We start from the raw sequence: 72,089 nt of genomic DNA on the forward strand, positions 1-72,089 counted from the left end.
CCTTGGGATGCATGTTACTGCCATAGACTCCTTTTAAGAAAGTCCTCTTGGGAGGGCTATTTCAAATGAGAGAAGAACACACTTCCTTTAGGATATGGTGACATTTGAGGGGCATAAAAGAAAATATATGCCTTAAAATATGGCATCTTTATTTTCTTCCTTTTTATTATTTTGAGATAGGATATTTGTTCTTTGAAGGAGCAACACATTAAGACTTATCTGTCATTAATAATTTAAATGGTCCATCAGAGCATTCCCAATGGAAGACTACTGGAAATGAGATTTTTCTACTGGGTAGGTTGGGAAGTCAAGATCCAGAACATGGCTTGGGAATGGAAGAGCTCATAAGATGGAGAGAGGACATTGGGTTTGAGAGAATAGGGTTTAGAGCAGTGGAGGTAAACATACATTAATGAGTGGGTGATGAGTCATAAAAAAGAGAGGTAGGGAGGAGTGATTTCTCAAAGGAGATTTTCTGCTTTTGTAAAGGGACATACAAGAAAAAGCTGCAGTTCCATATATACATTGGTTTGGTTATCACTGAGGCAAATCTGATTGTTAAAATTACTATGCCCCATGTTTTGGCCCTGATAAGCTATGTCCCTGATATTTGGCAGTTGCCACATGGGCATGATGCTTTCAGCTGGTGCCAGGTTGGCTAATCAAACAGATATGAAGGCATTAGTGAGAAATACTTATTGTTTTATGGACCAGTTCTTACCTTTCCTTACAACAATTTCAGCACTTCAGTCTCTAGAAATGTCAATCATCTGTTCTTCTGATGCTGGAAGAAATGCTTTGTGTAATGCCATGAAACGAGCATTTGATACAGGGAAATCTGCAAATCAGCTTTTCACATTAGTTACTGATACAACGATTCACTCCAGGGGTGCCATTTCTAGGCCAAACCATACATAACTATTATTCAGTGGCAAAACAGAAGAGAAATAAATGCTCAGTCTGGGAAACAAGAATGCATTTTGTGAATTCTAGAGAGGAAGCCTACACAGAAGAGAGAATCTGAAACAGTTTTTCTCTGTGGAAGAGTCACTTGCTGCAAGGTACTGCACATCCCAGACATGTACATACTGATAGAATATGGTGTGAAAATCAGTTGTGTTGGGGCCCTAAATGCTGCTTCTACAACCCAAACTGCTATATTCTCCCTTCATCCCTGATTTGAAGCAGTAGGTCGTCCCTAAGCATCATTTTTTCTTTTCATTTTTCTCTTTTAAAATTTCATTATGCTTCCAGTAAATTCTGTGGGGATGGTAACAGATAGAAAGCAAAAAGACACAGAAAAGAAGCTGTGTGCTAGTTTAATTGTATTCCTCCAAGTCATATTCCAATATTATCTTCAATTCAGTCACAGCCCATCCTGCATTTCAGATGAAATCTAAGAGGATAAACAATTTAAAATACGTTTTATGTGCTGCTTGTAGAGAGCAGACAGATCATTGCATCCATCAAATTCCTGTTTACATCAGAAGAGACTGGCATGATCTTAAACTAGCAAAAAACTGCTCTTGCTTTGTTGCTATTAGTATTCTTAGCTGCTTCACGGTCCAAGGCCAGCAGTAGGAGATCACTTAGGCTTCCATCACCCATAGTGGTTCTTACAGAATATAATCCCTAACTCACTTTAGCACGAAGAAGTGCCTTTCATTCTGAAGTGCAGAAACTGGTAAAGTGAACACAATGTAGTTATTGACAATGTGACTGATAAACTCTTGATAATTTGGTAGAGGGCTCAGGGTGTTATCATTGTTCAATTACAATTTTTTAAAAGACATGGATATTTTGACTCCTTTGGCTTCTTGGGTTCAAGCAAAGTATTCCTGAACAGGGTGAAGTAAAATTTCAAAATATGTGGGTACAAATGGATTGGAATGCAGAATTCATGGCGTGCAAATGCAAATATGATTTCTCTGTCAATAGTTTGTAAAAAAAATACAGAGTTTGGGGCTTCCCTGGTGGTGCAGTGGTTGAGAGTCCACCTGCCGATGCAGGGGACACGGGTTCGTGCCCTAGTCCGGGAAGATCCCACATGCTGTGGAGCGGCTAGGCCCATGAGCCATGGCCGCTGAGCCTGTGCTTCCGGAGCCTGTGCTCTGCAATGGGAGAGGCCACAACAGTGAGAGGCCCGCGTACCGAAAAAAAAAAAAAATGCAGAGTTCCTTCAGTGCACAATACAGCTCTAACCTCTACTTACATGTTTTTATGTGTGGGTGCAATTTAATTGCTATCACATATTTTGGAGATGCAGAAACAAATTAAAATTAAAACAGCACCATAGACTAAGCAATTTAGAAACCTGTAAATTGCTGTTTTAAGAATCATTGACTTCATTCTTCAATGATTTTTATCATCTAGTACAGGATAGATGTTATCACTCATTTCATATGAATTGATTGCTTAATTTTGTGTAACAGCTATCTCATGATGATAATAAAATAGTGTCTGATATTAATGAAAAGTTCAAGTTCAAGCACTTTTATTTTCCTAAAATAGAAATAAAAATTAATTCAAATTTCTAATGCAAAAATACTATATTTTAAAAAGTTTATTTAAAATGTTTGTGAAAATTCACCTTGAAGTCAAGTGTTAATAAATCACAGCTTTTTAGTATGGGTTAGTCTGGGGCTGATTGAATTTCTTCATATGGCCTTTTTTTAGCAACTCCAGTGGTGAAACATAAGTCCATTTCTATATACGCTAGAGTTAAGACATAGAACTAAAGTTACTCTTTTCTTTGCAGCCACAACTAAGGTGTTGATAGTTAATTTGTCCCTAGTGGTTTCATAATTACCTTAAACTTATGCTGTAATATAGATTGATATAGACTCATGTAGTACTCCTAATCTTTGTCAAAACTAAGGCAATAATAGTTATTATCACAACTGTGGACAAGAATTAGTGTAAAATGCTTGGGTTATGTTTCGTAAATAAATTTACTTTGAAAGGGGTTATGTTGTTTATTACTAATCTCACTGGAGAAACAAATTCAAAATTGACCATATCTGATCATACCTTGGAAATAAATTATATAAATTTTCAACGTGTTAAGGACAAATGATAGTCTTCAATGGAACGTGAACTAGAAAACAAATTCAACCATTAAGATAATTTTTACATCACTATCTGAAATCTTTGCTTAATTCCTCAACCATTAGCAAATGTATTACCCCAGACATCTTTTTCTTCCCTCCAAGTTTCTAAGAAGAGATACAAACAGGGTGCTTTTTTGATCAAGTTGAGGCTTTTTAAAGAAAATTTTCTCTATGTTCTGGCTTTATCACCCTAAGTATAAATTTTGATGACTTTTTTATATGACAGAAACATGTTGCATATTAAGATATGAGCAGACTCATCTTCAATAAACTAAATAAATGATGTTTCACTGACATAGGATAAATCACCAGAGTATTTTAAAATTTTTATGATACTCTATAGAATATGGACAGATGATCATCAAGTCAGAATAGGATATCTCCGGCAGACACACACACACACAGACACACACACACACACACACGCACAAATATTATTCAAGCTTTTTGCTTTATAGTACTTTATAGGGTGAATAATCCATGTCAATTAGAAAATAAAGCCAGTGGAGTCAATTTAATTTCTTGCTTTTCATATGCTGCCTAAACAGGATATGTAAATCATCTCAAAATATTTAGTTTCTGAGAAGGCTTTGAGAACATCTTGTCATTTTATCAAATCATTGAAGGTGCTCTAATAGTAAAAATTACTTTTCTTAGAAGTCCCTGAAGTTGCTGTGCTGATCACAGGAAAATAACTTAGTATTCCATAAAATTAAAAAACATTCAATAAGTGTGTATGAAAAAGAAAACCAGATTTTATGGAGCTCATAATTTGTGGTAAGATTACTGATGTAAAACAGAATTAAAATGCTATGCTTACTTTTGTCCTTTTGTCTTCTCTGGTTTATATTCCTACAGAAGAAAGACAGTACTTATCTATTCTTGGAATATATTACTTTTCTTAGAGTAGTCTTTAGAAAATCTACAGAAAATATTCCATAGTCACTGAAATTTCTGCCTGTGTGTACACTTATTAAATGGAACAGACCCTCATTCTTCAAATCATCATGTTCTAAGTTGAAATAAATCCCTCACCCAATAATTACATGTGAAAAAAGCAATAGCAGGTATGTGGAAGTATAACAGGAGAATAGAATGTATGTTTCAGAAAGAGAGAGGACAGCTGGCATGATTCAGAGAGGAACATGAATATCAGAGTGATGGACCAAGGAAGAGGTGGCAGAGATGTTGTATGAGTCAGAACAAAGTGAATTGGTGACATTGAGTGTAATTGTAAAAAAAAAATTGGGGGGAAGTAAAGAGTAAAGATGAGTAAAAAAAAAAAAAAAAAAAAAAAAAACAGAAGGATAAGGGACAAGAGTGTTACTATTAAAAATAAATTCCGAGTCATCTTTTAATCCACATTTACCTAGTTGCATAGAATTTCTTATCCCTGAGCATAGGCTGAACTAAGAAATAGAATGCTTTTTCTTCCAGTCTATTTTATTCTATTGCTAAACATAGTACCCTTGTCAAAGTTTCTAAGTTCTAAAGTGATAGCTACCATATAAATTTTTAAACATGTAATAAAAATCAATGTGAAACATTTTATACAACTATCATCTGAGCATTTCAAAACATTTTGCAAACAGTTCTTACAAAGCCTCTTTAATTAATTTCGGTGCCAGGGATGATCAGACTAAACATTTATTGAGGGGCATCAGTGTGAAACATTTCATAAACATTGATTTGATCTAATAAATCATACAAGGCAATAAACATGTGAAAATAGGTGACTTACCCAGGAGGGACTTATCTGGCATTCACTCCATTTTATATTGTCATGGATTAGGGACCCCCTCCAAGAACTTTGGGGCTCAAGGGACAAAACTGACATGATTAAATAAAAGTGAATGCTAAAAATAGATTTTAAAGAGGAAATTAATGTGTCTGACAATTCAGAAGGAGGCGTTAAGAAGTCAGAGGAATTGCATGGAATCATACCTGAGGGAGACATTAAAAAATGATCAAGACAGGGAGGGGGAAGGGTAAGCTGGAACGAAGTGAGAGAGTGGCATAGACATATATACACTACCAAATGTAAAATAGATAGCTAGTGGGAATCAGCTACATAGCACAGGGAGATCAGCTTGGTGCTTTGTGACCACCTAGAGGGGTGGGATAGGGAGGGTGGGAGGGAGATGCAAGAGGGAGGAGATATGGGGATATATGTATACATATAGCTGATTCACTTTGTTATACAGCAGAAACTAACACAACATTGTAAAGCAATTATACTCCAATAAAGATGTTAAAAAAAGATCAAGATCTTTCTAGAAAGCACTAATAATTCCAAAAGAACGAGTAGTTTCTCTCTATCTATTTCTCTCCCTCTCCAGTGTCTTCAGATTTTCAGATTCCCAGTGAAGCATGTTGTCTTAGACTTCAACCCCAGGTATCCCTTGAGATATATAAATCCTGAGACATATGGTAGATTTTTTCTCCTCTCTCTCTGAATATTTAACTAAAATTCTACCCCACTGACTCTCACTGAAGCTTCAGTGGATAGTAAAGTATGTGATTACCACACTCTGTAAAAGAGTTATGCCAAGACTTGGAAGTCAAAATGAAGACTCTCCTTAGTAGGTGTTGCTCTCTTCTGAAACATTGTATAGCTGGCATTACTATGTTAAAAACATGTAGTCATATTTTAAAATTTATTCGGGCCTTTGTCTAGTTCTACATATCTTTAATTATGAAACTCTGGTAGGAATTTAGTATAGGCAGTCCCAAACTCACTAAAGGTCTGAGCATCAAAATTTCAGATAAAAGTCAGTTGTTTGAAACACATCAAGAAAACATTTTGCTGAGGAAATCATATATATTGCTTCATATCTCTCAGAATCATACACAAGAAGTCCTTTTAGTTTATAATTCCACTACCATTTAAAGCTTAGTCACAATTTAAACATTGGTCTCTATGCAAAATCATTCCCCATTTTTTTCAGCTTGAGACACAGCATTGTGAACAGTATTTCCCTTTCTCTTCCATATTTCTCTTTTTGAGTATACTTCAGGAAAAGAAAGTATCCTTGACGCTCCTGAACTGTAGAGTGTATGATCTACTTCCAGAAGTTTTGGAGAAAGAAAAGAGATTTCTGATAGCCCATGTGGAAATTTCAATCCCCAGTTGGGGTGCTGTTTACAGAGCATATTCATTAATTGTGCCCTTGTGGCCTGGAGATGGATTATTTATATTAAACATAAAGATCTGATATGTGTGTAGAATAGTGTGAAGGTGATGTACATATTCATATGCTTTTTATTTAGGAAAGTATGTGTTTTGATTTCATATATTTTTAGATGTGAATTTTGATCCAATATCAGTCAACATTTATTTAGTGTGCTCCTATTGAATAGAAATCAGTGGGTAATGTGGTGAATTAAAGAAACTAAGAAATAATTAGACCTAATTCCTGTCCTAAGGGCAGACACTACATATAAGATTAATAATAAAAGATGTTTAATTTTACTACCAAATGAGATATTTGGCATTATAAGCTATAAAGATTCCAAGCAAGAAAGTATTACTTTTAACCGAGATGATCAGAGAAGGATTCATGGAGAAGGTGAAAGTGCAATTGATATTATTTAAGAAAACATGAAATGCAGTAGTTGATATGAATATTTCAAATTTAGTTTTGATTTTTAAAAGATATTAAAGAAAAATAAGAAAAAATGAGAAAAGAGTAGATTAAAAGGAACTCAGAAAGGAATAGAAGGAAAAAAATTGAGTTTTCTTTCATTCTTTGTTCTGTTATTCTATAAAGTAGTCTTGGATAATTAAAAAGATTCAAAAGAGAGTTCTCCAAATTTTACCATAGTAATTTAACATTCTTAATACAAATATGCTGAATTAGTCGCACTTTTTTTTTTTTACAGTAACAGCTAATTGGATTTTTTCAAATAAGTGAGAACAGTTATTTAGCCTGTTTCTGATAGTGTGTGATTGATCCAGAAATACAAAGATCCAAGTTATTCTTCTGATTTATTAGTTATGAAATAGGCCTCTTTAAAGAATTTACCTGAAAACAGAAGTGGAAAAGCTTAGAATCTTAGGGGAAAAAAGTAAATACACATCACAAGATGTATGATTTAATAAAATTTATTATTTATTTAAGTCATGAGCTGCTCCATTCAAGTCAAAAGCTCTTTTGTTCCAGAAAGGATTAAAAATGACTTACAAATTTATTTCTAGTATTTAAAGTTTTACCTGCCTATAATTTTACAATGAAGTTTCATTCCTGTCACTACATATATGACAAACACAAGCCCCTATCTGTTTTTCTTTTTAAGGATCCAATAGGTTTTTTGTTTTGTTGGGTTTTTTTTAGTTGACATTGTTTTTGAGATAACTATTTATTCATATGGAGTTGTAAGATATAATACAAAAGATTTCTTACACACTTTTGCTTTGTTTTTCCCAATGGTAGCATTTTGCACAATGATATTGTAGTATCACAAGGAGAATATTGATATTGATATATTCCATCTTATTCAAAATTTTCCAGTTTTATCTTTATGCTTTGTGTGGGTGTGTGTCTATGTTCTGCACAGTTTTATCACCCTGTGTAGGTTGTATATCCACCACCACAGTCAAGATATTGAGTAGTTCCAACACCTTAGTACCCTCTTAGGGGGTACTGTAGGGACAACCTACAGTCCCCTAATCCTCACTCAGTTCCTAACCCCTGGCAACCACTAATCTATCCTATATTTTTAATATTTGAGATTTCAAAAATGCTATAAAATGGAATCATACTGTATATAACCTTTTGAGAATGACATTTTTCATTCAGTATAATTCTCTGTATATTCATCCAACTTTTTGAATATATCAAAAGTTTGTTTTATTTATTGCTGAATAGTATTCCATAGACTGGATGTACCATAGTTTGTTTAATGATCCCATTGAAGGACATATATCTGATTCCAGTTTTTGGCTATGACAAGTAAAGCTACTATGAATAATTGTATGCAGGTTTTTGTATGAACATAAATTCTCTGCAGAATAATGCCCAAGGGTGCAATTACTAAGTCCTATGATAGTTGCATGTTTAGTTGTATAAGATACTGCACACTATATTAGATTGACTGTGCAATTATATATTCTCACTAGCAATGTATGAGTGATCCAGTTTCTCTGAATCCTTGTCAACATTTGGTTTTATCAATATTTTAAAATTCACCTGTCTTATAAAAGTGTAGTGGCCTCTATTTTTATTTTAGGAAGTCATTTTGCTAAGTTGCTCTCCTCAAAAATATTTCTGTGATATTCAGAGGAGTAAAAAATAATCTACCCACAAACCCTGATTATTATCTGTTGTCTCAGACTGAGTTCTGAATCTAGTGAAATATCTTTACTCTCCCTGTGAGCTCACTCAACATGGTTTTGGTTACTGGGAATTTTTGGTATCTCTCATTATGTTTATAGTTCCATTGCATTTCTGCTTATCTTCCCAGAACTCTCTCATATTTTACTTCAATCATGGGAAGGACAAGGCCTCAATGTGTAACAAGACTTTATAAATCATTTAGAGAAATTACAACAGATTGATAGTATAGTGTAATATAATTTCTGTTAGATATAACTGTTCTGAGAGTAACATTACTAACTTTGGTTAGCTTCATGATGAATTTCTCTCTCCCCATTTTGAACAGACCAGCTTCTGCCAATGGTGGCACTGTATATTATGTCCTCTCTACCTGGAGTTCCAATTTTTGCTCTCAGACTCCTCTCACTACAAAGAAACACAGGCTGCATTCTGAGTGGTTCTTTGAACTCTGCTCATAATTTCCCTATGAGCAAAACTGGCTCAAAACTACACACAGACTTTCTAAGCCCAAGCAATATTTTCCAGAGGAAAACCAGATTAAATTGATAGCTTTAAAAAATAAACCTTTCCTAGATAAGCAATAGCATTTATAAAACTCTGCAAAAAATTCAGACACATGTATTATTAAACAGAACTCTTAGTTTTACACCCTAAACCGTTTATTTGCAGTGGCTTCAGAATTTTTACCCAATGAATGTATCTATTTTATTGTATGTGTCTATTTATTGAAACCAACCGAGTTTCAATATTGCAAGTCCTAGTTTAAACCTAAGCTAAAAACAAATTGAAAGTTTACATGCAAAATATACAGTGTAAATTCCCTCTTAGCATACCTAGATCTAGGGATTCAAACACTGTTTTCAGGACTGTCTCTTTTTCTCTTACTCTTGGCTTTGCTCATCTTGGCATGGCTTAATTCATAGACTTAGTCTCTCCACATAGATACATTGTAGTCCTGGGAGTTCGAGATTTACTAGGTTTTATAGCCTTTGATACCAGTAAAGAGATGTTATAGATTCTAATCAAAGGAAGGGCTCTGATTAGAGGGACACTTGAACCATACTGGTGGCCAAGATAATGAAACTCCTCCCTGAATATTTATGCCAGGGTCAAAGATCCATTACCCGGGCATTGAAGTCAGGGCTTCAGGCATATTTTATCCACAGGGGCTTAAAAAATTATCAAATCAGGGAAGGACAAGTATCCATAGAATTGGATTCTGGGAAAACAAAATATCCAAGTACTGTCCAATTTCATGGTTTTTCAAAACAAAAGAACAAGAGATTCAGTGATTAAATTCTTTGTCTCTGCAAAATGGAAACACTCTCAACTTTAAATCTTCACTCCACATACTCTACCTGTTCCACTGATGTTTCAAAGCTTTTACTACTGATGTGTGTCAAGTTCATGCTCAGAATAGTATTTTTTCTCCTCTCATTTTAATAGTCCATGCAGAAGAAAGATATTTTTCAAGCACATAGTGGAAAGAAGGAAGTGTAGTATTGAGACGAAGTTAATGGAAGATTTCACACAGTCTTTCAAAGCCAGTCTTGGGAGAATTTCACTATTCCCTATTTGTGATTTCATTCAAGATAATGGTTCAGGCAACAGGAAACATTTTATTTTTTCAAAGAAAGAACTGATTTAATGCAACCCATTGCATGCTTGCAAATTATTGGAAAGTCTGGAGAAAAAATAAGTCAAATGGTTGCCAATGGATTAGTGATTTCAAATACATACTAATACCTTAATTTTATTTATTTATTTTTTTTATTTTTCTATTTTTTTATTTTTTTAAATTTTTATTGAAGTATAGTTGATTTACAATGTTATGTTAGTTTCTGGTGTATGGCAAAGTGGTTCAGATTTCCATAGTGGCTGCACCAATTTACATTCCCACTAACAGTGTAGAAGCATTCCCCTTTTCTCCACACCCTCTCCAGCTTTTATTTTTGTGGACTTTTTGATGATGGCCATCTGACTGCTGTGAGATAACCTCATTGGTATCTGGTGATACCTCATGGTAGTTTTAATTTGCATTTCACTGAAAATCAGCAGTGTTACCATCTTTTCATGTGCCCTTTGCCCATCTCTGTGTCTTCTTTGGAGAAATGCCTGTTTAGGTCTTCTGCCCATTTTTGATTGGGTTGTTGGGTTGTTTGCTTTTTTTTTTATTATTGGATTGTATGAGCTGTTTGTATATTTTGGAAATTAAGCCCTTGTTCGTCACATCATTTGCAAATATTTTCTCCCAGTCTGTACATTGTCCTTTTGTTTTCTTTATGGTTTCCTTTGCTGTGCAAAAGCTTACGTTTGATTAGGTCTCATTTGTTTATTTTTGCTTTTATCTCTGTTGCCTTGGGAGACTGACTTAAGAAGACACTACAACTTATGTCAGAGAGTTTTGCCTATGTGCTCTTCTAAGAGTTTTATGGTGTCCTGTCTTATGTTTAAGTCTTTAAGCCATTTTGAGTTTATTTTTGTGGATGGTGTGTTGTAACTTCATTGATTTACATGAGGCTGTCCAGCTTTCCCAACACCACTTGCCGAAGAGACTGTCAAATTATAATTAAAATGGCAAAAGGTAAGATGAAGACAGGATTCTAAAGGAGCAAGATAAAAACAAAGAGTTAGTTACATGGGAACCCCCATAAGGCTATCAGCTGAGTTCTCTACGAATGCCTTAATTTTAATCCAGAGGAGAAGATACTACTTCTTTTTCTGCCTCCTCAGCTGACCCCACTTGTGAAACTGATGGCTTCTGCCTCAACTGCCTCAAGATTCTCTTGAAGGTGGAATCTAGACTTTGGAGCATTGTGGGCAGCCCACAATATTTATATCACCATGAGCTTCCTGGCCGGCAGTAACTGCAGCAGGAAAATGATCTGTGCCTCAACTCACCATCCACAGCTTTAATAAGTTCCTCTCATTGGTGGAATCTAAATTGAATCTATAACTCTAGCTTCAAGGAAGTCTAAGTTCTATAATATGTTACTTTCCATGTCTCAGCGTACTGAAAGGCTGGTAGTAAAGATTCTTGAGTGCTAGTCAAACATAAAATGTGCAATATAATTAAATATGTGTGTTTATGTATGTATATACATAATATATACACATATGCAATACATTTCCAAAACTGTTGGGAAAACCATTGCAATGAATGAAATTAAAGTAAATGTTTTTACTGTTTTTGTGTGAGATTTCAGGACATATAATAGTTTTTATTTTATTTATCCTGTGACATAAAATCTATAGTCAAGACAATTTTCTATACACTGTGTAGCAAATAGTAATTTTTGAAACTATCCTCTATTCACTATTGCTACTACTATGAGTAGACTTAAGGAAGAAAATGGCATAATGATTCTGGGCATCAGTTTATGGCAGTGTAATTGAGATTGGGCTAAAATCACAGCAATTTTTGAATCAGTACTTTAAAAAATCAGTAGGTTTTCCTTGTGGAAGCAATCTGTATATTCTGTTCCTCAAGTATTTCTTTTCTCTGGGCTCACAGAAGAAGGCATAGTGATTAGTTTCAAGGTTTTATTCTTATTCTCTAGTGTAAAATACATTTTCCTGATGGGCTTCATCAACGTTTTTTTTTCTTTTTCATTCTTTTTTTCTTTCTTTCTTTTTTTTTTTTAAGAGACTTCAGCACAATAGAAAATAAGACTATTTTGAAATTGATAGGCTGGCTAATACTTTTCCTTCATACAGAGAGGCATTCGTGACAAGATGTATACTATTTACACCTGCTTTTGCAGTCTATCCATAAGATTAAGTTTAGGAAGAAAAAGAAAAATAGATTGTTATTTGGTAGGAGAATCAAAGGTTTCATTAATGTACAGCAATCAATGTCTTCACTGGCATTCCGGGGTTAACATTATTTAAAAGGTTTCAACCTGGTTATTCAAGCTGTCTTACTCACTGTCTAATTAAGTGTGACAGTTGAAAGAAACCTGTTTTGAAGCACAGTTATTTGACATTGATATTTAATTTTTATATATTTATTCTCTTCAGTAAAACTGTGTTGCTGAATGTTTAAACCAGTATGCATGGGATTTTAGATCTTCAAAAATTTCTTATCCATACTATTTCAGTTGGGATACTCAAGGAATAATTGTTGGTGACATACAGTTTTCTGAGTGGGTGAATTAAATACAAATATAGAAAAGAGAATGTAATGAAAATTGTGGGAAAAGATACCAATACATTAATGCATGTGAACTGGTTATTTAAAGGTATTAAATTCACACACTTTAGCCAAATTTATGCAGCAGAAAAGTTTCTAATGAAGACACGAATGCTTTTAATAAAGTACATGAATTTTTTAACACTTTCAATATTTCCTGTTAAACATCAGTCTTTTAATAATGATACCTTCTTTTTGAATCTCAAGTAGAAATATTTTGTATGGTAAGAGATATATACCGTAATGGAAATGTCTTGAAAACAGAATTGTTTTCTGAGATGTAATGCCTTTCAAAGTAATAATTTGATTTGTATCATGTCTTTCTTAACACATCACATGATTTAAAAGATATTGACTGATTTATTTTGATCATATATGGATCTGTTGCAGTCAAGACCATGAGATGACTTTCCCTTGGCAAAAGGAAAAAATTAGGCTCTGCTTCATAGTATCAGCTGTGGGTTTAGGTGAGAGGTGAGGATGCTGACTATAGAAAGACAATAAAATGAAAAGCAACTTTGTACACAAAGGACATTAAAATCCCTGAATCCCCCCGTTTCCAAAGCCAGTTAATTATGAGACAAATTCTCCTGGTTGCAGTGTATCAAAAATAATTTTTAACCTTAGAAAAAGATTCCTAAGCTATAGAAAAGAGCTATTTACACCAGTGATTTTTTTTTCTTTTCTTTCTTTTTTCTTTTACATTTTACTTTAATGCTAGCTCCTCCTTTCTATCATGAATAATCTTTTAGCTTCACTCTACCTGTATTACAGGCAAGGAAAAGTCAATATGGATGACAACAGTGGGATGACATTACAGATGGGTAGCCTAAAGGAGAATTTCATAAAATATATATCATAGACTAACTTTGGTACTTTCAATAATAGAACTCATACTGTGTGCACAAAGTTTGCAGCAATTCAGGTCTGTATTTAAATTTCCGTTCCTATTTTTTTCCCAAATTGTTCCTATTTACTTATTAAGTAAATTTACCTTTTATTATTCATTGATTAATCCCAGGTATAATAAATTTTAAAAAATATTTGATATATATATTTTGAACTTCATTGATCCACATTGAAGTTTGATTTGCTCTGGGATGGTTATCTTATTGTTTGATATAATTGATTTATTTCCTCACATATTTAAAAATTACTGACATTTATATTTTCCCAATGAAATGAATATTAGATATAAACTTAGGAATTTTTCCATATTTATTCATAAATTTAAGGTTTTCCTAGATGTTTATCCATACACTTAAACTTCTGCAATAGCTTTTATCCAAATCTGAAAGCTCAGAAATAAAGTAGAAAAAGAATCAGAATGAGACTTAAACTTCAGTAATTGGTAGAGAAATTCATATTTCATCAGTTCCAATTTAAAGACAGAAAATTCAGGTTCTGCATATCTTATTAAGAAACATTGACCTCTAATTTACTTTAAAATTATTTTAACATAGTCTGAAGATTACAAAGAAACATATCTCTATATCTATCTGTGAATATATATTCACATATCTACATATGCAATTTTAGCTGAAAATATGATTAAAACATATATTTGGATTACTTTTGGAAGAATTTTTAACAGCTTTGAAAGCTTAAATAAGAGACTCAAACTAGGTTTTTAACTAGTAACCTCTAACCATATAAAGCCAAAAAACATTTTGTAAGATTTCATTTTTCTCATGTCTTATGCATTTTATTATCAAATGGGTGTGATCATATTATATATATGAAATTTTACAGCTTATTTATTCACTTAACTTTCAATTATAATTGTTTCTCAAATCATTAACTACACAAAAATGTTTTCCAGGAACAGAGCACTAATAGCTATTAAGCATAAATATGTTCATCAGAGTATTTACAGAATGTCAGTGGATGCATAGCACTGTTATCAATTCTGAGCATGTTTATTGGAAACATGCTTTATTGGAAAACTTTCTAGACAGGAGTAGTATCAGGAGATTCAGGTTTTGATGTTGACTATCCCTAAATTAATGAGTTCTATATTTCTACATCTAAGTGCTGATGCTGGCTACTATGATAGCCATCTCTGTTACTTACGAGTCTGTATTACATAGTTATACTTGGTTAGCATTTTTCTCTTCTGTCTTCTTTCCTTTCTTCCTTCAACCACTAATTCATTTACCCAAACAGCCATGGACTCGTCCAATCATTCTTTTATACATTAAAAAAAAAGTCTATTGTCTAGTCATTTCCAGGCGTTTGTACTAGGTTCTGGGAATAAAGGAATGAGCAAAAACAGAAAGGTCCTTACCTTTGTGGATCTTACTATCTATGGTGAGGGAGGAGCCACAAATAATTACTCTATGGAAAATGTATTGAAATATATCGAACGGGATTAAAAATGCATGAGAACACACTAGTTAAAAGTCTCTTGAGGAGAACCAGCTTGCCCAGTCATTGTATGTCTGTTTCTCTGGCCTAATTATTAACAGTGCCCTTTCACTCTTCAAAAATGTCACTCTCAAAAATTTTAGGTAACAGATGATATAGGCACCACACATATCTGAGTTTTACAAAGTAGCAGCCCTCCACCTCCCACCCCTTATTTTACAAATAAAGAAAATAATATTTTGATTGGTTTGATGACGTCCCTATGATAAAATACCAATTAATGGTAGAAATGCACAGCTTCATGGCACAGGTACATCTGGGCTTTGGAGTGACACAGACCATGGGTGAGTGACAGCTCACCACTAGATCTGTGATCCTAGAAATTACCTTAATTCTCTAAGCCTCAGAGACATGATCATGTGAATTCTAATATCTTCCTCAAAGGGTGTTTTAAAACTTAAGAGAGATAATATTCTTAAAAGGCCTAGAACAATGGACTTAAAATGAGCACAATCAATGTTAATCCCTCTGCTAGAAAAGAAAGTGCTCTCACCTACTGACTTATGTAGAATAAGAGAATTCTTACAAGGTCCTTAAACATTGGTAAAATTGGGGAAGAATTTTTTGAATATTCAGAGTGCTGGTGCAAAGACTATTCTGGATTAATCAAAAGTTAACTAATCAGGGCTTCCCTGGTGACGCAGTGGTTGAGAGTCCACCTGCCGATGCAGGGGACATGGTTTCGTGCCCCGGTCCGGGAAGATCCCACATGCTGTGGAGCGGCTGGGCCCCTGAGCCTGTGCGTCCGGAGCCTGTGCTCCACAACGGGAGAGGCCACAACCGTGAGAGGCCCGCGTACTGCCCAAAAAAAAAAAAAAAAAAAGTTAAATAATCAAAAGATAGCATAGACAAGTTCATTTTCAAACATGAAAAGAGGACTAATGTGAACCTAAAGGACTGACATGGTTATCCTTCAAAGCATAAGTCTGCTACAGCTAGGAGAGGTGTAATGACTATGTTTATATTACACCTTCTAGCTAGAAGTTCAAGGGAGAAGTGCTTACTATAGTAGAGAAAATCTTGTCAAATATCTCAGGAATGGAAAAAAGGGAATAATACATGTTTTGTCGATATGGGGAACAAAGGCCAGTTTAAGCTCTTCATCTGCTTTGGTATTCTTTTAACATATGTATCCAAGGCAATAACTTTATGTTACATATTGGATACCTTTAATGACATAAATCTGCATAGGGGCTTTGATTTGAGGAATGATCTGATTTTATTGCAGGATAATAACCTAGCACAATGTGGAGCACACATACTAAGCAACTTTACACAGGCAGATCTTTGGTACATCATACTGTAATGTTTAATGATTTATTTAATGTTTTGAGTAGTATCTCATGTGATTTACATACTTTAAAAAAATTAACATGTTTTTGTAATTTTACTACAAAATTATTTTTAAATAGTTTACTTAATGTGAGGTGTTTGGAAGTTTATTCCATAGTCATTAACTTAGGAACTTTGCCAAATGTGCTCATTTTATTTTCCTGAGGACCCACATGGTACTAAATATTTCCTCATGGTGAGTCATAATGGAAAGCAATGACATGTAACATTAAATAAGATAGGAATAAATTTCAGATAGCATTTCTGATAGGCAAATATCATCACCTTTATTTTAAAAAGTGCCATTTTAGCTGAAAATATGATTGACATATATATAGATGATTTTTGGAAGAGCTTTGAAACAGCTTTGGGAAACTTAAATAAGAGACTTTAACTAGGTTTTTAATTAGTAGCCTCTAGTGTCCCGAGAAGAAACAAATTATAATGAATAATAATGATAAGTTAACAGGGAGTAGACTTTGTCATATTATAAATTGTCATATTATAAGTGTTTTATTAAGAAACTGACTTTAACACTTTCATTCTGTTTTACACCTCTTAGGGCATTTATTGATTTCATATGCTGGACTGTATCCCATTTCTCTCTGTTTTAACATGTACATAAAGCAGAAATATACTTTAATAAAGTCTTGACTCACAGAGTATATGAGAAACACTATTGTCTTGTACTTGTGTGTACACTTCTCAGGAATGTATGCAGATTTATTTTTCCAGTCTGCTTATATACAGTTTCCTTATTCAATATCTGTCATGTATATTGAATTTGAATATGATATCTTGAAATTGTATTGGAATAAACTTTTGGAAGGTGGAAAAGGGTTGGAAATATTTCATTTTAACTTAATTTTGGTTTCACCATGTGAAGAAATCAGTTGACCCTTGAAGGAGGAAAATTGAAGTAGTGGTGGTGGAAAGAAACATTTACAACTTCTATGCTGCTTCTAACTTAAAAAATACCTGAAAAAATTCAGGGATACCCCATTTAATTAACTAGGCAGCCTGTGTATGATTTTAGCCCTTCAAGGCTGTGTTTCTGTTATGAGTTGAATTGTGTCCCCACAAAGATGTTGAAGTGCTAACCCCCAGTATCTGTGAATGTAGTCTTATTTGGAAATAAGGCTTTTACAGATGAGCTGTTCACATTTTATTAGCATATGCCTTCTAAACGCATGTGGAGTACAGTGCATACGAGGTGATCTTGGGAGAATCAAATAACAGATTCTAAGGATCTTATAAGCCACATTTGTCATCAGGCTACTAAGAAGGATTTAGGATCGAAATCACAGTTTTTCAGCAGGGAATCATCAAGCATATGTTTTTAGTGGCCCGTACTGCTTACTTGTGTGAAAATAAAGGAAACCTCATTTAAAATGGAGTCAGGAAGCCCTGAAGGGGAAGCTCTCACACTTGTTGCAACCTACATAACCAGCAGGAGGAAGGCAGATAAGAATTATTTTGACAAGGAAGGACATTTTTCACTTAGGAATTTCATCTCCTGCTTTTAAGAAAAGGAAGGAAGATCTCTTCCGGACCCAGCAACAATGCACTAATCACTGCTTACAGCCAATAAAAAACTGCCACAGCCTCGAACTCTTGTTTTTATCCAGTGAACTTTTATTCAAAGCAGCCCTCCTCAATTTCCTCCTAAAACCTAATAAAAGCTAATAACCTTCCCTTTGTGTCTTCAGACTTGCCTGTAGTTCTCCATAGCTTGCTTGTCCCAGATTGCAATTCCTCTGCTATTCCTGAATAAACTCAACTCTGCTTTTATAATTTGTTAATTATTGCATTTAAGATTGACACTTGGAAGGGGAGGAGATGTGGATCAGATGGGTGCATGATCTGACATGCGGTAAAATTCTCATGTCCCACATGTGCCAGTACCTTTTGCCACAGTTCCATAGACAGCTTCCAGAATCCTCTCAAGAGATGTGCCTAGAATTAGCACACTCAGTGAAGCCTGAAGCTATGGCTTCATATCAAGTATTTTTAGATCTCTTAGTCCAGATGAAATTGCCAAAAAAGGTTATGTTTACCATAATCTTTGTGAAACATGGAGAACTACCACCTTATTAGGTTGCCAGGGGAACATTTAGAAAATTAACGTAAGGTCAAATTCTCAGGAAGGAGGAGAAGATGTTTCATTAATCTGTTACCTACAACATGTAGTAACACAGTATTAGTGGAGTTAAGCTACTCTACAGTAGTATTTTGTACTTGGAGGATGTTGAATACTTTAAATCATTGAGTATTTCACTGTACTCAGCTCAATGCTTCAGGTTGTGGTTTTACCCTTTGCAAGTGTAAAAACACACCTCTCCTGTATGTTTATGCAGAAACCATGATCCACACTAAGTAACTACTGCCTTTGTTGAGATTTCATTCTCTTTGGGGTTTCTCTCTTCACTCATTAGTGCCAAGTTCCTGGGGATTCTTCACTGTAGCATATCCTCTATTCCTTTTTATTCTGCTACATTCCTTTGAATATTCTTGCTAACTTCCTTAATTGTAATTCTTTTGTGCCATGATCAGCTTTATCAGGAATTTTCTCCTCTAGGAAATTTTCAAAATAATAACTAGTCTGCTCATAGTTTTTGGGTGTATATTGCTTAATTAATAAAGTTGTTTCCAGATTTTGGTAACATATTTTCCTCCTACCAGGAATCTTTAAGTCATTAGCTTCAGAGAATGATTATCATAGGATATTTATGCAACATATCCAGTTTTTAAGGATATTACTTTGGACATACATTCTATTCCAGAGCCCTAATAGCATTTAATCATGTTCTGTTGTCCCTGTGTGTGAAGCTGACTCTATGTATTAACTGTTTTATTTTTCTTTTGTCATTGTGTTATGATGTTAAATCATTTTTTCTATTATATTTCTTATATTGATGAACAATATATGTTTACATTTTTATATTTGAAGCTGACTTCTCTGTTTTCTTTTTGTGACTGAATTTTTTTACCTCTCCAGGACCAGAATTTCTAACAAAATGTGACCACATAAACACACACATACACTTATAAAGACCCTTATCAAAAAGTGAAAGCACATTCAAGTTTGATCTTGATCTTGTGCATATATGGTTTTCTTAGATATATACCTTATAAGAAATTTTGTAAATCTTGTTCTTCTGAAGTTTTAATGAGTGCTTGAAAAAATACACACACACACACACACACATCTGTAAAGAGTACAATACATTGTATAATTAAAAGGACTCATAAAACACCATAGAGCATATTAATATAAGGCTTTTAATAGAGACAAAGTATACTGTAAACCACAAGGAAAAGAGGGAGAAAGAGAGTTCAGACAAGAATTAGGGACACCAAAACTTCCAGAAGTATCTCAGTTCCTTGCTATGAACATAAGGATGTATTTTGTCTATAGATTGAATCACCAAAATTTGTACAATGAATATTGATTTGGGGAGAGCTGCCTGAAAATTTCTAATGGGTCTTTCATGACCCCCTTTTTACATGATTACTTCAGGTGCAAGGTATCAATAAACCAACTGGGCTTGGGGACCACAAGGGAGTTTCAGATGTGAAACAGCATATGATAAATCATTAGTTAGCCCAGTGCCTTTATCTTGGTCAAGAGTCAGTGCCAGATTTCCAGGCATCCCCAGAGATAAGTACAGAGATGTGTGAATTCAGCTGAAAATATCCCAAACACTAACTATTTGTAAAGATTCAATAAATTCAAGTTTATATTTTCAGAAATATTAAGTATGCTTGTATAATCAGATAGCTTTTGCAATGTGAAGAATCATCCCAAGGATTTAATGGCTTTAAAAAACAGCCATTTACTTATCTCCTGATTCTGCTATTTAACAATTTGGGTTGGGCTCAGCTGGGCTGTTCTGCTAACCTAGGAAGTGTTTATTCATGTGTCTACAGTCAACTTGTCGGGAGTATTTGGTACTGGTTGTTTTGGAATGCCTCAGCTGGGATGGTTCATTTCTGCCATCACATGGTCTCTCATTTTACACCAGGCTATTCAGGACTTGTTTATATGGTGTATTGCTAAGATTCCCAAAGAGAGTAGAAATCTGGAAGGTTTTTGAAGTGTAGTATCAGAGCTGGTACAGTGCCGCTAATGCCAGATTTTATTGGCCAAAACAAATATCATAGGTTGTGTTTTTCAGAAGCAGATACTGTGATGGTATTTGGGGTTATAAATTATTTATTATGTACTAACACCTGTACAAGGAAAAGAGAGGAAACATGATAGGGCTGAGGAAGAAGTTGATCTGAAATGCTGGTTCAACAGTCTCAGGCAACGTGGTTAAGCTCTGGAGTAAGACTTGCCTGCCAGTGTCCTACATTGCACCACAGTGACTGAGCCCTTATTCACCTTTCTCAGGCACTGAAATTAGGCAACCTGGAAAGAAAACAACTTTAAGTGATATGGCTCTCTAATAACTGTATACTTCACACCTGGACAGTAAGTCTTTCTTTGAAGGGGTATCTAGGCAGAGCCTTTTTGAATTAAGGAATTCAGCAAGTCAGAGAGCCAACCCAGATTCAAGATTTTCTCTCCAGAAAAGAGATTTGATATCTTAATGCAAGGAACAGGTGGTATCAACTGTGACCATGTTTGCAAACTTTCATAATGTTCAAATAATACCTTGAGTACAATTTGTACTTAATACAAGTATATCTAACTGAAAACTTCTAAAAGCAAAGGAGGACAAAGAAGGTTATCAAGTAAGCATGTTTTGTTGTAAGTAGATATATAGTAGCATATCTACCTACTTGTTCCAAGATGAAATTGTATGATTTCTCTGTTCTTGGGTATAACTCTTGTGAACTGTATATTCAGCATCATTAAAAAAAAAAAAATCTTGGAATGCTAAGTGATTTCATGTTAGAATTAATGGCCTTATCCTTTTCCCATTCTAGACAGGCTAAGCACTTTGATATAATTTCACTCTCTGAAATATGATTTGATTGTCAGTCACCAATTATGAAAAGTTGATGTATCTTGGTCTGCTGAAAAAGAGAAACTTGGACAAGAGTCCAAGAGGACTGAGATGTAACCCAAAGTATTCAAATAAAATTTGTTATGATTCTGAGCAGAACATTTCTCTTTTGTGGCCTTGTCAAATGTATAATAGAGACCCCATCTAAGTTCTTTGTGCTCGTCCATCTCTTTTGTAGCATAAGTTTTGTGACCTGTCTTTTCAAAATATTTTTCCTTTGGGCCTTATTCCATCTAGTAAATGCTTCCTGTTAAGTCCTTCATTTATCCACTTTATTTAATGAATTTAGAGACTTCATTTATCCACTCTTATTTTATTCCACATTGATTTTTCACCAGAGTATCTTTCATGAGTCTGCATCTTGGTATCAGCTTCCTTCTCATTTTGCAGAGGTGAGCTAGCAGATGGCAATTGCTCTATATATCAGTCTACCTTCTGTATGTTCTTTCAGTCAGCAGAAGTAATTGTGGAGGAGTAAAAGAAAGCCTGACATTCTTTTTTGAAAAAAAATTACTTGAGGGAATCTATTCTTTACATTGGGTAATTCTTGATAAGTAGTGGCTTACAGTGAATGCCCCTGACTATGCAGCTTTCATGGAGATGTTCCCTGTTCTTAGTGATGCGTCTCAGCTGTCAGTGTGACAGTCAGTCACTTGTCACAAAATCCCCCAAAAGTTCACACTCTGAATCTAAGCACAGCCACCGACATCAATGTCTATGCCCGGGACATGACAAATACTGATAAGAAAAAGAGATTTTACAGCTATCTAGACAAATTTATTGCAGCAGTACCAACATCTAATGTGGTAATCATAGTGTAAGATTTCAGTGTGTGCGATAGCACTGTTGCCAACATGTGCTATGTGGAAAAATGTGTCTCACTGGATTGGAAAGGAAAGCACAAAATTATGAGCAAATACCCCATCAATAAAGAATGTTGTCAGAGTAATAGGGACTGCTCTGGATATGATATTGTTTATTAACATTAATATATAGAATAAGTGGCAAAGAACAACTAATAGGGAATAACAAAAAGCACAGGAACTCAGACTGTGTAAATTTGAGCTATTCTATTAACTGATAGTTGATTCATGATTATAAATAAAGACTATTTTTAATATTATGAAAGAAACTTACACTTAATATATTCAGGTAAGTCCAAGTGTTGTTCCAAAACAGCAGTAAAAAAGCCAGCATCATTCCTTCACTGAATTTCTAAATGAATTCATCCAAAAGAAAATGCTTTCAAACTATACTATATATTTTTTTTGTCCAAGGGTATTTTTTTTTCTTCCTTGATTCAAAAGGCAAGAAAGTTGTTAAAATAGATGGGGTTGGAACATACCATATTGACAGATTATTCAGGAAAATTTTCTTCAGAAAACAAAATTGGAGCAAGGTTTGAAATAATGTAAAGAAATGAATAGAAATACTTAATGGATTCTGGTACCAGTGGATGCAGAAGTCCCTACCACATTGCCTTTTCTTTGTTTTGAAGTTCCCTGCCTATCTTGCCATTTACCATTTTCAACAATAAATAAAAATTACTGAAGGATATGTTTTTTCTAGATCCTTAGAGCTCATGCCCCTCTCAGGCCTGGTATTGAACAAATTTCTATATCAACTATGGAGAATATGAAAAGTAGCAAAAAGAATGAGAGACTATCACCTGCTGTCTTTCTTCATTGAACAAATAAATTGCAATTTGATTTCTGTAACACTGATTAGTTTAGAATGGCAAGGTACAGAAATATCACCTCATGGTTAAGTAGGGATTTCCTGATTGAATTGAGGCACTCAGTGCATTTGCTTTTGTCAAAAGCTTTATATTATATGGCTTAAATTATTCTGTATATAACATTTTAAAGTTTAACATTTAAAGGAAACTTCGTATATAAGTGGTTAGTAACTCAAACCTACCATATTTAACAATTATTTCTGTCCCCAAATGACTTAATTCTCTGTTTTCCATAATCCCTTAAAATGCATTACTTGGAAATAGAAAATATGTTTCCCAAGTGGCTGTTTAAATTTGAAATTCTATAGCTACCAGAGTCAAATAGGTAGTAACTTGGCAAGTGCATTTTTTCTAGTTTTTAAGGTAAAAAATCTAAAATGAAGCATAATATAGGAAAAATCATTAATTGCATATATACAGAATCTTGCATTATATCTGTAAATCTTAAATTTTTACAGTTAAGTCAGTTTAGTTTTGCTTTTTATTAATTTTTTTTCTAAATACTTGAAATGAATAAAGCAAAAGCAAGAAAAGATATTCATCAACACACATTGCTGTGACTTGTAAATATGATGTTACTTCTTCATATCAGAACTGAGCCACAGTTGGCTACTCACTCCCCCTGACACTGAGTCACTGCCATGTTCTCCACTCAGCTCCAAAATAAAGTGGCAGATTTTTAAGGGTGGAACAAGAAAAGCAAAGGTGGTACCACCTACTGTAAATCCTTTCCTTGTCTTAGCTCACTAACAGCTGTTGGTCTTTTCACAGTCTGTTAAAAGCAAAACAAGGCATAGAATATGGGCTATTGACATTGTGCAACAATACCATTTGTTTGCTCAGATCATGACAACCAATGGCAACTGGAGGAGTTTTCCTTTTCAGGCTTTGGGTTAAAATCTTCAGACCTGCCTCTCAAAAAGTGCTGTTGATCTGTTGATTAATTCTCACATTTCAAATTATATAATGACCATGTATTGTAATCTCATGAATCTGAGAATCTGTATTATATATTTTAAAGGAATTTTAAGAATTAATGAGCATCTGTTTCAGCCTGTCTAGGCATATGGGGGGAGAGGTGGAAAAAAAAGTGAACAAATTGTTTTGAGGCTTGGTACTGTTGCCTTAAATGCCCTTTTCAGTAAGTATAGGACTTCCCTCTCTCATCCTCCACAAAAAAACAGGCTTTCCACTCATAGAGTTTTAATGAGTGTAGGAGGAGGTAGAATGCCATACCTTTGATTAGGACGGGGCTGCTAAAGAGTCTTAGGTAGAGGGCTGGCTGTTGGATGAAAAGGAATTCCAATTAGAATAATTAAAGGGGGTAACACATTTGGGCTTGATCCAGGCTGTCTTTGAGATCCGGAATAGTTCATCGTGATAAAGTTTGCAATAGGATGCTCTAGGCCATAGCATTAAACACATAAAAAAAAGTTTCCATTTGTTCTGTTTTGAAGCAGGATCCTAGTTAAGGCATAAGTAGACAGTGGGAAGTTCTCAGAAAATAGCTCTTGGGGAACAAGGTTTATAACAAGACTAACATCAGCCTGCCTAGACTGATGAGTCTGAGGATATCCTGATATTCTGAAAATGTATTCAAGATTAAATCAGCAGCTAGGTAAGTCTGAGGCTGTGATATTGGTAATAATTGAGCCAAGAGTTGACAGGAGTTGGAAAAAAACAAAAGTAAATAAAAGAATTTGCAGCAGTGGCTCTATAACACTAAGTATCTGCAAGAGTAAAGTTCAGCATATTACACAAAACATAATTGAAACATAATCTGTAACGGAAATGCCTAAACAAACATAATAAATGATAAAAAAATGATACATTTCCATAAGAGAAGCATGGGCATCAGGGAAGGCATTCATATTATTTTGAATTCATTTTGTCTTTAAGAATATTCATCAGGAATTAAAGAGAGAGAGAATCTCACACAGATGGAGAGTGGTAAGCCTATGTGTGGAGATGGGTCATCTCATGTTATACTCACCCTAAATATGTATTCCAGAGGAATTGCTTCTATAAAGTCACTGGATGTACATCGTGTGGGGGCAGTCAATATCTAAAAGATAACACTGTGAAATAGTGAAACTTAAGGGATGTTAGAAATTATGTCATAAAACTTATTATAGAGATGAGAAAACAAGCCTAGAAAGCTATCTATCTCATTCTATCTTTAGAAATCCTTCACTTTTCATTCATGTCAATAAAATGTAGCCCCTTAATTTTCAAACACTGATCTGGAACCTATACTCAGGAATCAATGCCTAATTTGTTTAGTCTGTCTCATAAGAAAGTGTTCAAATATTAGAAGATGCTTAAAATTCCCACTGTCTTTTTTTTTCTTTCTTTTAAATGGCTCCTAATTCTTCATTTCTAGGTCAAATGATTTTTTTCTGTATTTATTTATTTCTACTGTTTTATCTTTATATTTGTGCCAAACTTTAGCCCATACATGTTTTTCAGCAATTTTCTGGGTTGTGTTTATTTTAAATATTAAAAGAAAGTTAATCCACAAGATTATAAATAGAATAACTTTGAGTTTCTTCAATATCCTTTCTTAAATATGCCCTTCTTGGAATTGGGCCTTCCTAAAATGTAGTGAAGGAAGTTAAACTCCAGGGAGTTAAGAGGAAACATATTAATGAGCCTGAAACTATCTTCTGATTTGTTTTCATCAGCTTAGTACTGTCTCCAGAAGACAATGTAAATCATGAACAATTATAGAAATAATGGAAGGGTGATATCAGTTAACTATTCACAATCCACTCTTCAATAGCCACAGTTCTAACCTTGAAGACCAAGATCAACAAGCTCTGGTTGATACTCATTTTGACTTTAGAGCAATCTCTACTGGGTGAGAGAACAAAATAACAATTTATAATACAATTATTTCTAAATTTAAAAAATAGATTCATTCTAAAATAGTTATGAGTGAAAATAAAAAATTACAGTAATTTGTATGTGCTGTAAATTTGTATTATTGAAGTAGAAAGTATATTCTAGAAAATAATTTCAAGTGAGTTGAGAAAAAAAAAAAAAAACTTTAGAGAGAAACAGAAACATGGAGGAAGTGGATCTGTGCTCATGTGGCACAGTTCCATGAGCTTCAGTCTCCTTATTAGTAAAATAAGGAAATCAGTTCTATTTTTACAAGGATGTTGAGGTGATTAAAAAAGAGCAATTGCACTATAAATTGCACTATAAAATCAATGTTATCAATATTATACCATTAAAGTATAAGGATAAATTATATTTAAGTATAATAATATTAAATTAGTGTTTTTCTTCCTTATGGCCATTGCTAGGTGATTAATATGGGATATTTAAGTATAATTTAATTTTATGAGTCCAAAATTAGGTTAGAAAAATAGAGGGGTTTTAATATTGACATAGGGAGTCTTTAGTTTTAGTGACAATTGTTTTCAATGAAGAGTCAAATAACATGTAATCATTTAATGGTATGTTTTACAGAAACTTAGATCCTGTTGCATCTGTCTTGTTCTCTTAAGCGAGTGAAGGTACTATTCGAAACTTCTAATAAGTGAAACCACTGATAAATTGAGGTGTCAAAGTCATGTGGATAAAGATAGAACCGATTTTATTTAGAATGTTACACTGATTCTTAGATCCATTACCATATAATGAGGAAGAACTATATTATATACAGTTGGACGGTGAACAACATGGGGGTTAGGGACACTGACACTGAATATAACTTTATATTTGGCCCGCCATACCCACAGTTCCTCATCCTCAGATTCAACCAATCATGGATCATGTAGTACTGTAGCATTTATTGGAAAAAAAATTTGTGTATAAGTGGACCCATGCTGTTTAAATGCATGTTATTCAAGGGTCAGCTGCACTAGGATATTTTCCTTTCATTGTCCTTCTTGACTTTATTCTATCTAAAGGTAAAAGGTCATCATGATTGAGATGTTCTTTATAGTACATATTTATGTCATTTTAATAATTCAGGTATTTGGCATTCTTGGTGTCCTCTGCTTAACATCTTTTTTTTTTTAAACATCTTTATTGGAGTATAATTGTTTTACAATGGTTTCTTAACATCTTAACATCTTAATTTCTTAACATCTGATTAAGCTATGCCTGACAAAGTATATCTTCATTAAACCTCTGACTTTCAGCCATTTATTTGTATTTATATGATATTGATGATATTAAGATCTTTCATGTAGTTATAGTACATTTATTTTGGGTTTGTTTTCTCTATTTTTTCTCTTTAGCTAATGCCTTTATCTTGTTAAATCACATTGATTCCTCCTCTTTAGCTCTTTTTCTGTTTGTAATATTTATGTCAACATAAACATTTACAATGCTGCATGTCAAGGCACTGAAAGATCATTTGATTCACATGTTTAATTAAAACTGTGAGTATGTAAAGAGCCTCTCCTTTCAAATCTATCAACACTCATGCAAAAGAAAAAAATAGCTGTAATAGGAATACTTTCCTCCTCTTCTCTTGTCTTCCTAAACCTAACCAAAACAAATTAGTCATTCAACATTAAGTATGTCAGGAACTCAATGAGCAACACCTTTGTTTAATTACCACAATCGCATATTACAGAGTGTAGGGTGGTGGTGGACCCAGAAAAGCTACAGATTCTGCATCTGGTTTACTATGCCAGTGGTTTCACTTACAATATCAATTTGTTTTTTGACTAATTTTCCTGTAGTTAAATAATATTCTTCTTAACTAACATTCTGAACTGTTGACTATTTGCACACTTTACTTTTCTTAAATAAACTGTAGTAGTTTGTTACTCTAAATTTGACTGTAATTTTTCTTTTACATATTCACTTCTCTCCCATTTAATATTGTAATATTTTTTCTGACAGTTTCCAATGATTAGCACTCTTCATTTTGATTAACAAAGTTAATTATAAATATTTTTTACTTTTTAAATAAAATTATAAACTAGCTTATTGATTTTGATTTCATTGAAGAGAATTTCTGTGTCACCACATTACTTCCTTACCTTCAAACTTAGAACTTTCAATCACTACTCTGAATTTATGCTTCTTACACTACTTTAATTGGTGTTCATGTTCATATATATGTTAATTCAGATTACTGTTAGGAATATATAAATCATTATGCCCAAATTTCCATTATGAAAAATCATAATAATGTATACTTATAGCTCTTTAAATAAGTTCATGATTAATAAAACAATTTATTTGTATCTTATATTTCTTCCTATGACCTAATTTTCCAATACCTTTTTACTATAGTGTATGACAGACTAATAGAAAACCACGCAACCACACAAAAATATGTATAGCATAATTATTATAAGGTAGACAGCACTGGAACATATTACTCAGTCAAAGAATACAACTTTGCCAGCCTCTCTAGATTCACTTGTATATGCCCCATTACAATCAACTCCCCTTCCCTCCTACAAAATGTAACCACTATCCTGACTGTTATAATAATCATTTTCCTTCCCTGCGACTGTTGAAGGTCTGAGCCAAGCTTTTGATATGTAGAATTTTCCACAGTATGAATTTTACCAATTTCACATTTATTGCATTTTCATTGTTCAGCATTTCTCTGTCTCTGTATCCTCTGCAAAGTGTCACATAGATCCAGAGGCTTGGTCAGACACAGGTCCAAATACTTTGGCATGACCATGGTGACTCTCTGCCATTTCATCACTAGAAACTGAATTTGGTTATCTGTTGTAGAGCTGCTTCTCTCATCCACTGTGTAGTTAATTATCCCTTGGTTCAGTTCATATAGAAAAGCCAGGATAAATGTTTATTTCCTTTATTTACCAGTTTTTGAAATAATGAATTGGCTCTCTATTATTTCCCAAAGGTGACCAATTAGTTTTGTTTTGTTTCTTTTTCATTTCATTAGGAACTTGTGATTTAAATACTATTCATGAGCTTCAATTATTTGCAAATACTATACTTACTGAAATTCAGATTTTCTTAACTTTGGCCAGTGGAAGCCTCTTAAACATGATTCCTAATTCTTCTTGTTATATCATAGTAGTTTTGGTAACATTTTTAATATCTAGTATAGTAAGATGTTCCACGCCCACCATGAGCATTTCCTGCTCCAAACTTGGAAACAGCCATTTTTCCAAGAAGTCCTAGTCTATGTAGTGGACAGTGGTATTTCAGGGTTATAATCTGAGTGATCTGGATGTTCCTTGTACTGGGCTAGTCATTGATTTTAGTCCTTTGCTGAGGACAGCATTAGGAAATGTGTGGATATATGTGTGATTTTATAGTCTTTATCTTCTTTTCCCACTCAGAGTATCTTTGTTCTCAATAACAAAGGAAGAATCGGAATATTCTATAATTACTCATTTATATTATCGCACATTAAAAATACAACAATCTCTTGCCTCACATTTCTTTCCTTGAATATACCAAATATTTTTATCCATTTTCTTATGGCATGTAAATTGTTTGTGAAAACTATAAATACAGAAAAATGATTATTATAAAAGTCAGGAAAAAACTATGGTGATAATCTAATTTTCTTCCTCTTTTAAGTCTCTATTTTCCCAAATACCCACTTTTTTTTTTTTTTTTCGGTACGCTTGCTTCTCACTGTTGTGGCCTCTCCCATTGTGTAGCACAGGCTCTGGACGTGCAGGCTCAGCAGCCATGGCTCACGGGCCTAGCCGTTCCATGGCATGGGGGATCTTCCCAGACCGGGGCACGAACCTGTGTCCCCTGCATTGGCAGGCGGACTCTCAACCACTGCGCCACCAGGGAAGCCCCCACATATTTTTTAATTCACTATATTTACTAGAACATCTCTTGATGTTGGTCATTTTCATTCAATGTTCTAGGTATATAAAGTGATTTCTATTGTGTTTTTAACTGTGTAATTTCAATGTATATACATTTTTCTATTTTATGAATTTTATTTTATACGTAGCTATTGTATTATGTTCTCTTACTCTTCCTTTTGCTTAATTAAAAAAGAATTCAGTATGTTTGATCTTATTTGCCTCTCATTATTTGTGAATTTCTTTTGGATCCATTTTGTCTTTTTGTTATTTAGATTTTTAATATATCTTTTATATTTTGAAATAGTTTCAAACTTATAGAAAAATTAGAAGTGCAATATCAATAATATTATTTTTCCCTGAAACTTTGAATATATGTTTTTACATGGTGCCCACTATCAGCATATAATTTACGGTGTATTTCCTCTACAAAAGTACTTTGTGCAGTACAATCACAATCAACTGTCAAAATCAGGAAATTAACATTATTACTGTCTATCTTTCAGCAGATTCAGTTTTTGCCAATTATCCCTGTCAAGACTTTCTCAGATTTAACCAGACTTACAAGCTAACATCTTAAACTAACAGTTTCATGGATGTTAACAGTATACATATGAACCTTGGGTCAAAGACAAGACACTTTTACTCACACTACAGCAAGCAACATGAACTACATGTTTGTGTCAAATTCTCTTGCTCCCTAACTTCCATGGAAGTGACATGGTGTGGCTTAGGAGAATGCTGCCAATGCAATGGAAACGTACCACAGATGAAAAACTTTGAGCCCAGGAGACCTCAATATTTTTGTAATGGGCTGAAAACTATCCTCTCTAACCTTTGACCTGGAGAGAGACATTATTCTTTTAATTAGTTATCCAGTTAGCAAACAAATTTGCTATCTGCTTCAAAGAAATGTACCATCTCTGAAAAGGTAAAAGTACCATCTTAGAAAAGATAAAGCAAAATAAATTCTGTCAGTACCTTTGTTGACAAGATGTGGAAAAAATGTGAAAGACTCATGGGAAATTGTCTGCCGACATCCCAAAAATGTATTTATTGGTTGTGTCTCTCCATTCTCCTTCAATGGACAGGAGTTTCTCAGTCATTCTTTGATTTTCATCATCTTAACATTTTTGAAGATTACAAGTTTGGTATTCTGTAGTGTGTCCCTCAATTTGAGTGACTTTATACTTTATCATACATAGATTCAGTTTATGAATTTTTGGTAAGAATATTATAGAAATAATGATCTATTCTTCACGTATAATATTAAGTTTGTCCCATGACTGATAATGCTGAATCATCACTTTATTAAAGTGCCATCTCCCAGATTTCTTCATTCAAAACTACTGTTCTTTTCATTTAATTTAGTAAGTATTTCATAGGAGGGTACTTTGTGTCTTGCTTCTCATCAAACACTTGCCATATGTTTTATTACCTACTAAAGATTTTTGCCTGAATTCGTTATTATTTTGAGGGTAAACAACTAATGGATTTTACATTTCATTTTCCAAATCTACATTTATTTATTAGCATTCTACTTTAAAGTTTTCTCATTTATACATCCATTTATTTCTTTATGTGAGTATGGATTCACAGATTTTGTTTAATGGATTGAAATCCCTTTCTGTCATTACTTAAATTTTCCAATATTTGGCAACTGAAAGCCACTTCAAGCTGGTTGCAGTGTCTTTTGACAGTTTTACAGTCCTGACATATTATGGTGTAGGACAGTTTTTAGAAAAAAAAGATCCTGGCAATAGGTGAGCTATTATTATTGGGTGTTACTATCCACAGGCACTTACAGTGGACCAAGATGGGAAATATAATGTACTCATATATTTATTACTGTATCACATTTATTAATATATTTATTCCCACAGCTACCTCTATATTTGGAAAATTATCAGTTCATGCTGATAAATTGCAATTCAATATCCAATGTCATTTTGGAGAAAAAGGGGAAGGAAAAGGGAAGACAAAAGGCAAGGAGAAGGGATTCATTATCTCATTTTAGTTTTGAAAATCTTCCTCATTTTTATCTAACATTTCTCTTTAGCTGGTATCTGTGATGGTTAGTCACTCTTATGTTTCTTCTAACTTATTCTTCATTTCCAATGAAAAACATCTAATTCCTTCTTGAGTTCTCTATCTTATTTCTGAAATTTTCAAGTTCTTATGTTTTTATAAAATACATTTTACTCTTTTTTATTATCTTTGGGAGTATTTTGAAATAGTACATTATAGTTTACATTTGCTTTGTAGGCATGTTTTTCTGGGACTCTTTCATTGTTTGCAGGATATTATTGTGTACCTTTATCTCTTTTCCTCATAGTGACTTTGACGAGGATTTGATTTCAATATTTTCTGCTTCTCATTTTAATGTAAAATTGGTCTTCCTGGATTTTACAAGTGAGATGTGATCCGGGTTAGCTTTTATAAATTTGCAGAAGATTCAAGAGTTCGCAAAGTTCAAACTACTCCAGTTGCTTTGGACCTTACATTGTACCTTCCATTCATGGGCAATTTGATAGGAAGAAACTCCTCCCATTTCAATGGCTGTTGTCACATTGGCCTGATTTGTTCTCCAGTGACTTTCTATTGGCTCTTCTGGGGTTCTCATATTTTTCTAGTTTATCAAGTAACCCTTTAATTACCTTCAATTCATTCTGCATAGATGTTGATACCAGGCAGGTTTTTTTTGGCTGTTGGTTGTCTTTATATACGTATATTTGGAGATTTATGGGGCAACCCTTGTTACCATATTTTGTTGCAAATGTTGCCCAATTATTTTTCAGGTTTGCTGTTTTATTATATTGTCTGCTTTCATGTGATTATATGGAAAGATTTAAAAATTATGTCACTAATGCCCCCAACATGGTCCTAGAATTCTGTGTTAATACCTTTAAACAGTATCTTTCATAAAATGACTAAAGTTAAATGATAATTATAAATATTATTTTATAATTTTGAAGTGTTATAGGCAAAAAAAAAAATCAGAGTAAGTATTCTAAGCTTTTTACTGTACAAGAAAATTTTTCTCCATAAGAAAGTATAATTAAAAAAAAAGTCTTGTTTGCCCTAAACTGAATTGCTTTCAAAATAGAATAAGTTTTATGGAAAACCAAATTTGCATTTTATCATGAAGAAAACCTACAAACAAATAATATTTCTATTTTTCAATAACTTCTGCTAACTATAGTGTTTGTTCATTGTATGAATTGTTGATAAAAAAATGCATGCATGAAGAAAATTTGCATATATTTAAAAACAACATTATATTGAACATATAACCTAGGTTATATGGCATATCAACCTGCCTATGAATATTTTCCATATCAAATAAGTATACTTCTAATTGACAAATGTAGTAGCCTGGAGTTAATTTTAGGCGTAGTATCAACTAGGCTTCTTATTTTATCATTTTGGAGGAGTTGAAATTTGTACATAAAGTAGATGGCAACATGCTATATGGTAGATGTTGAAAAATTGAATAAATGTAAATACATGTACAAGGATGGAATACATCATTGAGACAGCCCTTACACAGTTTTGAAAGCAGAAACTCTGTCCTGAATGACTTGATTTTTGCTAGTTTTAATGAGCTTTATTTAAAAGGGAATACGACTAGATCCAATCACAAAGAATTCTGTGCACATTAAAACAGATGTACTTAATAGATATCTATAGAACATTACATCCAAAAAGAGCACTTTTTAAAGTGCACATGGAACATTCTCCAGGATAGATCATATGCTAGGCCACAAAACAAGTCTCAATAAATTTAAAAAGATTGAAATCATATCAAGCATCTTTTCTGACCACAATGGTATGAAACTAGAAATCAATTACGGGAAAAAACTGGAAAAAACAAACACATGGAGACAAAACAACGTACTAAAAAACCATGGGATCAACCAGAGAAATAAAAGAGGAAATCAAATAACAGCTTGAGAAGAATGAAAATAGAAACTCAACTTTCCAAAATCTATAGGACACACCAAAGCAGTTCTAAGAGGGAAGTTTATAGCAATATAGGCCTACCAAGAAACAACCTCAAATAAAACCCCTAAATTTACACCTAAAGGAATCAGAAAAAGAAGAATGAACAAAGCCCAAAGTTAGTAGAAGGAAGGAAATAATAAAAATTGGAGCAGAAATAAATGAATTATAGTCCCCCCAAAAAATAGAAAAGATCAATGAAACTAAGACCTATCTTTGAAAACTATAAGATGTTGATGAAAGAAATTGAAGACTACACAAATAAATGGAAAGATATGTTGTGTTTATGCATTGGAAGAATTAATATTGTTAAAATTTCCATACTACCCAAAGCAATCTACAGATTCAATGAAATCCCTATCAAAATACCCACGGAATTTTTCACAGAACTAGAAAAAAAATAATCCTCAAATTTGTATGGGACCAAAACAATGACAACAAAAAATCAAGTAGCCAAAGCAATTTTGAGAAAGAACAAAGCTGAAGGTATCATGCTCCCTGATTTCAAACTGTACTGCAAAGGTAAGCAAAACAGTATGGTACTGGCACAAAAATAGACACAAAGATAAATGGACCAGAATAGCAAGCCCAGGAATAATCCCATGCACATATGGTCAATTAATCTACAACATACGAGGCAAGAATATACAATGGGGAAAAGATAGTCTCTTCAATAAGTGATGCTGGGAAAAGTGGACAGCTACATGTAAAAGAATGAAACTAGACCATTTTCACACACTATTTACAAAATTAAACTCAAAATGGATTAAAGTCTTAAATGTAAGACCTGAAACCATAAAAATTCTAAAAGAACACATAGGCAGTATGCTTTTAAAGTCGATCTTAGCAATTTTTTTTTGGTCTGTCTCAGGCAAGGGAAACAAAAGCAAAAATAAACAAATAGGGTCAAATAAAACTAAAAATCTTTGGCACAGTGAAGGAGGCTATCAACAAAACAAAAAGGCAACCCACTGAATAGGAGAATATATTTGCAAATTATATGTCTGATAAAGGGTTACTGTCCAAAATATACAAAGAATTCATACAACTCAATATCAAAAACACAAACAATGTGATGAAAAATGGACAGAGAACCTGAATAGGCATTTTTCCAAAGAAGATGTACATTGGCCAACAGTCACATGAAAAGATGTTCAATAGCACTAATCATCAGGGAAAGGCTAATCAAACCACACTGAAATTTCACCTCATACCTGTCAGAATGGATATCATCAAAAAGGTAAGGGGCTTCCCTGGTGGCGCAGTGGTTGAGAGTCCGCCTGCCGATCCAGGGTACGTGGGTTTGTGTCCCGGTCTGGGAAGATCCCACATACCGCGGAGCAGCTGGGCCTGTGAGCCATGGCTGCTGATCCTGCGTGTCCAGAGCCTGTACTCCGCAACGGGAGAGGCCACAGCAGTGAGAGGCCCGCGTACTGCAAAAAAAAAATAATAAGATAAGAAATAACAAGTGTTGGTGAGGTCGTGGAAAAAGGGAACCCTTGTACGCTGTTGGTGTGAATGTGAATTGGTACATCCACTATGGCAAACAGTATGGAGGTTCCTCAAAAAATTAAAAATAGAACTAAATATGATTGAGCAAATCCTGGGTATTCATCAGAATAAAAGAAAAAAACACTAACAAATGAAAGATATGTGCATTCCAGTGTTCATTGTAGCATTATTTACAATAGACAAGATATAGAAGCAACCTAAGTGTCCATCAGATGAATAGATAAAGAAGCTGTGGTATATGTAATGGAATATTACTCAGCCATAAAAAGAATGAAACCGTGCCATTTACAGCAAAATGGATGGACATAGAGGGTATTATGCTAAGCAAAATAAGACAGAGAAAGATAAATACTGGGTTTTCACTTATGTGTGGACTATAGAAGACAAAACAAATGAACAAATAAAACAGAAACAGACTTACAGATATGGTGAACAATCTAGTGATTGTCAGAGGGGAGGGTTTAGGGGATATGTAAAGTAGGTGAAATGGGCTAAAGAACTATATAATTATAAATTAACAAGTCACAGGTATGTAATGTACAGCACAGGCAATATAGTCAATAATATTATAATAACCTTGTATGGTGCATAATCTTTAAAAATACCAAGTCACTATGTTGTACACCTGAAACTAATATATTAGAAGTGAACTATACTTAAAAAAAAAAGAACAGAATTATAAAAAAAAGAATCATGTGGTCTACAATGTTTGGAGCAGTTGTTCTTGGTGTACACACTTGTTAATGTGCTTTTTAAACATACTCAGATTTTTAAGCTCCCATATACAAATAGGTATATTACAAAATTTAATGGGCAAACTCAAGTCCTATCACATACACACAAATTATAGTTAAGTTTTCTCAAAGCAATCAGAAGTATATCCATTAATAGAATTCAGTAAATATCTGTTATACCAGTTAACATTCTAGGTACTAAAGATATAACATGCAGCTAAATAGATAAAAATTGCTGTCCATATGATATTTATATTATTGTAATAATAAAAAATATATAAATTATATTGGATGTTAGAAGATGGTAAATATTTTGAAGATACCCAAAGGTAAATGAAGTGCGACATTGGGGGTTGTTAAAATTTTACGTAGGTTAGAGAAAATCTCACTGAGATGGTGACTTTTGAGCAAAGATGTAAAAAAGTTGAGTAGATGAGTCATGGAGATATTTTCAGGAAGGAGTATCAGTATGAACAGCAGAGGAAAAGGCCCCCAGCATGTGCAGTGTGCTCAACAGAAAAAGAAGGCAGAGTCCAGGAGCTGAGCATAATTGGAAGGCAGGGACTGTAGAAAAGATGAGGTCAAGTGGAAAATTTGGGGAGACCAAGATCATATAGAGCCTTCTAGGCTATTGTAAAGATGAGATTTTACTCTGAGTGAGATCACAAATCATTCAAAACCTTGAGCAGAAGGATGATATAATCTCTTTTTAATTTTTAAAAGATCGCTATCACAGGTGTGTTGAGAATAGAATATAGTAGAGAGAAGGTGTGAAAAGACAGGGCTACATGTGTGGAGTCCAATTGGTTAGATAGAGGGATAATCCAGGTAAAAGCTGATGATGGTTTAACCAGAGTGGTCTCAGTGGGAGTAGGGAGGAGTCACATTCTTTTTTTTTTTTTTTTAATATTTATTTATTTGGCTGAGCCAGGTTTTAGTTGAGACACAGGATCTTCGTTGCCACATGCAGGATCTTCGTTGCTGCATGTGGGCTCTTTTTTTTTTTTTCTTTTCTTAATTTTTATTCAAGTATAATTGCTTTACAATGTTGTGTTAGTTTCTACTGTATAGCAAAGTGAATCAGCTATACGTATAAGTATGTCCAAAATAGGTAACAAATGAGAACCTACTGTATAGCACAGGGAACTCTACTCAGTGCTCTGTGATGACCTAAATGGGAAGGGGATCCAAAAAAGCGGGGATATATGCATGCAGGATCTTTAGTTGCAGCATGCAAACTCTTAGTTCTGGCAAGTGAGATCTAGTACCCTGACTAGGGATCGAACCCCGGACCTCTGCATTGGGAGTGAAGGGTCTTGGCCACTGGACCACCAGGGAAGTCCTGATAAAGAGATTCTTTATGTTGAAGGTGGAACCAACAAAATTTCTTGATGGATTATATGTGGTGGTCATCTAATTTAATGTCATGGGTGTGTGACTTGTATAGTTGCACAGGGCTATAAGCTCAGAAGGACCTTATGTTTGATATAATGCTTTGTTTTGCCATCTTCAAATAATTTTATCTTTCATTGTGTTCATCTCTAGTAACGGGAAGACAAGGATATGTGTATAAGTATTTGTAGATACACAGAGATAAAATAAATTGGGGGCTTTCTCTTCTGATTAATTCTATTTTCTCAGTAAAAAGGTGTGCAAGTTCATCTTTTGAAAGTGAGAATGGGGAAGCTATTAGAGATCTATGGAGAGAAGAATGGAAATGATTTCAGCTCTGTTGTCCACTTCATCAGAGAAGTCTTTTCCGAGTCCCTAAAATATTTATGCTTTTTAGCACCATCTTCTTTTTGCTATATAACTTTACATTTTATTTGTACGTTTTGTGTCATATTTAACTCAAGTCTGTTTCTTCCAGTGGATTGTAAACCCTATAAGGGTAGACTTGCTTATCAATCACTATGCTTAGCAGAGTGTTTTCCACATAGTAGACACTAAATTAATAGGTGTTGGAGTTTAATTAGACATGTGTTTCTTGTGAAACTGTCATTTTATGTGACCGAAATATCAGAAGAATTTAAAAAGATAATTTTCTCAAGCTTCTAAGCCCACTTTCTTCAGGATATCCAATTCTTTTCCCAGGTATTGTAAAGTCTAATCATTCTCATGTTCACATCTAGGTTTCTGATTCCCCCCAAGGAAACAGAAATTGTGAGGTCTCAACTACGGAAAGTATTTTGTTTCTGTCATTCTACTTCAACACAGATGAGGAAGTAAACCCCTTTTCTTGAGGTTTTATCCCTGAAATCAATTGCACAGACACTTTATATATGTAGGATATCTTAATGGAATTATTGGTGAGATGGTTACAGTATTTATATCAGAGTGATGCAAACAACTATAAATAGACTAATTCATTGGCCACACTTCCATTAGAATTTTCATACTGGTCATCTGTAAAGTAACAGACTCTTACATAGTTGTTGGCCTATTTCTATCTCCTCTTTCTGACTGATCTCTCTGTTATAATCCACCACCAAATGCCAAACCATGGCTCTCTTTGTTTCCTTGTAATTTTTTTTCAAAGTCTTTCTGAATTTAAATGTCTTACTAAGGTACTTTCCCCACATAAACAAATTTCTAGTACATTAGGAACTGTAGGTTCAATCTATGGAATCATTTCATCCTACTATACTAGCATGGTATAGAAAACTAAATCTTCTTCTTAATACTTTGTAAAAGTATATCAGTTTCTTATAGCCCCACTTAAATTTCAAAAGTATAATCTGAAAGAAGATACTAAAATGCCAACAGAATTAGCATTTTCTGTCTGTTTTCTATTCAAGTGTTCAAATTAATTAGAGATTCATTCCATACTTCATTTAAACATGTTATTCATTCTTATAGATATCCAGAAAGGATTTGAATTGTCCTGGGAATCACTCTGCCACATCCTAGATACATGCTCCATGAAGAAATTGCATCTTTTTTCCGGAAGGAGCCTTTAAACACATGTACCTATACTTTAATGCTATTTCATTTTTAATTTTAGCATTCTCTTTGTGGAGCTGCTGCTACACATTGGTCGAATCTAGTCACTTTTCGGACGAAGCCAGTGGCTGTGGGCAAATTCTACCTACTACATAATGTGAGTTTTTCTTCTCTGTTCCTTGGTGTCATGTACTTCTTCATTTTATGACATAAGCTTTGTTACGTTGTTTTTAATTTTCTTTTGGTCATTTAAAAATTTTTCCAGCTTGGATTATTTTTTTCAAATGCCCTAAGAACTCATCATCCTTTCTAATAAGATGAAAGGTGAAGAGGTACTTCTTAAAACCTTTAACATTTTCCACGAAAAGAAAACTCAGTTTGCATTTAAAGCACACTTAACTGGTATTTGCCTCAGGTAGGAATACATACATAGCACTAACTTTAAGTTTATTGGAACATTTCCCTCAGTATCTCTACCCAGTACTTCATGGGGGAAACTACACTCTTTTGTTAATCTCCCTAGAATGGCTTCTGATAATAACTTTGGAGATTGTTCACAGGTTCACATTACTATTTTTGAGCTGGTTTGATTTTGTTTCTTTTCATCCTTTCTTTCAATACCAATTTAATGGTGAATGTTGATAATAAGGTTTCAACTATTTAATATACACAATCTCAAATGCATAGAACCCAACAATCTCTTATGTCTTCTGAAAACAATGCATCAATATTTTAAGAAAAATTATTAAAAATAAATTTCTACTTAATACTAGAAGAAACCAAAATATTTTATTCTAAATTCACAGGCTTTGCTAAATATGGAAACAACATGTTTACCACATGTTTCTATATTAATCATACCACCTGCTATATTTCCAAGGGAGATTCCATTCACTCTTTTTTAATGCAATTCTGTACATAAAGAATAAGTGTGCCAGAAAAAAAAGGTTGGAAAGTAAACAACAGCAGGTTACCTTTGAAATATAATACTTGAAAATTTAGTCATGAAACTTGCAGTGACCTTAATGATGATGGTGGAACTAAACCTCCCTCTGCTTTACTAAATCTACCTTTATATATAAGTACATAGTCAAGACTAAAAAATCTGACCTTAACTGACTCCATTTATGCTGGGATGTTGCAGGAAAAGTGATGTGATATGTATTCTTTATTGTAACTCCATGTAACACTGTGTTTTCCACTGTCATATGATAAAGTGATTCTTCTAGAAGCAGTGTATGTGTATGTGTGTGTGTGTGTGTGTGTATGTGAGAGAGAGAGAGAGAGAGAAAACCAGTGTGAACAGCTGCAGATTATCTCAAGATAGCATAATATGTATCTTCTGACCAGTAGATTACATGTGGCAGCATGCACTGAGAAGGGAGAAAGACAGTGCTCCTTTGTAATGATGCCAGAGTTAAACAAATATCTACAACCAGAACTGAAACAGGAAGCTACTCCTTTAACAAGGGGAAAATACTATTCCACTAATCAACCTACTTATTTTTAATTTAGTGTTCTCTACTTCCTTTTATCTCTAATCCCAGTTAATATACTTACATGCTATGCCAGCATGTATATATTTAATTTTTAAAAAAATCTGTGCCTCTTACTGATTTACTCTCAACCTTTCTTTTATAATCTACCCTTAAATGGTCAAAGGCGGTTTGGAGGACATGCAGAAATATGGACTGGCTTTTTCTGACAGATTGAAGAAGTAGTTACATGCTTTATATGTACATCAATTGTGGTACTTGTGGATAGAACAAGGTATTTTAACTTGTAAAGAGTTTGCTTGACTGGCCTTATTCCTATTTTCCTTCCATCTGTATTTTTTCCACCTCCTAAAGAAAGCTCTCCTTAGACTACCAGGGGGCACTGTATGCGTGGTAGCCCATTGGTACCTTGAATTTGACAAAGAGTTCTGTCTAGTAGAGGCAAAGGAAATAACAAACTAGAATTTGGTTATTGGAACACAAGAGAATGAGGAGACAGGAATAAAATAACCAGAGGTATTTCATAGATGCCACTGGAGGAAAATATTGCTAGAATATCCTTGCTTTCTGTTCCAGTTCATAGATATCCTAAAACAATTTACTTTTTCATGGAAGACTGAGTGCACCTGTGGTTATTACAACATAAAGGGCCTAAGAAGCATGCCCTTGTTTCTATAAATGTGACAGTGGAAGCAACAGGCAAATCCTTGATTCAATTTTGGAATGATTATAAAATCTAAGTTAGATTCAAAATAAATGGAAAAATAAAATTAGTAGGTTAAGATGTTCAAGTTTGGTGAAGTTATGGTTTAAAGTGATAACTGTATTTATTTTTGCTAAACTTTGTACAATTGACCATTAAAAAGATTAAAATGTTTAATTTGGCTTTTCATCTTACCATTAAATTTTTGTGCTAAGATTTTCCATTTATTTAATAATATTCTTTTACACTGGTTTAAATACCAGATCATTAAAATATCTGTAGTACTTATGGTTTTCAATTACTGTATAGCAAAATATCTTCTTAGGAAAATTTCCACCACTGGCAGGAATACTAGTCTTGTTCTTATCCTTGGATCAGGAAAAAAAGAAGTTGCCTTAAAAATCTTGCATGTCTGTATTTTATTGGTAAAATTGATTGATATCCAGGATCCTCATTGCACACTCTTTTGGGAAATTCACTTTTTAGCTTTCAGAGCTTTATGATTCAGGAAGACATATTTGAAGTAGGTGGGCATGAAAGTTGAGTGCAAGTCAATCATAACTGACACAGGGAAGTATTGAAAACATCTACATCTGGTATATTTGACCACAAATTCAGCATAGATCTTTAAATTTTGAAATCATGTTGTTTTGACCACAGTATCAACCTAGACTTGAAGAAGAGGGATTAGAGGAGGAAACCATATGTCCAAAGTGGGTGAAGAGCTTCATCTCACTGTGTATGGCTTGTCTTGAATCCTGAGAAATTTTATTTCCTGAAAATGTGTTCTTTGTTTCCCTATTTCCAAATAGAATTATATTTTAATGTTTTTTTTTTTCTATCTGGTTATGCTTATTAGTGCTTTGCAATATCTTTTATCAGAACAGTATTTCCACAGGATCTTAATATGTGCTCTGTGAGATAAAAGGTCCTGGGTTCAGGTAAATTTAGGGCATCTTATGTCTATATCCAATAATTATTTCCCTCCTCAGATTTCTCCACAATTTAATCCATCTCTAGCTGCTGCTTATCCAGTTGCCTAAGGGTAAAAATGTCAAAACTATTTTATAAGGACAATTCTCTTACTCCTTTTATATTGCTTTCACTATAGCCCACACGTTTTGATAAAATGCATCCATCCCCAGCACACAAGTGATTAGTAAGACTTCAAGAGTCCTTTGAACACCTCTGCTAATTTTAGACTTGACTTTATATATATATATATATATATATATATATATATATATATATTTTATGTGTGTGGAAAAGAGCCCACCTCTAATTGCCTAGGTGATATATTCTGTGTCAAGGTAGATGCTTGTATACAAACTTAATATTTTTGTGAGGTTACTAAAATTAAGGTAATAAATATCCATAGGGCATGTCATAGAGTTTTGTTTTTTGAAAAAAAAAATTGTGAATTATGTAAACATTTTTATTTTAAGTAGGTAAAAAAAATGTAGACAAAATGACCCCCAAATCATAGTAGTATTGGGAGATGATGTTCCAGGGATTTCTCCATTACCATGCAGACCAGGCCTTCTGAGCAAATAACATGTTTGATAAGCAAACATGCTTTGCGAGCTGGAGATAATATATCCTAGAAAGATTTGGAGATGAAAACTCTTATAACAGATTTGCTTGTACTGCAGGATAATAACCTAGAAACTCTTTACCCTCTTCCTAGGAAGAGAATTCCTTAATGATAAGATCTCTTTCTCTGGAAGAAGGGCTAGGCAACTGCACTAGCAGTCCCATATAAAACTAATCTGCCAGTTTTGTGTTTCCTCTCCTGTAGTGCAGCCCTCTGCATGCACGGGTAAATAACTGACTCTTATCCTTTGGCACTGTAGAAATTGGGGGGAATGGCTTCACCTACTGATTTTGCTGAGAGAAAAATCCTCTGGCTCAGGGGTCTTGTGTTTTGTTAATATAGGTACATGAAATTGTAGCAGGCTAATTTGCTAGCTTACAAGCAGGGTAAAATCTTAGACCTGTTGTAGAGTCTGTGTTATCGGAATACTTCAAAGATCTATTTGGTGCTCATGCCTCTTTCTCACTGTGGATGAGCTGGGACATTCTCTATAGCGTCCTCACTCAAGTAAATAATAAAGAGCATGGTATAGAGCTTAGCCCCCAGGAATGATTGTCACTTTCACTCTCATTTTATTGGTCAAAGTAGGGCAGGGAAGGTAGTCAGAAAAGTAGGTAGTCAGGAAAATTTGGTGAACAGAGCTAATGTTTACTACAGATAATTAATTGACTAAGGGGATAGATCTTATTGAAGGTCTTTGGGCAAAACAAGATGCAATGTGTTGGGAAAATGTGAGGTCCTCCTTTTGGAATCAATTAAGTAAATTCATAAGTTCAGAGTGAAAGAGTCATAGTTTAGCAGCAAAGAATCAGAATTTTTATTCCTTCAGTATTCAAAATGAGGATGCCATTTCTAAAAGTGAAGATGACATTTAAGTAACAACAGAACATTTATAATAAAGGAGCCACCTGTCAGAATGGTTGTGAACCAAAAGATAAGAAATAACAAGTGTTGGCAAGGATGTGAAGAAAAGGAAACCCTAGTACACTGTTGATGGGACTATAAATTAGTACACCACTATGGAAAACAGAAGATAGCAAGATTCCTCAGAAAATTAAAAATAAACTACTGTAGGTTCCAGCAATTCCACTCCTGGGTGTTTATCCAAAGAAAATGAAAATACTAATTCAAAAAGATATATGATCCACAGTGTTCATAGTAGCATTATATACAATAGCCAGGGTATGGATAAGTGCCCATCAAGAGATGAATGGATAAAGAAGATGTGGTGGTTTATATATACAATGGAATATAATTCAGCTATAAAAAAAGAATGAACTCCTGCCATTTGCAACAACACGGAGGGATCCGGAGGGTATTATACTTAGTGAAATTAGAGAAAGATAAATACTGTATGTTTTCACTTTTATGTAGAATCTAAAATGCAGAACAAGACACAAGGACAAATATAACAAAACAGAAACACATACCCAGATACAGAGAACAAACTGGTGGTTACCAGAGGGGAAGGCTTGGTGAGATGGTCAAGGCAGGTGAAGGGGATTAAGAGGTACGAACTGCCAGTTATTAAATAAATAAGTCAGGGATGTAATGTACAGTACAGGGAATGTAGTCAATATTTTATAATAACTTTAGGTATATATTCTATAAAAATATTAAATCACTATGTTGTACACCTGAAACTAATATAATATTGTGAGTTTACTATACTTCAATAAATTAAAAATATAAAAATAAAAAGGAGCCACATTTATCCAACTGTGCCAGAAGCATCTATTTCTGTTCAAAACACCACAAATTAGGAGGGCCTGAGGTATACCAGAGTTTGATGAAGAAATTCAAAATAGTTTAACACACATATATATAGTACTCACTCTATACTGTTTTATACTTAAACTGTTCTAAGCATTTTGCAAATGATAACAACCCTAAGATGTAGGCATTTTCATTAACTCTATTTTACAGAAGATTTAACTGAGGCACAGATAAGTTATCCTGTTGCCTTAGACCACACAGCTAATGAGTGGTGAGATGCCCAGATTTTAATCAAGGCAATATGGCTTCAGAGTCTGCCCTCGTAAATAACCTACAATACTATAAGGATGTCTCTTGCTTCACTTGAAAATAAAATAATTTTTGGTACTTATTTGCAGTATTCAAATACTGGGCCACTGACCTGTAGAAGAAAATCTATCTTGATTCAGTATGTCACTAGAGATCAAATTGAAGACCATGGGTGGAGGCATATTTGGGCTCAAAATATAAATAAATCTTCTAAGTCAGATGATTTTAAAATTTTATATAGAAAGTAGTGATTTCTATATCAGAGCAGTTGTCATACTCACGCTGAATTACCACTGATTCTACAGATAGAATTAGCATGGTTACTGATATTAATTAACATGAATTCTCATTTATAAAGAAGTAAATGTCTAATTGGTCTTGGTTGAGATATAGACCATCTCCCCTATTTTATTCCTCCCTTTACACACACACCGTGTAGTAAAGTCCAGGTTGTTTATGTGTTCAGTATGTTCATGTTCATCGATTTACTCTTCTTCTCTTCCATGAAGGTTAATTTTGTGATTCTGTAAGAAAAATTCCATCCAATAACTGTTTACCTAGTAAGCTTAGCCCTGTACTCAACATATAGGCCTGGATTAAAAATGCTTTTCTTTTTTTCCCCCCTTTTTTTTCTGTAACTACAGAGGGTTATTCTGAACAGCTTCGCAAACTTTGGTAACAGTGCTCTAAAGTACAGGAATTTTCTTCAAAAGCAGAGCCTGGAAAGGATCTATAGCTATAATTTATCAATTAGACAGACACTGGCAAAGAACCAGTCAGAGTTTTTATGGAGAACTCTGTATGCAAAAATTGGATTGGAAAGGAATTGAAAGAAATACTAAAACACAGAAAAATCATGTACATAAAGTTCAAATCTACATGCTATAGTTGAAATTTTAAGAACTTTGACTGACAATTATATAATTTTTCTGAATATAGATTTTAAAAGGTGTGAAGACATAAGTGACCTTTTTAAAGCAACTTGTAAAGTTAACTGTGAACTAGCTCTTCTCTGCCACGAGAAAGCTCCCTTGCCACACACAAAATTGCAGTGGCTAAAAAGGTTAAATAAAATCCGTAAAATGCTTTAGTTTGAATTCTTAATGATATCATACTCAAAAGCATGAACTTGACTCGTGCACCATTGTCTTACCACACTTTCTTTTACATCACATTCACTTTCCATTATGACTGAATTCCATCCCTTGAAATAGTCAAATTTTTCAACTAAACTGTGTAGGCAGGTTCCATTTTATCCAAAGGACATATTTCAAAACAATATTTGGAACTCTCTGCTCACAGAAAACATAGAGACAAGTCTCTCATTGGGCTATATATGTTTCTCTTGCTAGAAAAGACACAATTTTTAAAGATTGTATTGCTTATTTTAATCAGAAAAATAAACAAATAACATCGCAGCTTTATATCAACCACAAAGAAATGTGCTTGGTATCATTTATGACCTAGGGTCTCTGCCTATGTTACAGTCAGAGTCTCTGTAGGAAATATATGGAATGCTCACAGTAATTGAGGAAAGTTTCATAGACGTACTTTTTAAAGAGGTCAGGATTGGATAAAGGAAGAAAACTGTAGAAGGTTTAATATCTTGGGGATAGCAATAGCAGACCACTTTTACTAACTTCAGTACTGAAGGCATGGGGAAGGGAGCATATATGAGAACCTAGAGTGTAAAGGTCACCACAGAGCTGGTGCTTCATAAAGTGATTCATTCAGTCTATGGGGGAATATTTACTTGATCTTCACCTGTTTCTGCCCTGCAATGTACTGCTTGTGATGCCCATATATTTTCACATATTTTGTTTGATTTTTAGGTTCAGTGTTTGCTTGTTTGTTCATTTTTTTCCAGGCAGGAGATTAAATCCCTTCCCTACTACTCAGTCTTGTCTGGAAGTAGAAGTTCTGTTAGATTCCCTTTTAATCTCTGATTTGGGTGTATGATATTTTTTTTTCCTTTTGTAAAAATATGAAGTGTTTCAAACGTGATTAAAACTACAAATAATACTAAGAAAATATTCTATTTTCCTCCACCTGGCATTAACAAATCACAGTTTTCTTTCACAATTGGTACATTTTTTTTGACAATAAATTATAATAATACAGACTAATAGTTGATGAACAGGGTTTTCACAAAAGTAATATTCAAATGGCCAATAAGCACATTAAAAAGTGCTCATTTTCTTTACTCATCAGGGAAATACAAATTAAAGCTACAATGTGATACCATTAAGCACCTCTCAGTTAAAATTTAAAAGATTGATAATACCAAGTGCTGTAGAGGATGTGGAAAAAGTGGAAATCTAATGGTCTGCTATTGGGGAATAAATTACAACAATGATTTAGGTAGTAGTATGTACAAAGTCTCAACACAAATAAACCCTATGATGAGAAAATTCACTGCCATAGATAGATAGATAAATAGATGAAACCAAAAGAAATGTGAATGTATGTTCACCAAAAGATATTTACATGAATATTCCTAGGAACACTATTCATAATAGACATTGACTGGAATCAACATAAATATCCATTGACAATGCAGTTCTTAAATGAATGAATAAATAAATACATATGTAAAATACTCCAACAGATTGAAATCCTTTAAAGTATGAGCATTAACAAAATATTGCTATCAGACACAGTAAACATAAACCTTCTAAACATAAATAAACTTTAGTGAAAGAAGCCAGACACAATAGAGCACATACTTTATGATTCCATTTAGGTAAAGTTCAACAACAGGCAAAACAAACCTATGGTTGGTCAGGAGAATGGTTGCCGTTTATCTTGAGATAATTTTGAAGACACTATTTCATAGCCTTCTATATTCCTATATTTCTATTGAAATAGCTGATAAGAGGGAACAGATGAGAGGACTTCTGAATATTGTTAATGTTCTATATCCATATCTGGGTGATGATAACATAGATGAATTCTGTTTGTGTAAATTTATTGAGTTGGACACTTAGGATTTATCTTCTTAGGGTATGTTTTACTTCATATAATAAAATTATAATCACATATAATTGATAAAGTTAAAAACTCATATTTCTTCCTCCATCCATATATAGTTACTGTTCTGAATTTGGAGATTGTGATTTCCATAAAGATTTTTATACTCTTGGTATATATTGACAAACAGGTATAGATCTAAAAGTAATATGTAGTGCTTTTTGGATTTTTTTAAGCATTTTATATAAATAAATAAAACTGTATGTGCAATTTTAAAATGTTTTATTCAATACATTTTGAAATGTGTTCATATACATATATTTGTGTATTTTTAATTCATTTTAATTACTGTATGGTTTTTCATTGGTGAAATATACCTAATGTATTTATCTCTTTTCTTCTTATAGATATTTAGGTCATTTAGAATGTTTCCTTACTATTATGATATGATATTGCATTGCACATTCTTGAACATGAGTATACATGGATTTACCATAGTAAAGATATTTAGAAATCCTGGGTCATAGGCTACCACATTTTAAACTGTCAGGCTTTATAAATTTATCTCTAAAGATGTTATTTCAAGTCACATATTTTAAAATATTTACACTGAAATTATTATGATCCCCCACCCTTAACATTCAGTAGTACATTCTTCACTAGAGGTCCTTTCTCTAAGTAATTTCTGAGGGTACAAAGAATGATTACATAACAGGTTGGTAATCTTTCATCTTGCACTCCTGCTGTTGAGTTACTTCTGTAATAGTTCTCTTGCTCTTTGTTGCCCTGGAGATCAGATCTCCAGAACTACTAGATGAACAACCCTTCCTCAGACCTCATTGTTCTCCTTCTCAGAGCTTTCCCATACTGTACCTAGAGCCATGCTTTCCTGAAGACATTTTGTTTAGAAATTTTTGTGGGGAAATCTCTCAATCCCAAATACATTCTATTTGTAGGGCCAAATGTATTCCAGAACAATTGGTGAAGGGCAGATTTACTGTCTTGCCCTAAGCCCCTGTGAAATAATCATAATGTAATCTGATATGGTTCACATGGCCTGAGCTACTAAATGTTTTCTATAGTTATTTATTTTATACATATTTATTTAATTAGCTTATGGAATAATAAAATGAACGAAAGAGGAATCATCTGCTGATAACTCTCTGTTTTTCTTTTTTAAACAAACTGTCCAGTTTCTTTAACCAGTTCAGAAAATTTTGTCTATGTGTAGTAGGCAGAGGTTTGCCTGTACTTTTTCATTTTGTTTCATGGATTTTCTTCTTTTTTTGTTGTTGTTGAATGTTGTATGATTTTTAATCAATTTTTTACCAGAATGTGTGTGTCCAAATTTTACTCCTACTGTTAGACATATATTTCCTTATTACAGGGGTAAATATAAATGAATGTATATATAATTTTTCATAAATGAATGAATGTGACCATAATGTAGCTATTCATGGACTCTTTAAAGCAGCTTTGTTGTATTTTATTTTGTCTTTTTATTGACAGTCACCACTCCCTGGTTTTATTTCAATTATACCTATATTCCTTAGCCACTCCAATACCCTAGTAAAACAATGACAACCTTGTATATATCTTTTCATATTTACCTCATACTCATGTCATCACACAGATGACATACAATCTTGCCACAGATATATAGCCTTTTGATCAATAATTTATATAATTTTCTTTTATGCTCTCTATTCTATATCTTGCCACTCTCCAATTTCCATAAGTTTAATATCCATTGTTCTCTTTCAGTGATTAAGTTGCCTCCATCTGTTCACCCAGGACCTCAGTCCAGAATTAGTTTGTATCTGTTTTGGTATCTGGTATCTGGCCCCATGATACCTAAGATTCAGTCTCTATGATCAAGTGATGGTTTAGTTCATTTACTGAGAAATATGAGATTGTGTCCTCCCAACAACCTAAATCCCCAGAATGTTATAATATCCATCCCATGTAACAGTTGGCAGTAGTAGTATTTTTCAGCTCCTTTTTCAGTAGAGACACTGTATACCAGGCTCCAGTTCAATCAAGGATTCCAGCTCTAGTCTACCATATAAAATGAGTCACTTTTAGTCATTCTGACCTTACAGGAGTGAACTTCTAACTACTACTGCCTTATCCTGGATTCAGAATCCCATAGATCTTCAGATTCAGTGTTGTTACTCTCTCGAGATTTTCTTCCATTTGTTTTTGTCTATGGGGATATAGCTTCTTCAAGCTGACCTCATTTTTTGTTTGTTTCATTTTTTATTTAATTTTATACTATGTTCAAAGCAGAGAGTATGCATCAAAGGAATAACTTCTGTACTGACATGAGTGGGGACTTCTGTCTGTGTACTTTCTGATAGTTACTTTCCCTCTCCTTTGTAGCTTTTAAAATCTTCCTTTATTTTAATGTTCTTCAATTTTGTGGTTATGTTCTGTAGTCTGTGATTTTGTTACTCATTACACTGGTTATTCTGTGGACTTGTTAAACCTTAAGATATATTTACTTCAGTTTGGAATAACATAATTGTTCTATTTACTTCTTATTTTTCTCCCCCTTATTTTCCTTGATCTCTCTTTCTGGAATTCCTGTTAGCTGAAATTTGGATCTCCTTGATTGATATACTAATTGCAAACACATGTTTTACTTTCCTTTGTATCCCCCATTATTGTCTTTATGTTCTGCATTCCATATGATTTCCTAGACTTTCCTAGATTTATTTTCAAATTTTTGAATTTCATTTTTATATTTGGTGATCATATTTTATCTTTCATGAGCTCATTTGTGTAATGTGAATTCTCTTTTTGTAATGTACTCTTCCTGTTTCACATATACAGGATCTTCTCTTACTTGTTAATTGAGTTAATATTTTTAAAACATTTAGAACAGTGCCTGCCACAGATTAAGCAACATATAAGTATTAGTCAAATCAATAAACAATCCAATAAACACAAGTATGTTGGCAGAATTTTTTTAAAATACGCTTCTTTATATGATCTCTTAACTTCTTCTCAGTTCATTTTATTGATTTTCTTTCTTTCTTCCTCCCACCATCCCTCCTTCTCTTCTCTTCTCCCCTTCCCTCCCCTCCCCTCCTCTCCTCTCCTCTCTCTCCTTTCAAACGACTTCCTAAAACACTGCTAAGCGTTGATTGTCTAGTAATACTGAAAGTATAAAACCAAAAATATTATGAAATGTGCAAGATTTATTGACAAAGTAAATGGATTGTAAGAAAAATTTTGCTTGGAGAACATTCAAGTGTCAGTATTTTTACTTTTGTTTTCTTGGGGTCATTTACATTTCATGAGAATGATTGAGTGTCCTTGTCTGGCAGTAGGGTAGAGTGTGGAAACACATTTATGAAAGTCTTGAGGTATCATTGTGTAGAATGCATTTGTTTACTGCACACCACACTTCACCATCATCTGTTATACTGGAACCCAAATAGAGTGCCTTTCTTTTGCTCCAATATCTTCAAAGAGTGAAATTGTCCATCATTTTCTGAAGTTAGAGAAGGGTCATTACCTGCCTCCTCAAAACAGAACTGGTGCCTAGATAATGTATTTTTATTAAGTGGCCTTTGAACCAATACTTTAATTTTTTTATTCCAGTTTTATTGAGATATAATTGACATATAGCACTGTATAAGTTTACAGTGTACATCATAATGATTTGACTTAATATATATTATGACATGATTATCACAGTACGTTTACTGAACATCCATCATCTCATATAGATACAAAATTAAAGAAATAGAAAAATATTCTTTTTTGTGATGAGAACTTAGGATTTACTATGTTAACAACTTTCATATATAACATACAGCAGAGTTAATTATATTTCTCATGTGTACATTACATCCCTAGGGCTTATAACTGGAAGTTTGTTCCTTTTGACTGCCTTCACCCAGTTCCTCCTCCACTCCTCTCCACCCCTGCCTATGGTAACTACAAATCTGGTCTCTTCTTCTATGAGTTTGTTTGTTGGCTTATTTGTGTTTGAAGTGTAATTGACCTACAACACTATGTTAGTTCCTGTTATACAACATAGTGATCCAATACTTCTGTACATTTCAAAATGATCACTATGATAATACTAGGTAGCACCTGTCAGCATACAAAGATGTTACATAGTGTTGACAGTACATTTCATACCCATGACTCATTAATTTTGCAACTGGAATTTTGACCCTCTTAATACCCCTCATGTAATCATTTCCTGCCCCCACCTACCTCCCCTCTGGCAACCACTAGGTTGTTCCCTGTATCTATAACTCTGTTTCTGTTTTGTTATGTTTGTTTATTTGTTTCGTTTTGTAGACTCCACATGTAAGTGAAATCATACAATATTTGTGTTTGTGTATTTCACTTATCCACTTCCTCATAAATTGCAAGATTTCATTCTTTTTTCTGGTAGTGTAATATTCCATTGTGTGTATGTATGTGTGTATGTACATATATGTATGTATACAAAACATGTTTATCCATTCACCTATCAATGGGCATTTAAGTTGCTTCTTTATCTTGGCTATTGTAAATAATGCTGCAGTGAATACAAGGTTGCATATATCTTTTCTGATTAATGTTTTCTTTTTCTTTGGATAAATGCCCAGGAATGGAATTTCTGAATCAAGAGTGGTAGTTCTATTTTTAACTTTTTGAGGAATGTCCATAATCTTTTCCAAAGTGGCTGCACCAATTTACATTCCCAACATCAGTGCATGAATTTTCCCTTTTATCCACATCCTTGCCAGCAGTCTTTATTTGTTGTATTTTGGATAATAGTCATTCTGACAGGTGTGCAGTGATATCTCATGGTGGTTTTGATTTGCATTTCCCTGATGATTAGTGATGTTGAGCATCTTTGCATGTGCCTGTTGGCCATCTGTATATTTTCTTTGTAAAAGTGTCTATTCAGATTCTCTGCCTGTGTTTTAATTGGGTTGTTTGTTTTTTTGATGTTGTTATATAAGTTCTTTGTACATTTTGGATATTAACCACTTATCAATATACTGTTTGCAAATATCTTCTCTCATTCAGTAGGTGGCTTTCATTTTATTGACAGTTTCCTTTACCATGCAAAATCTTTCTAGTTTAATGTCATCCCATTTGTTTATTTTTGCTTTTGTTTCCCTTGTCTAAGCATACATATCCAGAAAATATTATTCTGTCCAATACAAAGAGCACATTGCCTCTGTTTTCTTCTAGAATTTTTGTTTCAGATTTTATATTAAAGTATTTAATCCATTTTGAATTTATTTTTGTGCATGATGTGAGAGAGTAGTCCAGTTTGATTCTGTTACATGTAGCTGTTTTCCCAACATCATTTATTGGAGAGGCTGTCTTTTTCCCATTGTATCTTTTTGCCTCCTTTGTCCTAGATTAATTGCCTATATAAGTTTGGGTTCGTTTCTGGGCTGTATATTCTGTTCCATTGAGCTATGTGTTTTGTGCCCATAACATACTGTTTTGATTCCTGTGATTTTGTAGTATACTTTGAAATCAGGGAGTGTGATACCTCCAGCTTTGTTCTTCTTTCTCAAGATTGTTTCAGCCATTGGGTTCCTTTGTGTTTCCATACAAATTATGAATTATTTTTTCTAGTTCTGTGAAGAATGCCTTTGTTTTCATAGGGCTTGCATTGAATCTGTAGATTGTCTTGGGTAGTATGGTCATATTATCAATATTAATTCTTCCAATCCATGATCATGATATATCTGTCCATCTGTTTGTGTTCTCTTCAGTTTCTTTCATCAGTGTCTTATAGTTTTCTGAGTACAGGTCTCTTACCTCCTTAGTTTTATTCCTATGTATTTTATTCTTTTTGATGTAATTATAAACGGGATTGCTCTTTCACATAGTTTATTTGCAGTGTATAGAAATGCAACACATTTCTCTGTATTAATTTTGTATCCTGCAACTTTACTGAATTTATTAATGAGTTCTAACAGTTTTTTGGTGGTATCTTTAGGATTTTCCATATATAGTATCATGTCATCTGCAAATAGGGACAGTTTTACTTCTTGCTTTCCAATTTGGATTCCTTTTATTTCTTTTACTTGTCTGACTGCTCTGTCTAGGACTTCAAATACTATGTTGAACAAAAGTGGTGAGACTGGGTATCCTTGGCTTGTTCCTGATCTTAAAGGAAATGCTTTCAGCTTTTCACTGTTGCATATGACGTTAGCTATGTGCTTGTCATATATAACCTTTATTTTGTTGAGGTATGTTCTCTCTATCCCCATTTTGTAGAGTGATTTTTATCATAAATGTGTACTGAATTTTGTCAAAAGCTTTTTCTGCATCTATTAAGATGATCATATGATTTTTATCCTTCAGTTTGTTAATGTCCTGTATCACATTGATTTGCAGATATTGAGCCATCCTTGTCTCCCTGGGGTAAAATTCTACTTGATCATGGTGTTTGTTCCTTTTAATGTATTATTGAATTCTGTTTGATAATATTTTATTGAGGATTTTTGCATTTATGTTCACCAGTGATATTCGCTGGTGATAATCTTTTTTGTGATATCTTTGTCTATTTTTGGATCAGAGTGATGCTGTCCTTGTAAAATGAGATCAGAAGAATCCTCCCTCTGAAATTTTTGGAATAGTTTGAGAAGGATAGGTGTTAACTCTTCCCTAAATGTTTGGTAGAATTCACCTTTGAAGCTGTCTCATCCTGTACTTTTGTTTGTTGGCAATCTCCAATACTTTAATTTTTAATGTTTAGGGCCACCATCTTCTATACCACTTCATAAGCTTTTTCAGTTCTGCAGACTACAAAGGCCTAATTTTTTTCAATGCATAAGTTTTCTAGTCTGTTGTTACCACTCTTCCATTTGCATTTCACTTCCAAAAATGTATTGATATTTTATTTCTGTTTTATTTGTATGCATCCTTTTTGTCCTTGTGGGTTTATGTTATTTATTCTTTTACTCACATTTTAACATGTTATATAAGGAAGCAGACCATAATTTGTCAAAAATTTAGATGAATACTATTTGACCAATAAAAGTAATTCTTGTACAGGGTTAAAAAGAGCTCATACAGGACCAGGTGAATATGAGCCTGTGGGATTGTAGATAAATCACTTTTGTGTTTCTGTGTAGATAAAACTTTCTGAAAAAAAGATTACTAAAATTTGGAACCTGGGCTAAAAGATCAAGCTTTAGAAGTTAATTTACAAATCCATGTATAGCTAATGAGAAAACTTCAGAGATTCACTCAACTCCAGAGGTATTTGTTTACATTGGTGGGGAGATGAGAGTGTTATATTGGATATTGGATACATCCTCCCTGGGCTGTAATAAAACAGAAGACACCAAGATTATCTGTCTCCTGGAAAAATTTATTTTCATTCCAAAGGTTTAGAGGAAGTACATAGGATCCTATCCAAGGAGCAAAGGTTATTGTCTCCTTCTTTCAGGAAGTGAAGAGAGTAACATGTACATAAATTACCAGATTCATATTTAGTTTTTTTTCTGTCTTCTTCATCTATAGACTCCATGTGTATGTATATGATGAAATCTGGCTATCACTATAGCACACCAGTGGTAAAAAATTGGGGCACTGCACACTTTATAGTTGCTTTAAAATAAATAATAATCAGCTCTCTCCAGAACCTCATATCAGAATAATGATAAAAATAGATACTAAGAATGTATATATACTTAAAGAGTACTGATAAATAAAAGATATGGTATTTTACAGTATTTATTTTAAATACTATGTGATTACATGCTATACCTCTAAAGAGCTAAAAGAGATGAAATGTAGCAAGAACCTCCCTTTATATTTTTCCTGTATGATATTATCCAATAGGCAATAGAGTATCAGTATCTTGAAGGTTGAATAACCTGTATTCTTGTGCTCTTGGCTTAAGGAGCAACCAAAAGTTTTCCTCCCAGACTTATTGCTGTCCAAGATTAATAGAGTTGCCCTTCTTTTGTTCTTTAGAGAAATGTTTCAACATGGACTATTTCCTATAGATAGGAACAGTAACTCACAAGGGGCAAAACAACTGATCATAATATAGCCGTATGTTTTTACTACTTTTATAACTTTTTTTTATAGTCTCTCCTAATGGGAGGTTTTTTGTTTAAGGAAAGGGTTCAAGCTTATTCACATTTATATCCCCAGAGTACATTTACAATATGTTGAATAAATGTTTATCGAATGAAATGACTTTAAAATTTTATAAAAGTCTTTGTCTCTATCTCCCTCTGTCTGTCTCTGTTGTATGTGTGTATATACATACATATACACATATGTATATCTACACCTCACATACACACACACGTATGGAGAGAGAGAGAGATAAAAATTACTAAACTTTTATAATGTGAAAATTATTAATAGGAAACCCCATTCAAAATGTAGTTGGGAAGCCCTGAAGGGGCAGCTTTTACACCCTACCACTCATTGCCATCTGCCGATGCCAAACAGGAAACACATACCTTGCATCTCCAACAGGAAGAAGCTTTCTACTTTACTAATCCAGCAGGAAGAAGGAAGATTTTTCTTTTTATCAGGTAACAGCCCAAGCCAATGAGAAACTACCACCACTCAGCCAATGAGAAATGTAACCACTCTGAACTCTCAGTTTCCACCAATGAACTTTCTTTCATAGCAGCTTTTCCCAACATCCTCTTTTTTTTTTTCTTTTATTTCCCTATAAAGTAACATTCTTTTCCTTTGTTTTCTGGACTCGCCTATGGTTATTACCATAGCTTGCATGTCCTGAATTGCAATTCCTCTGCTATTCTTTAATAAAACCATTTTGCTGGTAAAATAACTGGTTGTTTTATTTGTAGGTCGACAATATCCTATTCAAGATTTATGATTTATAAAAATGAATAATACTGTTTTTTTCTTCAGTGTAAAAAAAAAGGCCTATATATGCATAGAATGCCTCTTTGCGATTACATTAGGAATTATTCAGGAGTAAGGGAGAAAGATAAATTAGGAGTTTGTGTATTTCAAATACATTTAAGATTACTATGTGTACTTCTGTCATTTTCAGTGAATTTTGCTCTCCATGGAAATTTGAAAACCAGGTTTAATTGTATTTCTGGAGAGGCCAATAAATTTAACCTTTACCCTAAACCCGTCGGGATGATTTTGATGTTTGTCATAGTGTTTTATATTTCCCACTCAGAGGCAGCCTTTCATATGTCATTAAGGACTACAAAACACCATTATTTTTTTTCTGTACTTAGAAAGAACATCATGTATTTTAGTTTCAATGAACTTGAAACAATGTTCCATAGCATAAGATATGACATTAGAATCTTTTTCACACCTTATAAAATTTAAGCATTTATTCTAAGTCTACCTGTATTTTCGTGTTTCTCTACTTGTATGTGAGTTCATTCTCCCCAAAAGGTAAAAACATCATGTCTTGTATAAGTATTGGTTGCTTGTTACTTTCAAGTGATATCTTACAACTAACTCAACTTCCAGTATGATTCTCACACATCCTTTAGGACTAGTGAAAAATCGAGTCTTAGTGTTATTAGGTCTTCCTTCCTTCATAGTCATTTGAAGGTCTCAGTTGTCACATACTGTGAAAGCTCTGTTTGGCTACCCTGGCTAACCTGAGAATGCCTAACTTTCTAGCCTTGAGATCCAATGATTCTCAGCCCCTCACATCACACTTGGAGCCAGGGAACATTGACAAGATCATACACTTTAATTCTTAGGGCCCAGCCTTCCTAGAGAGCTCCTCACACAGCTGTTTTGAGGTCTTTAAAACTCTCCACTGAGCCAATACTGAATGCTTACCAGGTTCCCTCTCTCCCAGGGTCTCTTTCAAGTTTGGGAGAGTCTTTCTTTCTCCATTCCTGCTCCTCCAAATATCTCCCCTTGTTTTGCTTTTACTCTTTGAAGGTCCTACCATATTTAGTGTAGTCAGTTTAGACATTTTACAAATCACATGAAGAATCATTAACTTGAACCAACTTCTGAAATGAAGACAGCAAAATTCTCTCAGACAAATAAATGGAAAGTTATGGCTAACTTATTGGAAGAGAGAGTCTAAAATATTAAATGCAAAATAACATCTAAATAAATTATCTTGCCTCATTTATATTTATCAAATTAGTTCTTATCTTGTAGTGTATAATTTATTTATTTATTTTTCAGACCTCTCATGGAGCAAAGTCACAGAGTTTTCTAATAAGGAAACACAAACCTTTAATGCTTTCAGACAGAAAAAAAGAGTTTCTTTTGTTTTTAATCTTAAGTTTTGTTGTGTTTTTTTGTGTTCGGCACATAAAAGGATGATATTTCATGCCCAGGAGTATTGTATATTTTGAACAAATACCTTGTGCACTAATGCTGCTTCCAGGGACATTGAGGAAGTAGGGAAAACTTCTCTGCTTGTCTCTAATCCAAATCTCTTCCATTGCTTCCTGTACTTTAACCTCATGAACCATATTTCTCAAATAAATGGCATCTGTTACTCTAAAAGGAGACTCCTCTAATTCCATTTGAAAGCTGTAGCACAAATTTTCTTTCTTTTCACAACCTATATGATTTGAAGTAAAGTAACAACTTAATCAGTAGTTTTACTAAAAGTATACCTTTAGGGTCTGCATTTAAAACTCTGAAAAATCAGTCATGACAAAATTATGTATTGGTTATAATACTAAAATAGTCCCAGATCATGAATTGCTCCATTATGTATATTGTTTGTCATTTAATTTGGTCTCAGTTTTCATCACTTCTTATAATGAAAGCATACATATTTAAATGATAGATCATTTAAAAATATGTGTTTTTTTTTAGCATATTTAAGAGTGTTACTAGCAATGCCCAAAATCTATTTGGATTGGAATCATGTTTCAGATTTATTTCTATTGCTCATCAAAATGAAGACATGAATTTGATTACATTTTCCATCTATTAAGTAGTAGTATTTGTCTCTGTCACAGAGAAGGAAGAAGAGGGTTAGGGAGAAGGAATGAGAAATGAAACAGAAACCAAAATTTTGGAAGCAACTGTACCATAACTCACAAAATAGATAAACTGAACAAACAGTGAGCCTGAGTTCAGTATTTTTTTTTAACACTAGCTTACTAAGGCCATATTTTCCAGGATGACAGAAGGACTGATTTAACTCTTAACATTGTAGACTTGTCCCAAGGATGAATTCACGAACTTTTCTAACAAATTGTCTGTTTTACCAAATCTCACCAATCCTGCCAGACTGCCCTTTTTGATACATTTATGAGACTGAAAAGATTGTGCTCTGCCTTGCAATTATGATAAAGTCAGCTTTTCATGAAAAATATGTTTTTCTGGGTGTCTTTATATGAAAACTAATAGGAAAAACAGGTAGAATGGACAAAATCCCTTTGAGTGCAGAGGTTGTATAAATAACTTTTTTTTAAAGAAAAATGGCAAGAGGAACATAGCTATAGGAATATGTGTAAACTATAGCCATTTTGTCCAAATATTAACAGTAAGAATGACCTCTTAAAGAATGAAAATAAATTTAAAGTAATCAAATGGGAGAGAGTGTGAAAAACTGAAGGAGGGAGAAAAACCAAATGCAGAAAACATTCATGGAAATGAAAAGAAAACAAATTACATTTTAAAGTGGTTTTGACCAATTTATCATTTTTTGTTATTATTTCCATATTTACATCAAAGATTCACATGAAGATTATAGAAGGTAAAAGAGAGACAAAATAATTATACAGTTTCTTTGGAGGGGCAAGAAAAACGAAATCATGATGTTAGTTGCCCAGCAAAAGATTGTTTACTAATTCAGTTGAGATAAAACTCAATGCTCATCTTTGCATTAATCCAAAATTCAGGAAATAAAGAATTTGATAAGATTTCAGGTCTCTAGAATAAAATGCATATACTTTGAAGACTGTATCAGATGCAAAAAGACCAGTACATCTGGAAGAGTGATCTAAAATGAATGATAAATACTCAGTTCACTCTTTAAGAAGAGTAGATATGGAAGATATAGTCCTTTCGATATAAAAATGATTTTAACCATTCCAATAAAAGTAGCAGATGGAAATGAGGTTCAGATTAAGATATGATAAAATAATTATTATTTATTGAGTATCTCCTGCATGCTAGGCAATGTTCAAGGAACTTTAAATTATACCAGTTTTAATCCCACATAACACCGTCAGGTAATTTTATTGCCATTTTACAGATGAGGGAATTTGGGTGTTAATCAATTTAAATATTGCTTATAATCCTATTACTCTGAATGCAGAACTTTAAGGTCTTCATTTTACTCTAAGCTACTTTAAAATATGCAAGCCTACAAATGGACAATAAGCTTAAGCACGTCCAATTTTTTCATTGTTATTAATTAAAATCAGCATTGGACTAGATTGGAGTCAAAGTTATACTATAATTGTCAATAAAACTCTTAATGTGGAAAGTATAGTAAGGTTTTTTGAGTATAAAACAAATAGTGCTTGTTTATATTCAAACTGTCCTGAAGCATTTTAAAATTAGAGGCATGATGACACTAATACTATTGTTACTAGTAGCATTACCACTACTGCTACTATCACTACCACCACCACAAAAAATAACTCAAAAATTAATTATGATCACTGCCATTTTATAGGTTAAGACACTGAAACTCCAGAGTTTATTAAATTCCTCATAATGCTCAGGAGGTAAGAGGCAATCCTAAGGTTAAGAATCAGTTTAATCTTTCTGAAAATTCCATGATATTCAGCTGTGCCATTTGCCTGTTTATATGTCACTTCACACATGGAATTGCATTTTTATACAGTTTTATATACATTTTATGTATGCATTTTCTGAATTTATTTATTACAATAAGACAATGAAATGGTCAAGTCAGATGTTAAACTTGCTTTTCTTTTTTAATGATAAGAAAGCTGAAGTTTTGTTTTCAATGCAGGTGGTACAGCAAGAGACATCATATTCTAACCTAATCATGTTCTAACAAAGGTAGAGGCAGGAATAAAACTTCAAAAAGTTTTCTTGGACCACTAAAACTGCCTTTAAAGTTGCCATCCCTTTTCTCTGTCACAGAACTAGAACAAAAAATTTCACAATTTGTGTGGAAACACAAAAGACCCTGAATAGCCTAAGCAATCTTGAGAAAGAAAACCGAGCTGAAGGAACCACACTATCTGACTTCAGACTATACTACAAAGCTACAGTAATCAAGACAATATGGTACTGGCACAAAAACAGAAATATAGATCAATGGAACAGGAAAGAAAGCCCAGAGATAAATACGCACACATATGATCACCTTATCTTTGATAAAGGAGGAAAGAATATACAGTGGAGAAAAGATGGCCTCTTCAATAAGTGGTGCTGGGAAAACTAGACAGCTGCATGTAAAAGAATGAAGTTACAGGACTCCCTAACACCATACACAAAAATAAACTCAAAATGGATTAAAGACCTAAATGTAAGGCCAGACACCATCAGACTCTTAGATAAAAACATAGTAGAACACTCTATGACATAAATCACGGCAAGGTCCCTTTTGACCCACCTCCTAGAGAAATGGAAATAAAAATGAAAGAAAACAAATGGGACCTAATGAAACTTCAAAGCTTTTGCACAGCAAAGGAAACCATAAACAAGATGAAAAGACAACCCTCAGAATGGGAGAAAATATTTGCAAATGAAGGAACTGACAGAGGATTAATCTCCAAAATATACAAGCAACTCATGCAGCTCAATATCAAAAAAACAAACAACCCAATCCAAAAATGGGCAGAAGACCTAAACAGACATTTCTCCAAAGCAGATATACAGACTGCCAACAAACACATGAAAGAATGCTCAACATCATTAATCATTAGAGAAATGCAAATCAAAACTACAATGAGATATCATCTCACACTGGTCAGAATGGCCATCATCAAAAAATCTACAAACAATAAATGCTGGAGAGGGTGTGGAGAAAAGGGAAACCCCCTGCACTGTTGGTGGGAATGTAAATGGATACAACCACTATGGAGAACAGTATAGAGGTTCCTTAAAAAACTACAAATAGAACTACCATATGACCCAGCAATCCCATTACTGGACATATACCCTGAGAAAACCATAATTCAAAAAGAGTCATGTACCAAAATGTTCCTTGCAGCTCTATTTACAATAGCCAGGACATGGAAGCAACCTAAGTTTCCATCAACAGATGAATGGATAAAGAAGATGTGGCACATATATACAATGGAATATTACTCAGCCATAAAAGGAAATGAAATTGAGTTATTTGTAGTGAGGTGGATGGACCTAGAGTCTGTCATACAGAGTGAAGTAAGTTAGAAAGATAAAAACAAATACCGTATGCTAAGACATATATAGAATCTAAAAAATAAAATAAAATAATGACACTGATGAACCTAGTTGCAGGGCAGGAATAAAGATGTAGACATAGAGAATGGACTCGAGGACATGGGGTGGGAGGGGGAAGCTGGGGCAAAGTGAGAGTAACATTGACATATATATACTACCGAATGTAAAATAGTTAGCTAGTGGTGGGAAGCAGCAGTATAGTACAGGGAGATCAGCTCAGTGCTTTGTGGTGACCTTGAGGGGTGGGTTAGGGAGGATGGGAGGGATGCTCAAGAGGGAGAGGATATGGGGACATAGGTATGCATATGGCTGATTCATTTTGTTGTGCAACAGAAACTAACACTGTATTGTGAAGCAATTACTCTCCAATAAAGATGTTTAAAAATATAAATAAATAAATAAATAAATTAATTAATTAATTAAAATGAGCCCCTAAACTTGGAAAAAAATGAAATAAGGATGATATTTATAGATTGTTTTGTCTATAGCTTTAAAGTTTTTATGAAAACTCCTTTTATTCCAATTTGAAATCATGGATAGTGATTAAATGATACTGTGTTCATTTCCTACGTCTGCCATAAAATAGTATCACAAACTGAGTGAGTTGAAATAACAGAACTTTATTCTCTCAGTTTTGGAGTCTAGATGTCTGAAATCAAGGTTTTGGCAGGGCCAGGCTCCCTCTTAAAACTATAGAGGAGGATCTTTCCTTGCTTCTTCCTAACTTCTAGTGGTGATCCTTGGTTTATGTTTGCATAACTCCAATCTTTACTTCAGTCATCACACGGTATTCTTCCTGTGTGTCTCTGTCTTCTCCTGTTCTTACAGAAGGACACCAGTTATACTGGAGTAGGGCCTAACCTACTCCAGTATTACCTCATCTTACCTGCAAAGACTCTGTTTCTACATAATGTTACATTCACACCTTCTGAGGATTAAGATTTCAACATATCATTTGCAGGGATACAGTTCAATCCATAACAGTTATTAACTTTTTTCTTGTATCTGTGAGATACAAAAATAAGTCTTCAATGTCTATATTATATGCAAAAATACACTTTAAATGGAAAAATATTAGCATAGAATAAAGAGGTCACTTTATAATATAAAATATAAATTCATCAGGAAGATACAAAAGTTATAGTTTATCTCATAAAATAGATGAATTTATATGATATTTTGTTTATGAGTTTTTCAATCCTTTGAAATTTGTTGATGCTTTGTGGCCAACATATAGTCAATTTTTATAAAAATGTGTATTTGAATTGTATGTGTATTGTATACATATTAGATATAGTGATCTCTAGCTGTTATTTACATCAAATGTGCTAATCAGCTTTTTAAATTATCTATATTCGTATAGATTTCTTTATCCTGATTGATTATTCTGTCAGTTACTGAGAGATATTTGTTATAACCTCATTATAGTTATGAATTTGTCTATTTTCCACTTATCTTTTGAGTTATATCAATTTTTGTTTTATATATTTTGCATACATGTTTAGAATTATTGTAGAGTCCTGTGAATTGATTCATTAATATGAAATGTCCCTCTATATCTCTAGCAATGCTTCTTGTCTTAAAGTGCATGTTCTCTGATATTAGTACGGGAGCACCAGCTTCCTTTTTTATTTATTTATTTACTTACTTACTTACTTACTTTTATTAGAGTATAATTGCTTTACAATGTTGTGCTAGTTTCTGCTGTAGAACCAAGTGAATCAGCTATATGTATACATATATCCCTTCCCTCTTGAGCCTCCCTCCCACACCCCCTCTTTCCACCCCTCTAGGTCTTGACAGAGCACCGAGCTGAGTTCCCTGTGCTATACAGCATCTTCCCACTAGCTACTTTACACATGGTAGTGTATATATGTCAATGCTACTCTCTCAATTTGTCCCACCCTCCCCTTCCCCCTCAGTGTTCACAAGTCTGTTCTCTACATCTGCATCTCTTTTCCTGCCCTGCAAATAAGTTCATCAGTACCATTTTTCTAGATTCCATATATATGCGTTATTATACGATATTTGTTTTTCTGACTTACTTCACTTTGGATGACAGACTCTAGGTCCATCGACATCTCTACAAATGACCCAATTTCATTCCCTTTTATGGCTGAGTAATATTCGATTGTATATATGTACCACATCTTCTTTATCTATTCATCTGTCGAAGGACATTTAGGTTGCCTCTATTTCCTGGCTGTTGTAAATAGTGCTGCAATGAACATTTGGGTATGTGTATCTTTTTGAATTATGTTTTTCTCAGGGTATATGCCCAGTAGTGGGATTGCTGGGTCATATGGTAGTTCTACTTTTAGTTTTTTAAGGAACCTCCATACTGTTCTCCAAAGTGGCTATATCAATTTACATTCCCAACAACAGTGCAAGAGGGTTCCCTTTTGATTAATATTTATGAAGTCCATCTTTCTCCAAAATTTTATTTTCAAACATTCTTTATCTTCATATTTAAGATGTACCTCTTTTAGGCAATAATTTTAAATTCAGCTTAAATGAAGTGTAGATTCCATCCTGCAGACTGAGAACAATTAAAGCATCTATAGGATTCACGAAACAAAACAAAACATACTGGTTTGAGAGCATGGTTGTATGAGATAAAGATGAATTGGTCAATACTTATTCAAATACTATTGTCTCTGGTGAAAGAGAAATTTGATTTCTTTTAAGTAGTAATGAGTCATTTAGTAATAACATAATATGAGATTTTATGAATATCTATATTATTGGGAATATAGGCAGTGAGATGAAATTGGTGCCATTGAGACAAGTTAAGAACTATTGCAGTGAGATCAGGAGTGGTCCTATTTTATTAAAGCACACTTGCAATGATTATGATCCTTGTTAATAATGTAAAAGTAGAAGGACAGAAGAAGTGATCAATAAAGTCATTCTGACAAGGAAACAGAAAGGAATGTGTTATACCTATAGAATTTTTCTTTAAATATTTAGGGACTTGTGTTGAAATGATGGTTTTGAATATGGTAAGCAAAAGGTTTTGAGCTCAGTTTTAGTCTGGTTAATGTTGATTGTGGGCTTACCACAAACAAATAAACTAAAAGTGCAGATCAAGCAAGGTTAAGTGTATTAGACTTCCTACAATATGGGAGTGCACACCTTAACCCTTAAGGGAGCCGCAGTGTTGCCTCAAATCAAGGAAATAAGAGAAGGATATTTATAGGATTTTAGGATGTGGGCTGTAATATTTTAAGGTGACAGATTTTGCGACAGTTTATGGCATAGTAGTTTTAGATTGGTGGGCATAAAGAAGAGAGGTCTTAAAGCAAATGCAATGAAGAGGCTGTTAGTACATAAATGTCTAGTTCACGGAAGTTAATGTAGTTCACTAGATGTAATTCTCATTATTTTAGTGCTTCCTCCAGGTGGATTCTGGTTCTCTGGCAAAAACAAAACAAACAAACTAAAAAGAGCAAACACAAATAGAAGCAAATATACACATAAAAAGCAAACACGAACAAACAAGAAAACCTGCACATAAGTTATTTTAGAAAGCAAGTGCCTCCAATTATCAGAACTGACACATTTTTTTAAAAACCAAATTTATCTTCCTCTGTTGAAGAAATGTCCTAGAATAGAGAGAAGCCATAGGAACGCCAGAAAAGAGACACCTGAATTGGGAGCAAGCACTAATGGGGAAATAACAATGGAAAATAGCTCTAGGCACTGGGGGAATTCTGTAATACTTAACTATGTATTTAATGTCTGCTTTATTCTCCCATTTGATTCTCAGGTACAGATTTAATGAATAGACAGGTTGAATTGAAAGTTACAGGGCTTGATTTTGAGAAGATAGAATGTTCTAACCTTTCCTGACCAATTCAATTTTTTTTTCGTGTTCACTATTGTCTGGCCTTCTACACTATAGTTAGTCCCATAATATAAGGTATTGCCCTGTTCTAAAATGCAACCACCAAGGAAAAATGACCCTTCATGCTTTATGATTTCTTTACTGTTAAGTGTGAATGATTTTTTTTAAAAAAACAGTTTTCTGATGGAAGTATAACACACTTTTTCATAGCCTATTATGAGGGGTTCAAAATTTTTAATTACGTAAGAGAGTGGCATATCACTTCAAGATTAATACGGCAAATATTGTTCATTCTTCAAAGTAACTATGTTTAAAATGGAGACATGTATTTGTTTGTTTTTACTTGTTGAATCATTAAGAAATAAATCTTTTAATGATCTCAAAATGTCAAAATTATCAGAGATAATCACCTTTTAATCATCCCCCAGAAGACCTTAACTTTGGTGTACTTCACCTCCATTTGGTCACGGGGTCTGGAAGAGAAATAAGCAAATCTCCAAATATATCCAGATTAAATTATTGTGGAGTTCTGGTGAGAACAGTTTAGCCACTAGCTCCATGTCTTACTGTGAGAGAGCTGCTTTGCCATTCCAGTCCTATAGTCTTTATCTGTAAAATGCAAGTAGTAGTGTGAATGGCACTGAACCCTGGAACATTTTCTGATGATGCTTATAAGATCCTAGCTTCCAAATACTTTTCCTCACTTCCATGCTAAACCCAAGTTGACCGACCAATGGCTAGTAAACTAAGGCCTGCTGCATGTGCATCCTGTTCCACAATTCACAAAACTTCAGTTTCCACATACCTTCTGAGATTTTGAAGAGTGAATAATTCTCAATACACAACTAAACCTTGACTGACCTTCCCCAGCCAACCCTAGACAATCTGTATGGTAATTATTCTTTCAGAAAATCATCTTGCACTGTTTACATATTGCAAAGATTTTAGTAAAGGCTTAAAATAATTGATTTTGAGTTGTTTTTTCTCCTCCCATTTCGTGTTTGGGAAATATTGATAAGGATAGGACATGCCAAAGACCCTTTGTTATCTCCATTATTATGGGCCTTTATGCCTGGAAAGCTGGGTAAGTTCTTCCCCTGTCTGGTGCTCTGCCCTTTTGTGTTAGAGTGCTGCTCAAGCCTTTATATCATCATCATCATCATCATCAACATCATCATTCTTGAATGAGAACCTTGTACTTGTTTTTGTCACTGTTAGACCCTTTAAGGGGAGGCAAGAGTACAAGCATTTGCTTAGGGGGTGCTTGTGTTTTTCATTTCCCACCACTGGAAGGCAACAGACAACTGTCAGTTGGAAAGCTCACAGCAAGCTGGTACCCTATTTGTACACATGCCTATACCCCCAATTATTTGAATATTTCAAGAAAATTATTAAGAAAATTAATAATTAAAGTAACAATTTTGAGGAACTTTTTATATAAGCAAATTTGTTCAACTGAGAGAGGTCTTAGGACAAAATTGGTAGAAACCCTCGTTTAATATCATTGATTTTGAGAATATAAATATGCATTGGTTTAATATGTTGATGAAGATTGCATAGCCAGATCTATCTAAAAGGTAAGAGAGAGATTACTTTACTTAAATAAGCTTTAATAAGTCTCTTCTGTGTGAGTCAGTGTGTGTGTGTGTGTGTGTGTATATAGATTTCATTTCTGTCTAAAGTAAGCTCCCTCTTAATTTTCCTGTGTGTGTGTGTGTGTGTGTGTGTGTGTTCTTCTTCCATTCTTTTTTCCTTCTCTCTGGATATTTTCAATATTAATCAAATTTTTGTTTTTGTTATTATTGGTGGGATCTAAGAATAGCTAGTCTAGATACACATTTAGGAGTTTCTTAAAGACTTAAAGCAAGATTATTATACTGCATTTCTTTTGCTTAAAAAAGTGGTATATGTTAAATTATTTAGCTGCATGTGTAAGTGAGTAATTGCCTTGTTCACTAGTTACTAGCTGAGAAAAGAGCTCATTCTAACTAAGAAGAGTTCTTCTAAGTATGGTCTACAGAGTCATTGCACTTTAGTTTATATACACCTATAAATTATATTAATACAAATTTTGTGTACTATTCCTTTTAAACATGAATCTTTGGACAAATTAGCATTATTTAATTATATTGATTTAAAGATTTCTGTCTCCTTCTGTACCTTATTAGGTAAAATTAATGTCAACTCAATATTCTAATGTATATAACACTAGGATTAAACTTCTTATCATTTACTTTTAATAAATTTCCTACATTGGTTTTTGAGAGTCAAATGAGATGTCATTGCTTTGACAAATATTTAAGATATTGAATATAAAAAATTGTGTTCAAATAAACTTGTAAAAATAGATGTCTTTAAAAGAGGTTAATCTCATAAATAAATTCTTAAAATATTACAGATAGAGTTTAATGTATTGGTTTCAATTATAATTTCCATATTTTAATTAAATTTAAGATACTAGACTAACATTAAATTGAGTATGTGAACATTTTCAAAGTAAGAAAAAATTATAAACCTCAGTGATTAAACTTTTCACTTACCCTATTCTTATACATTGTAGAATATACAAATGACTTTTGATAATGTATGTAATATGTGTATTTATCTTTCTTGCCACCTTAAGATTTGTAAAGTTGATATAAAATATATGCTCACGAAGATAAAGAATCAGAGAGTTGGTGATTTTCTATCTTCTAGTCTTCTCTGTGTCTCTGGAAGAAACAAAAATTGATTTTGTTTTTTGGTTGCACCGTGCAGTTTGTGGGATCTTACTTCCCCGACTAGGGATCAAACCCACAACCTTGGCAGTGAAAGCACAGAGTCCTAAACACTGGACAGCCAGAGAATTCCTGCAGATGTGTTATATTTATTTTTTTAAAGACTTTTTTGTTGATGTGGACCATTTTTAAAGCCTTTATTGAATTTGTTACAGTATTGCTTCTGTTTTGGTTTTCTGGCTGCGAGGTATGTGGGATCTTAGCTCCCCAACCAGGGATCGAACCCGCACCCCCTGTATTGGAAGGCAAAGTCTTAACCACTGGAGCACCAGGAAAGTCCCTGCGGATGCCTTTTAAACAGTTGCCTTCATCAAATGGATTTGCTTTCTTGGTTAGGAGTAGGGAAGATATGTGGAGGATTACAGAGGTATTTCAGAGTCTATTAATGTTACTACTTTATGTGTTCCTTAGCAGAGTAATCTATATATTTTATGCTGCCCAGTGTCTTAAATGCTTCTATGTAACTGCTAACTCAAGAAATGATTCCCACCAGCATAAAACGTCCAAACTCCAAGTCTTAGCTGGCCCCCAAGAATCTTAGCTTACAAATGTTCCTCCTTACCATTTTTTCCTAAATGTAAATTAAGTAGTCAGTGGGTGTAAAACTAAGGTCCAAACTTCCTGTTCCTACATGATTAATATAACTCACTTTTCCCATACTTTCCAGCACTCTGAATAGTGAACAGTTTTCAGAGCAAAACTAACCTTTGAGTGACCAACCCCCCATCAGCGTTGTAAAATCTTTCAGCTACTTGCTCTCTGCAGAACACTCATTTCAAGCTGCTCTCCCCGTATTGCAGCATTCTTAATAAATGCTTGAGTTAATGACTTTTGGTTGTTTTTTTGTTGTTGTTGTTCTTTCTCTGTAATAATTACCTTACAGAGTTTTTGTAAATATAAAATATGTATACAAATTATTTATCACAGAACAGGCTTCATAGCATATCTTCCATAAATGGTAGTAGTACTGCTACTGCCAATAATTAAAACAACATTTAAAGCCTGATTTCATTGGATGATGATGATGGTGATGGTGATGACAATGATGATGATGATGATGATACTGATGAAGTCTAAGAAAGGAAAACATCAAATAACTGGGTAGCAACTCAGAACAATCAAAATGGAACAGTGAACTTTTTGAGAATAGACCAAACCCAAAAAGGGGCAACATTGTCAGCAGTAAATTGAATGTAAAATAGCAGATTACTTTAGAGACTTCAAATTATTATTTTCATTAGTAATATCATAGTCTTAAAGATTTCAGGTTATTGTTTCTATACTGATACTCATCTCCAAATTGCTTGCAGAATGAATTTATAGGTTTCTTGTTAGAGATTTCTATGTCAAACCTCTAGAAACAAACCAGATGATTTCCTGCCATAAAAGCCTCTGACATTAAGGTAGAAATAACAGCAGAGCAATTTTTGCCCTCACTATTACAGGGAAAGTCTAAAAATGTGTAGTCTTGTCCCTTGATACCAAGTTTTATAGTATTAAGTGAAGGACTTCCACATTTTTGAGAAAATGCTTAGATTCAGTGAACAGATTCATTTTTAAAGTACTCAGGGAAACTTAGTATGTGAAATTCCAAACCACTGAAAAGCCAACCTTGCCTTGAGGGCAAAGACCATTAACACTTGTTCAGGGTCCTGTTCTCTTCCCAGGAGAAGATCAGACTTGGCAAGTAAAAAAAATCAGTGGTCATTAATTTTTTGCATTTGTAAGAGAAGTTGCTTCTGAACTTTGTTCTTAACCCAAGCCACTTGAGATCCAGATTTCTTAAGTGAATTGACATTTAGTCTTATAGCCAGAGTCTTTACAGAACTGTATACTAGTTCACATTTTAGAGAGGCTGGATCTATTCTTAGTGGAGTTCCCTCTTGACTTCAAAAGGTAAAGAGGGTTAAAATTTCATAGGGCAAGCAGCTTCTAAAGATACCTTTTGTAATATGATTATCCAGACTTTTACTGGGAATTGTTTCCCATATCTCTTTGTATTAATAAATTAATTGACCCACGTATCTAAATGGTTCAGTTAAGTCAAATTATTCAAATTACTCAGATAAAGTTGTTGCAATTTAACTTTTATAAAATCCATGCTTCCACCATATTAAACAATAAGGTATTTGTTTGTAATATATGTAATAATTTTTTTTTTTAGGTTTTGTGATGCCAACAACTTTTGTCAGCTTCTCTCGTATATGACTATAATTAAATACCTCCTTTTTTTAATAAATACATGCTATTCTTCCATTGAAAGACTGAGTTTTTTTCCCTCCATCTTTGAATGTAGGCTGACCTTAGTAACTTGCTTGACCAATGGAGTCAGCAGAAATGCCAGTGTATCTGGGTCATAAGAAGTTTCACAACTTCTGCCTGGACCTTTCAGAATGTTTTTTCTAAGAAAACTTGTACTAAGAAACATAAGTGAGCATGTAAAATGTTGGAATACCTCAGGCCATGTGGAGAAGCTAAGGAACATCCAGACACTGAACATATGAGTTCAAGAAATCATCTTTTAAGTGGTTCCTTTAGCCTTAGCCACACTAGCTGATGTTATTTGGATCAGAGATAAGCTACCCATAAAAAAACATTCCTAATTCCTGAGTTCACAAAATTATGAGCAAAATAACATAGTTATATTAAGTCAATAAATTTTGTGGTAGGTTTAATGAAATTGATAACTGGAAAAGAATTTAGTAGGTGAAATTGGTTTGATTCTACAACAAAAACTTAAAACAAGTTTCATTGCTTTGAGACGGTTAGTCAGATATTGGAAGCACTTCAAGGATACTTTTGATGATTATTTTGTAGGTAAATAAGGAAATTTTGGTAATACTGTCACCTGTGGTAGTATGGAAAAAGAAAGGACAAATAATAAACTTTTGTTCTGGCTGGGAAAGTTTTCAGTCAGTATCTAGAATGTTCCAATTATCTCTTCAAGATGGCTATGATAAAATAGAGAAGAGAGATTAATTTAATAAAGAACTGTTCAGATTTTGAGCAGAATTTAGGGGAAATATGAAGGACTCATGACTTTCTGATTTTAGAAATAAAACCAGTTTTAATCTCCAGTACCTCTTAGCTAAAGATTCCCAAGGTAAAAAATGGTCTCAAGGAAAGAATCAAATCTAGTGTGGTACCAATAAAAGCTGGCTTCAGGGTCATTTCACAACGGAATGGCTCTAAGATGCTATGTTGATGCCTCACAAAGATTTAA

Source organism: Hyperoodon ampullatus, assembly GCF_949752795.1.
Source record: "Hyperoodon ampullatus genome assembly, chromosome: 5".
Classification (NCBI taxonomy): domain Eukaryota; kingdom Metazoa; phylum Chordata; class Mammalia; order Artiodactyla; family Ziphiidae; genus Hyperoodon; species Hyperoodon ampullatus.